The sequence below is a fragment of the Microtus oregoni genome, unplaced genomic scaffold, assembly GCF_018167655.1.
Source record: "Microtus oregoni isolate MIOR12 unplaced genomic scaffold, Mior012 000002F_ref0000024, whole genome shotgun sequence".
Taxonomy (NCBI): Eukaryota; Metazoa; Chordata; class Mammalia; order Rodentia; family Cricetidae; genus Microtus; species Microtus oregoni.
The window spans coordinates 78,004,887-78,076,975 of NW_024543061.1; positions in this window are offsets into that span (position 1 = coordinate 78,004,887).

Here is a 72,089-nt window from a genome sequence, read left to right on the forward strand (position 1 = left end):
TCTAAAAACAGGAATATGGTTGCTTAAAGAAGACTTTTATAATGACAACACCAATGGACATGTCAATGTGGATGGTGAAAATTTCCCAAGGTTCTCACCCTTAGGTGAGTAGATACAAACAATCAATGACTGCTGGAAGAACACTAAATAGGTTTTCAATACCAAGGGGTCAGCCTTAAACACGTGCACACACTTATCAACAATAAAGGGACTCAGTAAGTATATATGAAAAATGCTATGCCAGTAAACTGTCTTCAGATCTTCATGTATGTGCTTTGTCATTTATTTCCACATACATACATGAACCAAACTAAATACAAATGTGGTAAAATTTTTAAAAAAATTAATTCAAAGAGTACATTTTATTTAAAATAGTTTTCTTTACTTTTTATAGGGATATCCTTCAACAACATCATAAATACAGCATTTTGAGTTATCTTCTGAACCTTTTGGTAGCCCTCATCTGTGCGTTTCACATGCTATAAGCTAATGGTGATTCCACAGATTTAAACACACTGGCCTGCTGCTATCCTCAGGTTATGGATGTGTCTGTGGAAGTCAATTCTGGAATGTGTTGCTCCCTTCAGAAAGCATGCCTGTCCTGTCTGTCATATTATTTTTATGTTTTTTGTTCTGGGTAAGTATTTTTCTTCTTGTTCAGTCTCTTTAGTAACTGCTTTGTAAATCTGTCATTTCAGTGACTCATTCAAAAATATTTAGAGAATGCCTACAACATGCAACATACAATGCTAGGTGCTCAAAGATTTGTCTTGGAAACACAGTACTTTCTCCCTTTTCTAATTCAATTTTTTTCATTTTACATACCAACCCCAGTTCTCTCTCCCTCCCCTTCTCCTACTCTCCCTACCAAACCTCCATCCCATCTCCCCATTCACTCCTAAGAAGGGGTAAAGCCTCCCTTGGGGAGCCAATGAAGGCTGACATACTAAGCTGAGGTAGGACCAAGCCCCTCCCCATTTATCAAGGCTGAGCCAAAAAATGGGCTCCAAAAAGCCGGTCCATGTACCAGGGATAAGTACTGGTCCCATTTCCAGGGCTCCCCCTAACAGACCATGACACATAACTGTCACTGAAATTCAGAGGTACTAGTTAGGTCCCATGCAGGTTGCCAAATTGTCAGTCTGGAGTCAGTAAGCTCCCACTAGTTCCAGTCAGCATGTCTCCATCATGATCTACAACCCCAGGGAAGCTACGTAAAAGGAGAACCCTAAGAGGGACACGCATGGAGGTTCCTAGGAAAGGGAAATGATTAATATCTTCTTTGTAAACTGAGAGGGGGACGAACAGAGTGAATGGGGGATGGGAACATGAGAGATCCAGATGACAGTTCGGGGAGGGACAAAGAGGGAGAGAAATGAAAGAGATATCTTGATAGAAGGAGCCATTAAAGGGTCATGGAGAAACCTAGTGCTAGGGAAGTTCTCAGGAATCCACAAGGATGGCCCCAGCTAAGACTCTTCACAATAATGGAAAGGGTGCCTGAACTGGCCTTCCTCTATAATCATATTAGTGACTACCAAAATTGTCATCATAAAACCTTCATCTAGTAACTGATGGAAGCAGATGCAGTCATCTACAGCCAAGCACTGGACTGAGCTCCTGAAGTTCAGGTGAAGAGAGGAAGGAGGGATCACATGAACAAAAAAGGATCAGGAAAATACAGCACTTTTTTGAAAGAAGTATCTTGTGTCTATTAGGAGAAAGAGAATGTAACAACTAGCACACACACACACACACACACACACACACACACACACACACGAATAACCAAGAAAGAAAATTTGATTTCCTTTGCACAATGTATTATCGGAAATTGCATGAAGAAAACTTTGAATAGGAGGCAAGAGATGCTTAAGGGAAATATATTGTTTCTATAAGATTTATCTGTAGATATAGGAACAATGTATGTGAAAAGACATTAGAGGTGTGTCTATGTTTGAGTATGTGTGTATGTGTGTGTGTGTGTGTGTGTGTGTGTGTGCATGGGTGTCTGTGTGTGTAAACACACACAAAAAAAACTAAGTGAACAAGATGAATAATAAAAGTACTTCAATGGAAAGTACTAAAATTGTTTCTCTATACTTTAAGATTTTTTTCTTCTGGGTGGCTGTTTAGTTGGGGAATGGCAAATAGGGTCCAGAAAGAAGGCTCAAAGGTTGAAAGAACACACTGTTCATCTGGAGGCGTTCAATTCCTGATACTCATATCCAGTGGCTCACAACCGCTAGTAACTCCAACTCCAATGGGATAAGGATGCAAGGGGTAGAAGTTTGGCCTTTTTGGCCTTTTACTAAAAATGAATCATTTCATATGCTTGTTCAAGCTCCAAAAATAAAGAAAAGAAAGGTGAGTAGATTCTAACAAAAGGGTTTTCAAGTCAATATCTGCCCAAATTGTCCAAGAACTGAATAACGCAAGATGATAAGTAAGCTCCAAATATCAGATTTCGATAGCAGAACAAAGATGATCTGCCAAGAAAGAAATGTGAGGAATCATTGAGTTAAGAAAACCTAACAGGACATTTTTGTGGGAACCAAGAGTGACTGCAAGAATGATTAACACAGCATTGCTCCTAACAGCAATAAACAGCTGCCTATAGCGAAGAGAATACTGTGACTTTTCACAGGGTAGGGTAGTGTTACAAGATATGAAGAGAATCCTTGTAGGTTCCATAAGCTTCATAATAAAGGATGGAGACACCCACTATAAATTACAGTATTAATTCCTATATTCTCTTACTCAAGACTTGCAGAGTTATAGGATGACAGGACTGAGAAGGTGTATAAAATAATTCATGGATGGATCCTTCTCTGAGAAAATTAATCAAAACACACAGTAACCTAGTAATACTTCATGGTCTAAGCTGGGCCCAGGGGAATTCAACAGAGAGCAAGGCTGTCTCTTCACACTTTCCTTCATTTAACAAACTGTAAACTGCAGATAAAAGAGACAAATAAAATAAGTTTTTTACATCAATGGAGTTCCCACTGTAGTAATAAGGCAAGCTAGTGGTTAAAAATAATTAACATTGAGCATAAAGCTTGAATAATGGCCATAGAAGATTCTGTGAAGCAAAAATAGAGAAAAGAATTAATTTTTCATAGGATAAACCTTAAAATTTCCCTTTGGAATTCGAAAGTGATGAAAAAGAATATCTATAGAATTATAGGATTATGGTAGTAGAATTATTGAAGAAATTTGGTTTTGTTAAGATGTGATAACCTGAGCATGTTGATAAGCTCTGAGAATGTGTCTAGAGAATGACAGCCCCAAGGAGGGAGCTGTGGGTACACTGTAAGGGAAATAATACATTTCTTTAATCTACCCTGTCCATCCTTAATATGAGCAGAATTGAACTTTTATATGTTGGTGATTAAAGCAACTAGTTGCATTTAACTCTCATGGTAGATAAATTTAACACTATAGTTGATATTTGCTTCTTTTTAATATATTTTTACTATTAGAAAGTTCCATACATTTAAGTAATATATATTGATCAAGTCTGTTCACTACTAACTCCTTTCAACTCCTTGTTTCCCTGCCAATCTTCCTCCTAGTTTCATATCTTTTCATTTTATTATTTATTAATAACACTGTGGGACCAACTATTGATGTCTATATGCACATGGGTGTGTGGCCATCTGATGCGCCATGAGAAACCTACCACAGGTCTTAATCTGGTAGTCATGGCTGCCGAGTTGGTGTGTGCCACAGCTATACCATGTCCAGAAGTCAGCATTTTGCACCTCCTTTCTATCTGCAGATTAGTATATTCTCACCACTTTGTCTTTTCCAAATTCTCTGAGCTTTGTGTACTGAGAATCCCTTATGTACTGAGAGTTTATATACTAATTTTGGGTGTTTCCATTCATAAGTGGGAACTTTGAGATATCCCATCGAAGCACTATTCCAGAAAACTTTTTAGTATGTATGACTTCATCTTTGCAATATAATTGTTTAAGCAATGTATGCATTTTATTCTTAGTTCTCATTGAAAAAAAGCATACAATAAAAGTATGAAATTAATGATATAAGCATAAAAATAATTTAATGTTTTACCTAAAAATAAAAATTAACAAAGAAAAGTGAAAAATCTTATGCCTCAGAAACTCGCTGAATTTAGCCTTATCAATCATATATTTGTGAAAATAAAGAAAATGGAATCTTCTTTTATGTGATAGTCAATCAAACATTGAAGACAGCTTGCATCTCATCTCTGAGATCTGTTCTCTTTTGAATGCATCCCATTATCAACCTATTCCTTATGTCATCTAGCTTTCTGAGTATGAACAAGAATCATATACATTGTCTTTTCTAAAATTCAGTCTCAGCCAAACATAAATGTCGAGCTTTCTGGAGAAATTTGCATACTCAATCATTTATTTGAGCTTGGTACTTTTTATAAAAGTGTAATGTTGACTGTTGTTAAGCTTACACTCAAGGAAAAACAATATTTGTATTTTCCCTACTTGCATTTATCTTATTTTTGTCAGTTCACTTAGGTGAGTAGTCCTTAACGATGTCTAGAAGAACCCATACTGTATTCTATCTTAAAACAAATATTTCCATTTTGTTTAAGTGATCAACTGATGTTACATGCAATGCGATGAGATAGGTTTTTGTGTTATCAAAGTTGATCATTGGTACCACCTAGTTGGCTACTTGCTCGAATTCTTACTTGTAAAACATACTCATAAACACACGATGGAAGATTACTTTACATATTTTGATTTATAAAAGTTAGTGAAAAAATATTTATTCAATAAATGTTGAACTGTCAGTTTCTATATATCAATTGTATTTCTCTATCACTTTTGCATCAACCTAAAACTGACTAATCTGAACACTCAAATTCAGGACTAGGAAAAAATAATTAGCATTTCTGCTTTAAATAGTACAAAATGCCATATTTACAAAGCTAAGGAGGAACAAAACCACATGTACTTTGGATGGGGACCAATATTATTAACAAAATCTATAAAGATATGCTCTATTATTATCTTGTTGAATAAGTATGTCTTCTATGTCCTCACAAAAAGCTCCTTTCCTTAAAGAAATGAGTTAATGAGATTGTGTATTGTAGGGTTAGTGCAAATACAGTGTAAGAAAACATGTAGAAAATTAATTCTGAAGTGTGGGATAATTGTCGGGTGCGGAGCGCCTTGGGCTAGACACAAAACAGCCAGGAAGCAGTCATGGTACATCTTGTCTTCACTTGTCTTCGTTAGAGTGAGTGAAAAGGTTAATGTTGATCAGTTCCATCCATTCAGAGTTAGAGACTCTGCTACCTTTTAATTCTAAAGTTACTCACATTTCTACTGATTGGATTCCTGTGAGAACAGTATTGCTTATAGGTTTTCCTTGTAATATGAATGCCAACTAACCTTTCTCTCCCCCCTCTACCTATCTGTCTACCTGTCTCTGTATCTATCTCTGTCTAATAGTTTCCAATGTTGAAGAAAATGAGCCGTTTTCAAGTATCCAAATACTAAGATTTAGAGATGTATGTTCCATATAATACTTCATTCCAGATAATGAGATTTCAGGCCCCTATCAATTTCTTTCCTTTTTCCTTTTCTTTCCTCTCCCTCCAAACTTTCATATCTCTGCCTCCAACATCATCTCAAAATGCTCTTCCCTCCTGAATTCCTAACCACTCATTACTGTTCAGTTTCTTACATGTCATAGACTCTATGAGTATTATGAATACAGTCCAACATTCTTTTATCTTTCTACAATTAAGAACCCAGAGGAACCTCACTCAGGATAGTGTTTTCTATTTCCATCCATTTGCATGCAAAATTCGAGAAGTCATTGTTTTTGACCGCAGCGTAGTACTCTAATGTGTAGATATTCCACACTTTCTTCATCCATTCTTCCATTGAAGGGCATCTAGGTTGTTTCCAGGTTCTGGCTATTACAAATAATACCGCTATGAACATAGTTGAACAAATGCTCTTGTCATATGATAGGGCATCTCTTGGGAACAATGAGGGCTGATGAGAAGCCAAGGACAATGGCACGGGGTTTTGATCCTATGTAATGTGCTGGCTTTGTGGGAGCCTAGCCAGTTTGGATGTTCACCTTCCTAGAAATGGACGGAGGGGGGAGGACCTAGGACTTACCACAGGGCAGGGAACCCTGACTGCTCTTTGGACTGGAGAGGGAGGGGGAAAGGAGTGGGGGGAGGGGGAAAAGGGTGGGAGGAGAGGGAGAAGGGTGGGAGGAGGGGGAGGGAAATGGGAGGTTGGGAAGAGGTGGAAACTTGTTTTTTTTTCTCCTTTTCTCAATAAAAAAAAAAGAACCCAGAGGAAGAAGAAACAATCCAGTCCTCTTAGAGAGCTGGAGAGAGGAAAACATGTATACAGAAGGCTGTTTGTTTGTTCCTGGCAGCCCAGACCTGAAATAATCACATAGAAACTGTATTAATTAAAACAGTGCATAGCCAATCACTTGGGCAGATTGCTAACTAGCTCTTATATCTTAAATTAACCCATTCCTATCATTTTATTGGAGGAGGGAGGCCACTAGTTCATCCCAGCTGCCCAGAACCAAAATAACCACATAGAAATGATATTAATTAAAATACTGCTTGGCCCATTAGCCCTAGCTTCTTATTGGCAAACTCTTATATTAATTTAACCCATTTCTATTAATCTGTATATCACAACAAGGCAATGGCTTACCGGCAAATATTCAGGATGTCTGAATCTGGCAGCTCTATGGCATCTCTCTCTGACCTCCTTCTGACAGTGTTCAGCCCAGCTTTCCCTGCCTACCTAAGTACTGCCTTGCTATAGGTCCAAAACAATTTCTTTATCCATTAATAGTAATCACAGCACACAGAGGGGACTCCCACATTTTATATTTTACCATGAGGCTTGTAGTTTACTGGTCAAGTTCCTGGGCATCTGTCTCCTTCGGCAGCTACATGGCTTCTCTCTGACTATGCCTACTCTCTGTACATCTCTGGATTTTCTTCCTGGGTTTACTCTGTTAAGCCATCGATCGAAAGCAGCTTTTTTATTAATCAATGGCAGTAAAACATCTTAACAGCGCACAGAGGAAAACCCCACATCACAGAAACACCAGAGTGAACTCAGGACAGTTCAGCTTAAAGTTGGGAACCATGGGGTGAAGCTTTAGGAGTTCTGCCAGCTTGGCAAAAGTCAGAGAACTGACTGAAAACATTGAAGGCACTCAAGGGATTTCTCAATGCCAGAATAGAATAAAAGAGTTCCAGTACTCACTCTCCAGACATAGGTCTAGGACCAGTCATTGGTTGGTCACTCCCACAATCTCTGTACCACACTTATCCCAAAATATCCCATAGGCAGGATAGACTATAGGTCAAAGGTTGTGTGTCTGGTTTGGTGCCTCAGACCTTCCAATGGAAGTCCTGCTTGGTCACAGGAGATGATTAGTTCAGGCTGTGTATCCACTATTGCTAGGAGTTTTAGCTGGGGTCATCCTTGTAGATTTTCTCTTGCACCCCTGTTACTGTCTCTAGTGCCAGAACTCAGAGGCTGGGTGGCCCAGAGGCCTAGGATGGAACCAAACATGGCTGAAGAAAAAAAAATCATTGTACTGAATATTCTGCTATACTCATAGATTGGTGACTACCCCAGTTGTCATCAGAGCCTTCATCCTCTAACTGATGGAAACAGATGCAGAGACCCACTAGGCTGATCTCAAAAATCCTGCTTAAGAGAGAGAGAAGAAGGATTATATGAGTTAGAGGGTTCATGTACAACACAAAAAAACCCCACAGAAACAACTAACCAGGGCTTATAGAAGCTTAAAGACCCTGAAAGGTCGAACAGGAAGTCTGCATGGGACTTACTGAGGGCCTCTACTTTTATGTGACAGTTGAGTAGCTTGGTCCACTTGTGTGACTTCTAGCAGTGGGATCAGAGTCTGTCCCTAATGCTTTGACTGGCTTTTGGGAGCCTATTCCTCATACTGGGTTTCTTTGCCCAGCCTTCATACATGGGGATGTGCTTAGTCCTGTAGCAACTCCATGTGCCAGAATTTCTTGATAGCCATGGGAGGCCTGTCCCATTCTTAACAGAATAGAAGAGCAGTGGATTAGCAAGGAAAAGGGGAAAGGTGTGGGGAGGGAATGGGAAGAGAGGAGGGAAGGGAAACATTTTTTTTTGTAGTCAGGATGCAAAATAAATAAAAAATTTAATAAAAAAAAAACCAGTTCCAATACTAGCTGACCAACCTTCGTGTGAAGGAATGACAACCCCAACTCTCAGATTTCTGTGTGGTTTGGATTTCATGATGTTTGCATAGAATCTAACAGTTTAGCATTCGTAGTTTAAGAAATGGAGAAGGAGAAATAAGGAGAGAGGGAGAGAGAAAAGTAAAAGGAGAGGGAGGGAGAGAGAGAGAGAGAGAGAGAGGGGATATCGTTTATATACCTGTACTGTCAGCACTGAGGAAGTAGTGTATCTAATTCAAGGCCAAAGTTGAGCCACACTGTGAGACACATTTGCAAACAAAGTAGAGCAAAAACTCAAATAAAGGATCCAAAATTCTTTGAATTTAACAGTATTTAATTTCAAATTTAGAATTGGGATGCAACAAAATTTTCCTTTGTCGAAATTTTAATAGTGCCTTGATAATATCTGTCTGTCATATAATTTTTTATCACTTTATATTTCTCCTTGAAGTTATACAATACACACATTTTTATTCAAATTTTATTTATTTAAGTATTTATTAAATAAAAACATATATTATGTTGATATAAATGTTTGCTTCATTGTTTTCAATTTTATAGAAATTCCACATGTCTGTTGCAAAAATAATACAAAATATCCTCACATTGTCATTTGTTTTGATTTTGTACTTCTTAAAGTTGAGGAGGTTTTCTTTGTTCCCCATAAAGTATTGATTTTCACTCCTCTCTGTCGTGGCCACCATAATAACCAGCTCGTTTCTAGTCTCTCCCTCCTTTCTCATGATCCCTTCAGTGCTTCATCTTTTCCTGTTGAGCTGTTTAAACAATTCATCCCTGCAGTTTTATATGAAATAGAAGATCAGAATATAAAGAGGTTAACCTACTTTTTGTTTGTTAAAGAAACACAGTATTTGTGTTTATTTTTCCTTGTGGAGAGTGGCTTTCATAGTATAATATTCTTTCCTACATAATAAAGACTCCTGTTGGGTAGTAAGAAAAGCAAAGTGGAAAAAAAATAAGAAAAGGAAGAAAGGGAGGAGGGAGCAGAATGGAATAGGGAAATAGAAAGGGAAGGTACATGGGAAGGAAAGACCAGAATCACTGATATGGTCTCCAAATGAATTGTTTCCACTGTGTACTAACTGTGCTTCATGCCAGCAGAGGCCAGAGATCTGTAAACACAGACACCTCCTTATCCATCCCACTGGGCAGCACGCTTCCATACCTCAGGTCTCTCTGGGACTGGCATTATCATCATCGCTCACTCAGCAGAACAGTTAGGAGGAAAACTGGGAGATGTGTAAACCCCAGAAAGCAGCAAGCAGCTTCGATGGCTGTTGAGATAATGAGGATTATTTTAAACATTACCAATGACATAAATGAGGTAAGTATGATGTTTAAGGACTGAGATGCCCCAGGAGTTCTTAATATCATTGACTTCCTGCTTGCTTAATGCTAATTTTATGTTCTTTTGATATTTTCGTTAATTAAATTTAATCCTATGATACTATGAGTGATAGCGGTTTGTTTTAAGTAACAGCAAGTTATTTGAATGGCGGGAGCAAAGGCTTTCTAAAAAGGTGCTCTTCTGAACAACTAAGACATGGCTTGAAAGAGTCCCTTTGTGTAAATGCTATACACACCCTCACTAATAAAGGTTTCCTTTAAAAAAAAAAACAGCTGGGAGAGTTTAATACATGATTTCTCTGAGGTTCAGTTAGAGGGAATCTCAACAGGGCGTGTGTGTGTGTGTGTGTGTGTGTGTGTGTGTGTGTGGCTTGTTTTATTTGTGTTCTGTGTCCTGATAGATGGAAAAGGCAAAGATGGAGGGAAGACATCAAATGCCATCAACCCCTGTTTCTAGGGTTTCTAGGAACAAGACACAGCAGGTGAGGTCTATTAATATAATTTTCATCCTCAACAGGTGAGGGTTCTATACTCAGCCCTTCCCAAGACAGTTCTCTTGACCCTGGCTCTCTTCTTCCTTGCTCAGCCCTGATGCTTTCCATGTCCTTTCAAAATTCTCCATATACTCTGGGTCATAAATTTAGAAATCGAAACTTGTCATAAAAGGGTCTGGGGTCTTAGGACTGAGTTGGGGAGGGGGCTTGTATGGATGCTTAGGAGTGTTAGTGTGAGAACTGGGGTTTATGACATAAGGGCTGGAGTGCATGTGCATGCGTGTGAGGCCTGGGGTATGTGAGAGTGGGAAATGGGGTGTATGAGTGTGGAGGCTGGGGTTTGTTACCAGTAAGGTTGGGGTGTGGCCTCTTTTCCCACAAATGACACCAATCTAAAAGAGAATCCATTTACTCAGGAGTTTAAAAAGGTATAACTCCTATTTCCCACATGGATTATAATATTCTATGGATTGTGTGTGCTTTGTAACAGGAATCATACTACATTCATGGTAGAGAAATCATTTGCTACTCTAAGAACTGGTCAAGAAATACCAAGGGGACATAATGAGTAATGCATAAGAGACTTACGGGAAAAGAAATGGAACCATTTGAACCTCTATTACTTCAAGAAACATTATCCTATGTAATTATCCAATAAATGTAAGGGTTTCTTGATGAATTAATGGTATTTTCATGACAACTGATTGCCCCCCCCCCCATTATTTTCAGACTACTGTGTTATCACACCATCTTAGCTGGTAGGGGGTAAAAAAGGTTCTCCTGCCATCTTCCTCGTTTGAATCCTGGCCCCAGTGTGTTCTGGTTTTGTCACCTTGAGACAATGACACCCCCTCTTGTCTTCAATTTCTTTATTTCTACAATGAAACAATGAGAGTAAAAACCCCTTGGGTCTATCATTCAATAAAAGTTCATCACAGTTTTCTACATTCACACAAGAGTCTGATCAACACTTCCCTAAATTAGTCACAGATGAAAGAAGAAGCCTCTACATCCATCCAAATCCACCTTTACAGTCAGCGCTTGCACATTTCACTGCGGTGCCTGAGTCCATGTTTGCTAAATCTACTAATTTCCCCACGCCTTGCTGAAGCCTTCACTAAATTCCACTAAATCTCTCCTTCAAGTAATATAAAATTTTTCTCAAATGAGGAATGCAGACTCCAGAATATTATTTAGCATTAACAATTAATATTTTCATTGCAATAAAAGATTGATAAACCTAGCTCATAAGGTTGTTGTGAATGGATCAAACATATACACACACACAGAGGACCATACACACACAACATACATATACACACACAGAATACATAGAAATATATATATATATATATATATATATATATATACAGGAGTAGATGAACAGGGAGAAGTGTACAAACATAGACAAACATATACATGTGTACATATACAAACATATACATTTCTGTCCTCAGTATCATAGATTTGTTCCAAGATTTCCCACAGACACTAAACTCCAATGATATTTAAGTCCTTTATATCGAATGGAAGGATATGTATGCATATCACACACATATATCATCTTATGTAACTTAAGTAGCCTCTAGATTATTTGAAAATCAAACATAATGTAATTTCTACAGAAATAGCCCTCTTACTGTCTTCAATAAATTAGAACAACAAGAAAGATTCATACACATTCAGCTCAGAAAAAAATGTTTTACTTAATATTTTCCAGTTAAAGTTGGTTGAATTTGAGAAAGAATTCCATGAATACAAAGACCAATTGTTTATGAATCAGTTAATACACATAAATGTGTAGGGAATATGTGGGTGTGTGAGTGAATGTGTGTAATATGTATGTTATAATATCTATATTTTATGATATAAGGCTCATGTATAGATTATATTATTTTTCATTTGTATATAATTCTTCTACAGTAGATTGTTAGATTTCGATGCAGATTTTCCTCACCCATTATCCTGTTATGGTGTTCAGATATCACTAGACAAAAAAGGTTAACTCATTTGTGACAGCATGGAGTTGTCCTTGCATAGTTGCTATAGTGCCTCTGATTCCATTTTACCTCTCTTTCTTTCACTTGGTGTACCACATAACACCCTGAAAGTCTCAACAGATGCTGATGCCCCTCCACTGCCTTCTAACCCACATATGTAGGAGAAAAATACCTCTTTTCATGATAAACTTTTAAACTGTGGGCATTCTGTTATTTCATAGAAAGCAGTCAAAGAGCTAGGCACACAATCAAGTGTTGGCACCACAGTGCCATTTTCTACACACATGGTTTAAGCTCCATTTGGTTCATAATTAGACCAGATAGAATAATGGGGTGCTGAAAATCCTCAATTTAGGAATTTATTTTGAAGATTAAATTTTCAATTAATTTCTTCCAGATTATCTCAGTATTCAAATATTTCTCCAAATCATTACATTTTTAAAATTATTCAGATACATATTAACATTTACATTGATTAGAGGCCTCTATCCCAGCCTCTATAGGTGAGTGTAGTCCTTTTCTCAAGAATCAAAGTTTAAGAGCCTGCAAATTAGGTTTAGGACTCAAGTCGTAGCTTAAGACATGTTCAGAAACTTTAGATAGAAATCCAGAGCACCTCAGTGAATGAGATTGACCACACCATGCTCTGGTCTTCTTCAGATGAGGCAGGCTGGTTCCGGAGAAAAGGAAAGGGATGGTTGAAGAAGGTAATCAGTAGGTTGGTCTGAACCAGGGAAAGCTGGAAAGAGATGTCTCTACAGGTAATAAACTTACACATGTAGGTCTTTACCTCTAAAATCTCTAAAATATTCAGTTTGCCAGAATGAAAAGTAGGATGATTACTAATTACCAGATTTAAAGTGTTTCCTTACAGCAACAATATAATTATTAATATTTTTTTTTTGCCTTTTTAACATACATAGAAGATCAAAGGCAATTGAAAAGCCGGTACTGCAAAATACTCCACCCATGAACTAAGATGTCAGTCTTCTTGAGCCAAATTTCCAAGGAAAATAATTAATATCTGTTGATGTCACTTTTATACTTGCATTGACCCCCCCCCAACATCCTGCAAAATGACATCTGCCACTACATTCTATTGAAACGTCTCATTCTTGGGTCTCTAATGACTATCTCATTGCAAAATCTCATCTGAGATCTCTTTAAAAATTGTCTGTGTTTACTAAAACATTATAATACATTAACATAGTTTTATTGAAAATCTCTACGTTCTTATTTCCATGACAACTCTGTTTCCTGTTTTCTAATACTTTCTGACATCTCTGACCATTTCACCTAAATCTCTCCATGTAGTCTAGCCACCATGGACCAGTTGCACTAAAGCCACTGCACAGAGCTTCTCTTTGAGCAATCTCATCTGTTCTGAAAACATTGTCTTAGATACCAAGGGCCTCAATTGTCTCCATTGGGGATTAGTGCTATGGCTTCTATGTTTTGAAATCTGTTTTGTAAATTGATATTTTATTGCCTGTCTTATATAACTGTTTTTTTTTCACACTGCAAGACAGAGTTGAACAGGAAGAACAGAAAGCTCATAATTGCTGAAACTTCAGTCTGACCCTCTGTTTTGTGAAGAGAAATAAAAAAGTCAACTTCTGGATCTAGACAGAGTATGAAACTTTCAATCTCATGTAAAAATTATTTAGGGAAATATATTTTTTAAGTGTGTGGGAAGTTGCTTAATTCAGAGGTCCCAACCTGCTTGTCCCCTTCACTCGTTTTCTCCTGTTGGGAGTCCACACACAGTGAATCCTAAAACCTGAGGATTGTTTGTGACTTCACTCCACCTTATAGTGCCTTGTTCACCGTGCTCTGATTAATATAACTCTTATTTGTCTGACTTTTGTCATGAAATATAGGCACCACGAGGAATCTTATGGTTGCAGATAAAAGCTTTTTAGCAACAGTCTACTTTCCATTCCTTTACCCCAACCCAGGTCCTAAGACACAACACAGCTGAGCCACACCCAGGCTCCATTATTTAAGACTTCCACAACTCTGAAACAAAAGGTAGATGCAGAGTAAGATACCTGTATGTCCACTTTATATCATCACATGAAAAATGTGTGTGCCTATAATACTGAGCAGTACAGTCCTTAGTAGAAAATGTAATGAGAACAATGTCTAAGTGGAAGATGCCAACCGCCTGGTTGAATCAGAAAATCCTTAAAGAATCTGATATAATCTTACAGAAAAATTTATGATGAAATGCAAAGAAACTTGTCATTAACAAATAAAAAAAAGAGGAGAGGAGAGGAGCCAAAGGGGAAAGGGAGGAGAGGAAGGAAATGGTGCCAGCAAGAGCTCCATGCATGAAGGTCGGAACACTCCATGCAAAAGCAACATGTATTGGAGAATAGTGAGGAGTCTGGGAGATTGAAAATGCTTATGTGAAATACTTGCAAAAGTAGACTGACAGGAAAATTTATGCTAAATGTGAAGTGATTATTTTGTTTTGAGATTTTAAATATATTCATGAATGATCAGATTTCCTAATAAAATAACAAGAACCCCAATTTTCAAGCAAGGACAATAATAGAGAATATGTATTTATAAAGAGAACTTATAGTGACATTAAACTGTAAGAATAATGCCATGCAGTGAGTAAGAAATAGAAAACATATAACAGAAAATGTTTAGAAGGTGGATGTAATCTATTAATGTAGGTTATTTGCTTAAGTAAGTTCATTCCAGGGGGAAGAAGTCAAAGGTGCAAGAACAAAGGGGTAAGTATGGAGAGAATCTTTAAATGGAAATACTTGATCTAGATAAGAGGAAGTTGAACAGAGAAGACAATGGTGGAGATGACCAAGAAACCAGTTATCCACAAATAGAAAGGAGAGGAGAAAAGTGGAGGGGAAAGGAGTGTAGGGGAGAGGATGAAAAGAGGTTATGAGACTATTGCAGAAGGGAGGAGATGAGAGAAGAGGGGAGAAGAATGAAAGAGAGAGAGGAGAGGACAGGAGAAGAGAGGAGAGGGGATGGGAGGGGAGGAGAGGAGAGGGGAGGAGAGGAAAGGAGATGAGAGGTGAGAGAAGGATGAAGAGGAGAAAAGAGGACAGGAGAGGACAGGACAGGGCAGGAAAGGAGAGAGATTACCAGGCCTGGTAGAACATATCTACAGTTCCATCTATTTGGGAATCTGAGGCAGGAATATTGCACCCTATCCCAAAACAGAAAGAGAAGAAGGCTTTTAGGTACCGTTCAGTTGTAGAGATCTTGCCTGCTCTGCCAAAGGCCCTATGTTTCAGTTCATTGTTGAAAGAAGAGAAAAGTGAAGCATGAAAAGATGAAGAGATGAGAAAACAAAGAAAGGAGGAAATAAGAGCAAAATGGACAGAAAAGAGTAAGAGAGAAAGTGAAGGATGGAGAGAGGAAGGATGGGAAAAAGGATGGAAGAATGATGGTTGTTGTGGAGAAAGAATATGAGAGCTTGTTTGGGGCTATCTTGAAATTTCTGAGGCAAGAAAATAAAAGTGAGCTAGAGAATATTCAGGAGACAATTGGGAATATCGGATTAGAAACTGACCTGGAAACTTCTTTGCAGGCTGAAAATATTCTGGAATCAGTGTGGGAACAAACACCCAATCAGTGTGCTGTGTTAGCCTCTAAATTTTTTGCTGGGTCTTTCATCAGAAAGCTAAGGTACAGCCAGGCTAGCAACCTTGATACACACGAATCTTTTATCTATAGATCTTTCTCTGGAGGCAAGTGAAAACAAAATTCAGATAGAAAATGTTGCTGAAAAGAAGCGAGAAACAAGAGAAGCCACCAAGAGGATGGACACAGGGAGGAATATGTGGGTTGAGGAGCGGAGGAAATGAGCATAAATAGTGTATGAAGGTCAGAAACAATGAGAACCAACATTCAAACAAGTGATGTTTCCGCTCACTCCCTAGAAACAATCACTTCTCTGAATGTATCAAACATTCTGCCTTGCTTCCATCTTTTGCCTCCCCTTTAAAATGTCTAAGGGCAACCTGCAATATGCTTGCATTTCTAAGCTTTAGAAATTGAAGCCTACCAGCCCAATCCTCTAATTACTGTTTCACTTTTATGACTAATATATTGAAAAATGAGCTTTAAGAGAAAAATATTTTATGGTAGCTTTAAATAATGCAGAAGGCTCTCCAAACACTGCCTGTAAGACACAATTCATTGTATTTTAGCTTCTTAAAATGCTTTAAAATCTTATCTATCTTAGCTATCCTTTCTTAATAACTTTTTCTTTCTATGCTTTCTCTTCAGCCTTTATGAAATCAGGGCAAGAGTTAGAGTAACCTTCTGCTCCATCAGCCCATCTTTCACAAATCCCTGATTGGTAGTTTATTATCTGTATCATAAGGAAACGTACCACATGCTTTTACTCATTTAATGAATAAATGAATAGGTTTTAAAATGCATCCTTCATTGGCATGACGGGAGAAGCAATACTGATACTAATAAATATAAACTTGACCATATTTGACATTACTAGGAGAGGGAGAAGTAAGTCTTGATGAAGTGAAGGGTAAAAACAGAGCAATTTTTAAAAGTTAGAAATTCATTATTTTAAAATTCATTTGCTAAGTGCTGACTGTAATCCTATGTGTGTGTGTGTGTGTGTGTGTGTGTGTGTGTGTACATATGTGTATAGTAGCATCTGCTTGTCATCTCAGCTGAAAGGGTGCAGATAGGAGGATCTTTAGGGTTTATTATCCATCCAGTTAAATGAATAGTCAGCTCCAGGTTCAGTGTGGTACCCTAGAATAAGATTGAGAACAACTGATGAATACACCTGACCTCCACATAGAGTCTCCACACACTCCTCCACAGGAGAAGAAAAGCTATGGATATTATCAAAATTAATAAAGATTCAGTTTGAAAAAGAGAAACTTCTTGAGAAAGAGAAATGACAGCTTATCCACAGATACAACAATTACACTTATTCATAGATGTGACAACCACACAAGAAACCTCATAAGGGTTGGTGCAGGGTTCTGTTCCTGTCTTTGTAGGAAAATACTCATCTTCAAAGCATCAAGAGACCTTGTACGTCTAGATGCCTAAAGAAGAAAAAGAGTTATCAAGAAAAAATCACTAAGCAAAGAGAAAACTGACTGATAATGACATATCATCTGCAGGGTAAAATTCTATTATATTTATATATATTATATAATATAAAATATATATGAGTATATATATATATATATATATATATACACTTAAAAATTAAAAACAAAACAATTAACAAACATTCCATGGTACCAAGGGCCCTACCTTTAAAATGGTTAACTGAGGAACCAATATGGACTAAGCAAAGGCCTTTAACAGAAGAGAAACTACAGGCTTTGAAACATCTGATACAGAAAGAACTGGATGCTCACCATATTGAAGAATCAACCAGCTTTTGGAATTCTCTTATATTTCTTGTTAAAAAGAAATCTGGAAAATGGAGAATGATGACAGATCTAAGAGCTGTCAAAGAAGGTAATTTAATCTATGGTCCCTTTGCCTTTCTTATTGCCTGAAGGATGGCCTCATATAGTTATTGATTTAAAAGTTTGTTTCTTCACTATACCTTTACAAAAAAAGACAGAGAAAAAATTGCCTTTATAGTGCCTATTTATAATAATTCTCAGCCTACTAGGGGATAGCAAGTGACCATCCTCCGACAGAGAATTCTCAATAGCCCAATCGTATGCCAATACTTTGTAAGTCAGCCAGTGGAAATAATACATAAACAATTTCCTAAATATATAATTTACCATTTCATGAATGACATTTTGCTATCTGATCCAAATCTAGATACTATAGAAAGAATGTTTGAAGAAGTAAAGAAAGTTTTGCCTAAACGGGGATTACAAATTACTCCTGAAAAAAATACAAAGAGGGGATTCTATAATTTACCTAGGTTATAAGATAGGTTTACAGAAAATTAGAACACAAAAAGTGCAAATTAGGAGAGACTGATTGCAGACTTTTAATGACTTTCAAAGATTGTTAGGAGCCATTTCCAATATATGATCCACTATTGGTATAACACTTCTAATAATTCATTTAAACAAAATCTTAGATGGTGACAAAGACTTTAATAGTCCAGGAAATTAGCAGATGAAGCAGAGAAAGCAATAACTTTGACTGAAGAGAAATTGTAGAAGGCACACGTGGATTGGGTGGATCAAAATCTTAATTTCATTCTTGTAATATTGCCATCCAGAATTTCCCCTACAGGCCTGGTGGAGGTGGCGCATGCCTTTAATCCCAGCACTTGGGAGGCAGAGGCAGGCAGATTTCTGTGAGTTCGAGGCCAGCCTGGTCTAGAAGAGCTAGTTCCAGGACAGGAACCAAAAAAGCTACGGAGAAACCCTGTCTCGAAAAATAAAAAAGAAAGAAAGAAAGAAAACAGAATTTCCCCTACAGGAATTTTAATGCAGAGGAAAAATATTATTTTAGAATTTATTTTTTAAGCCACATAAACAAACTAAAAAATTAATCTCTTATGTGGAAAATATCTCTGAATTAATTATAAAAGGAAAATTGAGACTTCGTCAACTAGCAGAAATATACCTAACAGCGATTATAGTGCTTTTTACTACTGATGAAATTAAAAAAAATATGGGAAGACAATAAACCGTGGTAAAGATCTTGAATTAATTTTTAGGAAAGATTAATAGCAATTATCCTTAAAGTGAAAGAATTAACCTTATAAAGAGAACTACTTGGATCCTTCACCACCTTGTATGTGAGAGATCAATAAGTGGAGCCCATACATTTTGTAGTTATGCAAGTAAATCAGAAAAGGCAGAAGATTTAAGTAAAGTAGAACAAAGCTCTTTTAATTCTCTCCAAAAAAACAGAATTATATGCTATTTTTATGGTACTAAGGAATTTTAAAGAAACTCTCAATATAGTTACTGATTCACAATATGCAAAAAAGAGTTGTTTTGTATATTGAAACCACTGAATTTATATCTGATGATACAGAATTGACTTCATTATTCAGTTTCAAGATATAATCAACAATAAGCTTTGTCCCATATACATAATATACATCAGATTCTAGCACAAAGTACTAATGAAATTAATCAATAATTGATTGGAAATATGCTGAAGGACCCAGAATTTCATAAAAAACATCATGTTAATAGCAAAGTTTTAAGGAAAGAGTTTTCTGTTACATGACAACAAGTTAAGGAGATTGTTAGTAAATGTCCTACTTGCTCTTTCTATAATCAAACACTAAAAACTGCAGGAGTAACTTAAAAAGTACTAAGAGGAATGAAATCTTTCAGATGGATGTGTTCCACTTTGCAGAATTTGGAAAACTAAAATACATGAATTGGGCATGCAGGACCCATAGAAAAATGACTGCTGAGCTCTCCTAAAGGTGAGACAGTACTACAGCCTTCTTGCTTCATGAAGAGTCTGCCAGACATTCTGCATGACACAGAAGAAAGTGACTGAAAAACTGCCAATAGAAGAAAAACAGTCTTTCAAATTTCCTGATTCATGGAAAAGTCTGCCAGATATTATGGGTCTGTAGGCTGAAGATGGATGCCCCAATGTTATAGGAGAATTTTGGGTGACTTTTCAGGCAGCAAGATGTCTCTGTCAATTCTAGAGTTTTGGAAGTTGCTTACATTGCACTTTCTGTTAACTGAGGTAATATTATATCCTTCTGTGGCCTTTGCTGGTTTTGAAGAATAGATAGTTATAATAATAGTTTTCTATAGTTATAATAAAAGATAAAATAGGTACAAATATTGTTAACTATAATTCTTGCTTGATACCTGTTTTGTTATTTGTAATTTTACTACGTTAAAGTTAAAACCTTCCTTTTTATTTAGACAGAAAAGTGGAGGTGATGTGGGAGTCCCCTCTGTATGCTGTGAATATGTTTTATTCTTTGGTTAATAAAAAATTTTCTTTAGCCAGGTGGTGGTGGCACATGCCTTTAATCACAGCACTCGGTAGGCAGAGGCAGGTGGATCTCTGTGGGTTCGAGGCCAGCCTGTTCTACAAGAGCTAGTTCCAGGACAGGAACCAAAAAGCTAGGGAGAAACCCTGTCTCGAAAATCAAAAAGAAAAAAAATTGCTTTGGGCCTTTTCAGTGCAAAATAGAGCAAGGTGGGAATTCCAAGCAGAGATATAGGAGGAAAGAAGGTGGAGTTAGAGAGACACCACATAGCAGCCAAAGGAGAACCTAACTATAGGTAAACCATAAGCATTGTGGTAAAATAAAAATAATAGGAATGGGTTAATTTAAGATCTAAGAGTTAGTTAATAAGAAGCCAGAGCTAATAGGCTGAGTGGTGTTTTAATAAATATAGTTTCTGTGTGATTATTTCAGGTCTGGGAAGCCAGGAACAAACAAGCAGCCTCTGCCTACACAACGAAAAATATAATAGTTTATAATTTGAGGACAGAAGTTTCATTTAGATAATGTCCATTTTTTAAATTTTGTCGTGCTTATCTTAATGAATATACAAGCATACATTGAATTCTGTACTGAGATTTGTTTTTCACAGTTTTGGTGATAACTTTGGCTGTAATGCTATCTAGAAGACTAACTAGCGAGCATTTGCTATAATCAAGATTATATTATTCCATCTTATTTAGTGGAAACTAGAGAGCACAGAGTTCGGATTCTAACATTTTTGGAGTGAGACTGCGGTATAATTGTTGTCTTTAAAAGGCAACATTTTACTAGCATAAAGAAATAGGATGGAAAAATATTTTCACATTCAGTAAAAGTTTTTATCAATAAATTTAATTTCTTTGGAAGTGGATAATACAACGAGGAAGAGTAATTGTTTCCCAAATACCCTTGTAGTAGACAAAGTTTCACTTAGCATGATTTTTAAAATCTAAGTTTATTCGAACTTTACAGGAGACTTTTTGAGAAACCAATCACAAAAGACGTTTGTAAGATAACAGTCACTATAGGCAACACTGTATAAACAAGTAAGGACAGGGTAGGTGTGGAATTCGTCATTTAAGGTCATGGGCCCTGTCAGCAGTGAACGATTCATCTAGTACTGTGTCAGTTCTATCTACCGTACTACACTTGTTTGTTTTGTCTCGTTCCTTTTTCTTTTGCTCTCTGAAGACACTATGTGGGCTTTATAGTGGTTTTTCTTTGCTCCTCTGGCTTTGGTCTGCATACACTGCTGGTGGGGAATTTGGTAAGAGAATTTCAGGACCATTTTTGTTGGTCTGAACTTGTTAGAAATAAGAATGTCATTTATTTTTGTCTTGAAGTATTGTAAGGCAGACTGCTCAGTAATATCCTCTCCGTCCTCCTTTGTAATTTCTTTATGCTAAGTGTTTTATTATATATTACATGTGTAAGTATGTGAGGTGTGCATATGTGTGCACACACCATGGCGTTTGAGGAGGTTAGAGGACAGTTTTCAGTTTTCAGCTCTCTACTTCTTACATTTGGTGACGGAACTCAGATCATTAGCTTTGGTGGCGCGTGATCTTACACGGTGAATCATCTCACAGGGTACTTCACATTTTCACAACCTATGATGATTTGGTTCTAGACAGAACCTATTAAGTTACTTGAGATATTTAAGACTACATATGCCTGTAACCTGTTAAGGAGGGAATTCAGAAGAATGTTTTAGGGAAAACAAAACTCATATTCTGTGCCAACAAACAGTCCATTTCCAAAGCAGAAGTGGAACAATGTTCTGTGTCTTCTACCTGTGCTAAGGGAGGTGCAGTTAAGTTATTATTTAGATGCCCATCAGGAAAAAGTAGTGAGTGGGTTTCATTCAAAAGCATTAGACTTAAATTATCCTATTCTCATAGGGTACAAATCAATGCTGTGCATTTCACCTTCCCATATGTATTTCACTAAGAAATTTATAAATGAAACCTTTTTCTGAAAACTCACGTAAAGATCTCTGCCTGTACCTTGCACTATGGAAGATTATAGAAAATATTTACAGTTCATATATAAAGAATGCAATCATGTAGAAAGTGACTGAATGAAAACATGTATCAAAACCATACATCAAATAAGCAGCGTGCAATTTGTCAAAATAGAATGTACTTTTTTTATTTTAAGAGACAGAGTTTCTCTGTTTAATAGCTCTGGCTGTCCTGGAACTCACCCAATAGACCAGACTGGTCTCAAACTCACAGAGATCTGCCTGCCTCTGCCTCCCTGAGTGCTAGGATTAAAGGCTTGTGCCACCACCATCCCCCTAGTGTGTACTTTTAAGGAATGTAATGTTACCTAAAATGTTTATTTTATGATAAAATTATCATGATATCTTCCAAATATTTATTCTATGGTCAGTTAACTTTCTCTTTAAGTGAAATACGATTCCTGATTACATTCTGGCATACAAAACACAGAACAGTATATCTGGAAAGGCTTTGGATTTACACCATGTCAACATCATTGCTTGAGAAAAAAAGTTGTCAGGGCAGCCTTTTGGCATCTCTGAATTTAAATTTTCAAATAAAACCTAATAGACATTAAAAAATGGTTTAGCATGTTCACTTTAAGTTAGAGTGGAAGATAGTGTTAACCAAATACAAGAACTGGGGAAGGGCAAGTCTGGATGAGCAGGGTATATTCAAAATATGTGAGTCGTAGTTCAAGAATCCACTGGCCTCAACAACACTGCATCCATGACCCAGACAACCTACTGAAAATGTTCTATACACCGACAAACTACTGAAAGCGTGTACTGTCTGTGCAGTCACAGCTTGGCTGGTTACTTCAGCTTCAACTAGATGTAGCTGTCAAGAACATTCTCCATCTCTGAGTACTGGTTTCCTGTTAGCCTCTTTCCCCTCCACAAAATGGTGAGAGTTCATCTTACAACAAGGTAAACAGATTATTGTGTTATTGCTGGCTGATTGCCGGAGTTATTTTGGAGCTTCATAATTCATTTAAAGAGATTTTTGACATTTATGAAATGACTCGTACAATCAACTGACAGTGTACTATCCCATAATTGTTCAATTAAAAATGACGAGTAGTGCAGTCATTTATTAGTAGAATCAGATAATTGTCTCGCCACTAAAGAGTACTTCTCACTTTGCACATCAAATGAAAATGTTTGAGTCTAAATCTGTGACACAGTTGCTGAAATCCTGGGGATTTTCAAGTACATATATAATTACTAAAGACCTCAGAAGTAAATATGGAGTGATGTGATCATCTTAAATGGATTGTGTGGAAGTCTCGCTGTATAAACTAGGGCATCTGTCAGAATGGATAGGAGTCCATTTCCTATCGACTCAGGTTCCTGATTTCCTCTCTAACATGGGATTTGACGTGTATACATAGAACACAGAATAGCATGTCTTTCCCTTGACTGTCATTATCCTTTCTTTCTCTCTTGCAAATGAAGCCGACTACCAGGGTTAGCAGCCAGGAACAGTTATCTTGATAAATCATTTTCACGTGGAACACTCACTCACAAGCTCACATTTCCAGATGCATACCAGGAGAGGACCGGGTACCCCCACCCAGAAGCCGCTTCACACAGGCATTCATGCACACGCACACATACAGCACCATTTCAAATGCCAGCTTGCTCTAAAATAAAAATTTGACTCACAGTATCACAAACCATCTGTTAAGCTAAATCATAAATCAGTCTTTGATTAAATAATTAAAAGAAAAAGCCCTTGCCACGCTGAAAAAAAGATGGGACAGATCATTTGAAGACCAATATAAAGAAATATCTAAATGAAGAAAACAAAAGCAGCCCCTTTATGTGCAATGATTTCTTTATTTTTTTGTTTTAAATTACCATCGTGCCTCTTTGGGCAAACTGGCTAAAACTCAAAATTTACATTCAAATAACGATAATTAACGAAATTCAGAGCGGGGCTCAGCAGATGGAAGACATTACTTAATTTGAGGTTGCTACCAAATAGAATTTAGTAGTGTCATTTCAGAGCTGCAGCTTAATTCTAATTTTTAAATAAATAATCCCATCTCATTGTTTGTTATTCCCCACTTTATTTGCAGGAAAATGTTTAAAAAATGCTGTCAGGTTCAATTGCTTTCTCCTGATTTCTTTTCATGCCCTCAGCAAGGGTAGACCATTGAATCACAGCTGCTTGCAGCTTTTTGTTTTTGTTTCCTTCCAAATCTTTTCTTTTTTTTTTTTTTTAAAGCCCGTTTTTCTTCGTCTTGTATGGATTTTAGAAAGAGTTTTGATAAAGACAGCCCTGGCAGCTGGATGATAAATATTATTTTCTTAACCTGCCTAGCTTTGTCAGCCACCTGCGACTGCAGCCCGCCACACGTTGGAGCAGCTCATTAACTTTCCCGCTGCTTCCCGGGAGTTTCCCTTGTTTTCTTTCACCTTGGGTGTGTGCTGCCTTCTCGCTGAACGGTTAACTATCCGAGTAGGCCGAGCGGGCTTTGGCAAGGCAGGCAGAGCACGCTTCAGGCAGCTTCCCTGCTAAGGCTCAAAATCTCTCTTAAACACATTAAGCAGCCCATTTTGGATTGATAGTGCAGTAATTATTCTGCATCGCCCTAAAAACCATCCTGGGGTAATTGGCACAGAGGAAAATTACCCAGAGTCCTCTACCACCTGGTAGTTAAGGAACGAATCCAGGGAAAGATAAGTGAAGCTGGGGGAAAAAAATCGGCACTTATTTGATTTTAATCTCACCACTTTGCAAGCATTTAAATTGCCTTAATCAGGTGCTTGGCTTCCAGCCTAGCTGGTAATCTGTTATCAAATTTGAAACTAGATTTTTTAAAATGTCAGTGTAGGCTGAGAATTGAAGTCTATTAAGTTATGAGCCTCCCTTCTAAACTTCCATAATCTATGTATTAATAGTCCTTTTCACAAAGCTGTCAAATATTACTCATTACAACTCTACATTAATAACATGCATATGGAAGCATGCTTTCATTACTTATTATTTATTTTTATTTTAAAATTGAGGGAACACATTGCTAACATTCTTAACACTAAAATGCTTTTTAAAAACCCAATAGCTCCAGTCTATGAAATAACCTTGATAAATGTAATTGAATTTTTCTCTGATAAGATTAACTAGTGGTAATTGTGAATGGAGAGGTCTGACCCACTCCAAATGAGATGTATGACAAGCTGGAAATAATCAATTTTTTTTCTTTTCTTTATTTGAGCCTGGAATTTTTTTAATGGAAAGAGAAAAATCTAAGCCTGTGAGGATAAAGCATTGTATCTGCAAATGTTTTTGTGTAAATCACTTATCGCACATGTCTCGGGTTCGTCTAATTGTGTTGATCAGGGTTTAAAATGAGATCAACACATTGAAACCCCAGAAGGCTTAATTAACGGAGGGACTTAAGACATACCCCAAAGGGTATATTTTTGACAAACCTGGCATAAAATTTACCTGATACATCCTAACTAAAAGCATCCCCAAACTGTTAGGCCCATTAAATGTTCTTTTAAGAAGGAAAGGGGAAAGAAAATGATTTTACTTTGAAAATCTTAATTGCTGTGATAACGGGGTTGGGTTGTGGCTTTTTATGATTCCTGTATGATTTGCATTTTGAGTTGAAGTTTTGTTCCTCATGGCACACAAGCCAGCAATCAGTCGCATATAGAAATGGCTTGATAGAGCCCCCTTTTAAATATGCTTATAAAACGGTTTTTTTTTTCTGTAAAGCTTTCCGTATTACACATTCTGTGGGCTTTCTCACATACCAATCAAGAAGGCATATCCGTTTTCATTCATTTCCTTGGGAATTTAAGAGCTTGGAAATGTGTATTAATGGAGAATAAATAAGATATTTAAAAATAACATTAGCACTCTTGTAAGGAATTTGATTTGAAAGGCTGCCGTGATTTGCGTTTTCTCTCCCTGTGTCTGACCACATGATGTTCTGAGTACAATTGACAATAGAGACTGTCTCAACACCTTGCATTTCTAAGTCCCTTCTAGGTTTCTGTCTGGTTTCTGTGAAAGAACCTTTCTGAAATACAAAATCACAGGGCATAAAGGAAAACAGCTGGCAACTGAACACTGAATCAACCCAATTGGGAGTTTGACTAGCTTTTAATCTTATTGTATATGCTATGTACATATTCTGTAGTCTTTCTTGTGTGGGGGTAGGGTTCCCTGTGGTTCTTTTATTATTATAAGCATAGTCTCTATATACTAGATGGAAGCCTATTTATATAAATAAATGCAGGATTTTTTTTTTCATTTTGGAGACTGTGTCTCCTTCAAACTTGGTCATCTCTGATATGCAGTCAAACTCTTTATCTACTGTTTGGACCATTTCATTTGTGACCTTACATCAGTTCCAAGGAGGAATTTGGGAAGGGCCACAAAATTTCCTCCTGCCTGCCATATATGAGCACTAATGACAGTGTACCTTCAAAACATAAAGAACATTTGAGGTTTAAGCTAATTTCCCAAGAAATAATGCATACAGACCATGAATAGCAATTTCTTAACCTCGGTCTAGCCCATTCTTGTATGAATTGCATTCAAGTCTTAGTTTCTCTGGTTCACCATAACAGACAGCAGTATTCCCTTACCATTGTCCACCGAAGGTCTTCCTTATACTAAACCTTTTTCCTTAGTCTCTTCTCTCACTCATCAATCTGAATGCATAAAAACATCTGGCACTTTTTGGGTCTGGGATACCTCACTCAGGATAGTGCATGGGACGTACTCACTCATAATTGGTTTCTAGACATAAATAAGGGTCACGGAGTCTACAATAGGTGAATCTAAGGAAGCTAAGTAAGAAGGTGAACCCAAGGAAAAAACATATAGTTATCCTCTTGGATAAGGGAAGTAGACAAAATTGTCGGGGAGAAAATTGGGATCTTGGGGGTGGGATGGGATGTGGGTAAGGGGAGATGGGGAGAGAAAAGTTAGAAGGGAAGGAGGGGGGGCCTTGGGGAAACAGGAGGATTGGGATAAAGGAAGGTTGGACAGGGGAGCACGGAACCACAATTCTTAGTTAAGGGAGCCACTTTAGGATTGGCAATAGACCTGACCCTAGAGGGGCTCCTAGGTGCCCAAGCCGAGGTCCCCAGTTAGTTCCTGGGGCAGCTGAGGATAGGGAACCTGAAATGACCCTATCCTAGAGCAATAATGATGAATATCTTGCATATAATCATAGAACCTTCATCTGGTGATGGATGGAGATAGAGACAGAGACCCACACTGGAGCACTGGACTGAGCTCCCAAGGTCCCAATGAGGAGCAGAAGGAGGGAGAACATGAGCAAAGAAGTCGGGACCACGAGGGGTGCACCCACCCACTGAGACAGTGGAGCTGATCTATTGGGAGCTCACCAAGGCCAGCTGGACTGTGACTGAAAAAGCATGGGATAAAACTGGACTCTCTGAACATGGCGAACAATGAGGGCTGATGAGAAGCAAAGGACAATGGCACGGGATTTTGATCCTGCTTAATGTGCTGGCTTGGTGGGAGCCTAGCCAGTTTGGATATTCACCTTCCTAGATATGGACAGAGGGGGGAGGACCTAAGACTTACCACAGGGCAGAAAACCCTGACTGCTTTTTGGACTGGAAAGAGAGGGGGAAAGGAGTGGGGGGAGGGGGAGAAGGGTGGGAGGAGGGGGAGAAGGGCGGGAGGAGGGGGAGGGAAATGGGAGGCTGGGAGGAGGTGGAAACTTGTTTTTTTTTTCTTTTTCTCCTTTTCTCAATAATAATAAAAAAAAACAAAAAACAAAAAAAAAATCATCTGGCACTTCAGGAAGTTTTTAACCCGGCCACTGTACTAAAACTAAGGCATACTGTACAAAGACCAGCAAAACCTTTAGAGCAGTAGAACTTGACATACACATTCCAACGAAGGCTACCATTATGCATTCTGTCAACAAGGAACTTAAATTTCAAAACTATGTGGAAAGATATTAAAACAGATCTAAAGTAATGAATGGCATGAGGGCAATGGGAAGGAGGCTATGCTGTCTACACAAGGATAGGACTCAGAATTTTTCTACTTTAAAAGATCTATAGAGCATAACACACAATGACCTTAGAAATCTCAAGCAACTCCCAAACTTTCTTCTTAAATGCTCTCCTCTCCTGTCCTCTGTAGGGATAAGTCCCGCCCCTTGGGGGGCGTGTTCGCCTTGGGCTAATGTCTGCCTATAAATTTGGCGAGTGTGCTCCCAGCCACTGCTTCTGCTTTCCTGGTCTCCGCTGGAACAGTGGTTCTGTAAGTCTATTTCGACATTAAACTATATATATATTGTTACAATCTGTCTGCATTCGTTTACGCCCCATTACATTTTGGCGCCCAACGTGGGGCTCGAACCCCGACCTTGAGATTAAGAGTCTCATGCTCTACCAACTGAGCTAGCCGGGCAGGCAGCTGGGGTGCTGGGGACGCAGCCCGGCCGCCCATATTACTACAGTCCTCTCCTCTCCTTTCTTCTCCTTTCCTCTCCTCTCCATTCCTCTCCTCTCCTCTCCTCCTCGTTTATACCACTTCCCTCTCATTGCCTTTCTGCTCTTCCTCTCCACTTCTATTTTCTTTATTTCTATCTATGTTTGTCACTTGTTTGTTGTTTAGATAGGGTTTCTACACAGGTCAAGTGGGCTTCAAACATCGAATCCTCCTGTCTCAACATCTCAGAGGTTAGGGTTACAGTATATGTTATCACACACAACTAAAGGCAAATTTAATGACTGGACACCTGGATCTTAAGATATTTGTCAATGATGCTTAAAGAAAACAAAGGATGCAGAAAGGAAGTTAGGTTCACAGAAAGGCAACATTAGAAGTGATCCTACTGCATGTACTGGCTTTGTGGGAGCCTAGGCAGTTTGGATGCTCACCTTACTAGACCTGGATGGAGGTGAGTGGTCCTTGGACTTCCCACAGGGCAGGGAACCCTGATTGCTCTTAGGGCTGACGAGGGAGGGGGACTTGCCTGGGGGAGGGGGAGGGAAATGGGAGGCGGTGGCGGGGAGGAGGCAGAAATCTTTGATAGATAAATAAATAAATTGAAGTCATTTCATTTAGGCCTAGTTGATCACTGTTCATCTTACCATTTACTCTTTTCCAAGTCTTCTGCCAAGTTAAAGAAGATGGTAAGTCTCCATGGGTTATATATGATATTTATTTCAATAGAAAATTACAGGAATTAGGTCAAACATATATACTTCTCCTTACAGAATTTGTTCAGAAAATTCCTTAGTGATTAAGTACAATAACAACAATAAATGACATCTGTTAGTCATTTATTATTAGAGAAATGTTCTAAATTCTTATTGCAGCATTATTTACAATTTATAATGAAAGAAGTCAAAACAACAATATACTAAAGGATTCATTGAAGGTCAGAGTCAGAAAGTACCACAGAAGGTAAAGAGGAACTTCACAGCCCCTACAGCCTGATAAAAATAGGATATATTATATATTTATAATATATTAAAATTGCATTCATTTTTACTTCATGTTTGAGTCTTTTGCCTCTGTTTGTATGTGCATGCTTGAAATGCCCACAGGAGCCCAAAGAGGTTGTTGGATCCTGTGCAAGAGGAATTATAAAGGGTTGATGAACTATCATCAGGGTGAGGGGAACCAAACTGAAGTCCTTTGCATGAGCAGCGAGTGCTTTTTGACAGCTGAGCCATCTCTTCAGCCCCAGGGTTTTATTTTCAATAAAGTACTTTATGATGGACAAATATTAAATCTCTATTTTGAATAGTGCTTTCTTGTAAATTTTCTTCAATATCTCTAATGTCTAAAATAAGAACCTGCTGCCCCAAACCGCTTCATTGTTCATACCTTATGAAGTTAACTTGTCCTAAGCTCCATGGCAATATATCCTTGAGAGCAAACAAGAACTTGGCTCACTTCATTCCTCAGCATCCGACAACTTCTATTATTTCGTTTATCTGCTATTCATAGCAAGATGTAAACAACTTACTTTCCACTGTGATCCTCACAGTCACAGTGGGTCAGTTTAAAATATTGGGAATCAATATGTTATAAAACACCAGCCAGCACTAAAAAGGCAGACTGAGAGAAAATTCATTGAGTGTCAAATAAAAAAATAAACACCAACGGTTAAGAATGTAATAAGATAATAAATAAAAGCAGGGAATTAAAAAAAAACTTAACCCCTAAAAGTGATTTGACAGGTAAGATATACCTGTATTAAACACAAAGCCACTTACAGTACAGGGAGCAATGAATTTTTCATGCAGGTAGACAGAACAATTCTTTTCTAAATTTAATAGACAGAATACATGACATTAGTGCCATTGATGGCAGTTTGGGGGCTCTGGAACTGAGAAAGCATGGAAGTAACTGTGAAGACATTAGTTATTAGAGGTTCTACATTTTTTATTGATTTGTGTAGACACTTTAGACTAAGTGTTTATAGACTAAGGATCTCTTTTTCATTCTAGATATGCAAGCTTATAATTCTTATGTGCAGGTACTCAGCTCTGTTCTAGTTTTGTTTATTCTCATGCCTTCTTCTTTGCTCCCAACTTGCAAATCCTGCTCCTACTGTCTGTTGGCCAGTTGGTCCATCTGTGTAGGTCTGTGAGGGATATTTTATTGAGTGATCATTTAATGAATAAAAAGGGACAAAATAACAGGGTACTGGGTCTTCCAGGCTTATAATTTACTGTTTGATATCTAAAAATAAAAATAAATAAATAAATAAGAAATACTCTTGAACCATGTTGCCTGGATTAAACAGATGGGAAGACAATAGTCTAGGAGAAATTAGAGTCCTCCTGATTAACCTGTTTTTTTAAAAAGCACACACAAGGCCTTTAAAACTTTCAATACAGTAGGGCTGAAAAATAAAATGTTTTGTCTAATACCGTTGCTTCTAATACTGTTTTGTTGTTGTTGTTGTTGTTGTTGTTGTTGTTAGCTGTCTGGGAGCTACAATCCTCTGCATGGGCATCTCGTAGCTCTTCTTCCTTTGAATGCTAAGTATCCTCTGCATCCATGAGGTTTTTAGTATGAAATAAAAGAGTGTGCTAGATGAATGATATCCAGATTGTACAAGGTTAGAGCTCAGAGTGTTCTCAGAAAAGGTACTTATTTATTGTGTATTTTTTATTTTTTATCCGAGTCCTAATGATCATAAACAAATTCCGCCCCACCATGTGTGTGTGTGTGTGTGTGTGTGTGTGTGTATGTGCGTGTGTGTGTTTAATCAACAACACTGAGTTGATTAAGCACTGTGCAGATTTCTAGAGAAAAATTGTAAATCTTTAGTTAAAGGTTTTTTGTCCTAATAGGGGTTCCATACAGTGTTATATATTTTCAATATAGTATATAATGATGTACAGCTATAGAATAGAGAGACGGCTCAGAAGATATATGCAACACAATTTCTACAAACCCAGATTCAAATATTGGTGATGAAAGCTGAAAGATTAGAGAAGCAGAGAAGCCAGCCACTAGTTTTTACCTCTATGAAAACCTCAGACGGAGTGGGGTACCCTGTATCTACTAGTCCTCAGACTGAATGTCTTCTCTACGAAACCTCAGACTGAGTCCTGAACTGCCTCATATTGTCTTATATTCCTCTTTCTACCCAGCCATATCATTTCCTGTCTTCACCTCCCTAGTGCTGGGATTAAAGGTGTGAGCCACCAACTGTTTGGCTCTGTTTCTCTTTTAGATTGATTCAGTCTTGTGTGGTGGCCTTGAATGCCCAGAGATTTGTCTGCCTCTGTCTCCCCAGTTCTGGGATTAAAGGTGTATACCACCACTGACTGGCCTCTGTGTATAACTAGTGTGGCTAGTTATAATCACTCTGATCTTCAGGCAGGCTTTCTTTGTTACAGCACAAACAAAATATCACCACAGATAAGAGCACTGAATTCAAATTCCCAGAAGCCAGCAACGTCAGACATATAAGTATGCTCATGTGTAATACTAGGGCTCCTCTACTGGTGTGAGAGATGAAAGTAGAATTCCTGAGCTCACTGGCCAGATATCCTGCTACATACAGCAGTGAACAAATTTCATGTTTCAATTCAAGCAACAACATAGAAGGCAAGGATTGACATCTTAAGTCTTCCTCTCTCCTCCCCATGTACACGGTGGCATGACCAAGTCCTAACATATTACACACACACACACACACACACACACACACACACACACACACAGCACTTTTTTACTATAAGATAAATATAATTTTACTAAGAGAATTATGGACAACACAGAGAAGAGGAAATAGCAAACCTGGAATATGATAGGAAAAGCTGAAAAGCTGCCTTGCAGAGCATGTTGTTGCATCTCTGACTTCCATGAAAGTGGGAAGTAGTGTTACAATCAAAGTGAAAGATCGAGAAGTTCCTGGCAAGAGTATGGAACATTTAGCTTGTAGTATCTCTGATGAGGAGGCAAAGAACACCAAAGAATGAAGATAGACTAAGTCATAGTACAAACACAAAGGACTGTAGGTATGACTATATGCAGTTCATGGAAAAGATAATCTTAAAGAGATGATCAAATAGACAAGACAGGCAAAGGAAGAAAGTGGGAAAGAATAGAGACAAAAATCATTCAGACAACATAAATGAGAGTCATCAATGGTCCCAATTACATTTTGGGGCTTGATTTTTAAAGGATACAAGAGAAAGAGTTGATTAATCTAGAATCTAGCATGGATATTCTGTATTTTAAGAGACAGACTAGGTCATGTAATGGATAGTTTTTGCTTTGTTTTGTATTGATTTTTGTACTCTTGATGTCCCATCCCCAATGCAACTGACTTTAATCACCTGCATGCCTAATTGTACTTACATAGGCATAAGATGGTAAATAGGGGACAAACTCTTAAACGTTTACTTGAGGACAAACTTTTGGCTATATATGTAACCCAAACCAGTTTGGTCTGGATTGGTTTAGCCATTCTTTGAATTCAGTTCTTATAGAAACTGCCCAAGTTTGGTGGTTGTTCTGTAAGTGGAGAGATTTATTTATATAAATATATATATATATATAATCTTGATGCAGATAGGGAACAAAGTTGGGAGTGGCATTGTTTGGAGAGAGGTGTATGCACAGTACGTATGGGTGAAGGAACTGGTTTTCCCAGAACTGTTAGGTGAGAACAATTCACATAGCCAAAACTCAATAGAATCCCAACAGACTGAGACTCTATGCATATCTGTCTCAAAATAACAAGTCACTTGAAGGCTCCTATGCCATAAAGCTATGATAAAAAGAGTTGGATGATTGATTTCTACTCCAATCAATTTTCAGTCTAAATCTATAGACTGAGACTTGAGTCTGCAGAAGGAAAAACTGAACATGTCTCACAACTTTATACTGCAATGTTCAAGCACTATGACACCTAGGAAAGGAAAATGTGTTGTCAGTGAAAAGATCAAGAAGTGTCGGGTTTAGGGCAAGGGGGGGGGTTAGAGCATAGAGAGAAAAAGAATGTGTAGTTTGAGGAAATTTCTCAGTATGACATAACAGTGGACTTACAGTATTATGCACTTGTAAAAACTACACTATTTAGTGCACCAAGAGTAAACCTAATAGAAGCTATGGGCTCAGAAATAACACCAACTTTGTATGAAGTAACTCCCTAGCTGAGTCTGTGGCAGGTGGGACTTAGTTTGCATGTAATTTTTCCTCCAAAGATTCACATATCAGAGGTTCGGTCCTCAGTGCGGAAGTGGTAGTGTGGTGCAACTCCTAAGAGATGGGCACAGTGTTAGGTAATTAGGTCTTCAGAGGCCTTGGGATGGATTGATGCTGGTCCTGTGGAACGAATAAATTCTCACGAGACAGTGCTGTTATAAAGTGATACCACCCTACACACTTGTCCCTATCTGTATGTTATCATATCCCTTTCTGCTTCATGAATATAATGTAACAAGGTCAACCAGTCCTCACCAGGGTAGAAACAATGAGCTGCCTGCCCTTGGACTTTCAGCTTCCAAGACTATGAGCTAAATAAACCTCTTTTCTTTATGTGTCGGTTTCAGGGATTTTGGAACAACCAGATGTAACGAACAAAGATATTAGGCAAATTTGTTTTCTAAGATAATAGATAGACAATGATGATGACCAACATAATTTAACAGAATGATGATACAGTATAGTATTAATGTTACTGTAACAATTTGGAAAACATTTAAAATTCTATTATATTTTTGGTTTCTAGAATATTGAATTGGCAATTATTTGATAGGTGTCAAGAAAACTATTAATGAGGGCATGGGATATATAGTTCAGTGTTTGAATTGTTCTCTACATACATGTGATAATTTTATTAAATCTAAGAATATTTTGGGAAAGTGTCTATCCTGCTTGTAATTCCAGTCTTGGAATATGGAAACAAGATCACCAGAAGAATCTGGGTAGTTAGGCTAGTCATATTAGAGAGTCCTGAACTGAAATAAAAACAACAACAACAAAAAAAAAAACTAGACTCAAGGACTGAGGTGGGTTGAGATCAAGAAATACTTTTAATGCTAGCTCTGGGCCTCTACACTTTCGTGTATATGTATGCACAAATGAACACATACTGTATATACACAAACACAGAAAATGCATAGATAACTGTGTATTTATCCAAGTAGGATGGTAAAACTGTTCTCCTCTTGGTGAAACGTATTAAACAGAACACATACTGTATATACACAAACACAAAAAATGCATAGATAACTGTGTATTTATCGAAGTAGGATGGTAAAACTCTTCTCCTCTTGGTGAAATGTATTAAACAGTTGGGGCCCATAGATTCAGCTGAGAATATTCTTGGTGGATTTAGAGCTGCAGCAGGCCTCTCTAGAAAGAATATGAGTCAGATACTTACAATATACAAACATGAACAGTCAACAGCTTTTCCAGATTTTTTGTGTTGATAATTGTTTGCTATACATGTTTCATAAATGTTTTTATTACATATATACATACATTGATATGTTCAACAAATGCTTATTTAAGATGAGAGTAAGTTTTTTGTATTTGAAGGCAGTGTGTTCTACACAGTGAGTTCCAGGTCATCTAAGTCTAAATAGCAAGATCATGTCTTAAAAAAACAAACAAACAAAGCAAAAAACAGTGCAAGAGATGAAAGAAAATCTGTGATATTAACTGCATGTACACACATGTGCTGGAAGCCCTGCATCGAAAGTGGGACAAAAACTTGAATCAGAAGTTGGGGAGTTTGTTCAGCTACTTATCAGGCATGGAGACTTTAGTTCCATCCCATACCCTATGTTAAAATTAGTCAAATGAGGTGGCATGCACTTTATCCCAGTACTCTGAAGGCTAAAATAGATATATCTCTTGTGTTTGCAGCCAGCCTAGCTTCCTTATCTGGTAAGCTCCAGGACAGACAGAGATGCTATATCAAAAATAGTTGGAATGTGTGAAGAATGATGGCCTAGGTAGCTTGTAGTATACATGTGTATATGTCTACACATGAGGACACACACACACACACACACACACACACACACACACACTCAAACCAAAGTCAACAACTTTATTTCATGATCACTATAGTCTTGACTCTGAGTCGGTGATGGCTTATAAGGCATAGGCTATTTCTTGGGACATTTAAGTAAGGAAATCTACTTCCTTGGATATAAAATTGTGAAGTTTGTAGCTTCACCAATAAATGAAGGTTAAAGAAGACATAGCTACAATATCCAGGGATTATAGCATAAATATCACCAAATAAAACATTTTTACACTCTATTTTTTTTGAGATTCTTGATGAGGGCATGATTGAAATTTGAAATATTCTTAAAGCAGTAGTAGGTCACAAATTTTATTTCTAAGCCATTAAAATTGAGGGTTTATGCCTCTCTACCAATCCAGAATTCATGAAGTAGCAGCAAGAAAATAAGAATGTTTGAGGCCAGTCAGGTTCATCTACATAGTGAACTCCAAGTTAGCTAAGGCGCCAGAGTGAAATCTTGTTACAAACCAACCAAGACAAACTAAGTTTTGTAAGATTAAAAGAATATTAATTTAGACATTCAATTTATCTAAAGATTAAAATAAAAATGGAAATGTTAGTCAAGGTTCAATTGCTGAGGATACAATGTAAGAAAAACAACTCTATCAAAAGATTGAATGCATTTTTACTTGTAATAATATTTACAAAAATATTATTTGTTTTGTGACTATCTATAAAGTATATTGCATTTTTATTTTTCACATGTCAAAATTGTGTTAAAAACATTGGCAATATTCCTTGACTGTTTATAAATAGGGGAAGCAATTAGTGAATAGAAAATTAATTCCCCCAAATTATTTTTTCCTATGTAACTTTTTTTATTGAGCTCTACATTTTCTCTGCTCCCCTCCCTGCCACTTCCCTCAACTTCAACCATCTCCCAAGGTCTCCATGCTCCCAATTTACTCAGGAGATCTTTTCTTTTTCTACTTCCAAAGAAGATTAGATCTATGTATGAATCTCTTAGTGTTCTTATTGTTGTCTAAGTTCTCTGGGTTTGTGATTTGTGGGCTGATAGTCTTTGCTTTATATTTTAAAACAACTTATGAGTGAGAACATATGGTACTTGTCTTTCTGGGTTACCTCACTCAAAATTATGTTTTCTAGCTCCATCCATTTGCTTGCAAATTTCAAGATGTTGTTATTTTTTTCTGCTGTGTAGTACTCCATTGTGTAAATGTACCACATTTTTTAAAATCCATTCTTCAGTCAAGGGACATTTAGGTTGTTTATATGTTCTGGCTATGACAAACAATGCTTCTATGAAAATAGAAAAGCATATGTCTTTGTGGCATGACTGAGCATCCTTTGGATATATACTCAAAAGTGTTATTTTGGGGTCTTGAGGAAGGTTGTTTCCTAAGTTTTTGAGAATTCGTCACACTGACATCCAAAGGGGCTGTGCCATCTTGCACTCCCACCAGCAATGCAGAAGTGTTCCTTTACCCCACAACCTCTCCAGCAGAAGTTGTCATCAGTGTTTTTGATCTTGGCCATTCTTACAGGTGTAAGATGGAATGTCAGAGTTGTTTTGATTTGCATTTCTCTGATGACTAAGGATGTTGAACATTTCCTTAAGTGTCTTTCAGCCATTTTAGATTCCTCCATTGAGAGGTCTCTGTTTAGGTCTGTACTCCATTTTTTTATTAAATTATTTTTTTGTTGTTGTTGCCAAATTTCTTGAGTTCTTTGTATATTTTGGAGATCTAACCTCTATCTCATGTGGGGTTAGTGAAGATCTTTTTCCATTCTGTAGGCTGTCACTTTGTCTTGTTGACCATGTCTTTTGCTTTACAGAAGCTTTTAAGTTTCAGGAGGTCCCATTTATTAATTGTTTCTCTCAGTGTCTGTGCTACTGAGCTTATTATTTATGAAGTGGCCTCCTGTGCCAATGTGTTCAAGTACTTTCCATTTTCTCTTCTATAATGTTCAGTGTGGCTGGCTTTATGTTGAGGTCTTTGATCCATTTGGACTTGAGTTTTGTGCATGGTGAAAGATATGGGTCTATTTTCATTCTTCTACATGTTGATATCCAGGTATTCCAGCACTATCTGTTAAATATGCTTTCCTTTTTCCATTTGGTATTTTTTTTCCTCTTTGTCAAAAATCAGGTGTTCAAAGGTTGTGTGGATTAATATCCCTGTCTTTGATTCAGTTCCATTGGTCCTCCTGTCTGTTTTTATGTCAACACCAGGCTGTTTTCAGTACTGTAGCTCTGTAGTAGAGTTTGAAGTCAGTGATTGTCATGCCTCCAGAAATTCTTTTATTGTATTGGATTCTTTTGGCTTCTCTGGATTTTTTGCTTTTTCATATGAAGTTGAATACTGTTCTTTCAAGGTCTGTGAAGAATTTCTTGGGATTTTCATGGGCATTGCATCGAATCTGTAGATTGCTTTTGGTAAGATTACCATTTTTACTATGTTAATTCTACCTACCCAAGAGTATGGAGATTTTTCTTAATCAACCCCCAACATTCTGCCAAGGAACTTCTACAACTCATACACACTTTCAGTAATGTAGCAGGGTATAAGATTAACTCAAAAAAAAAAAAATCAGTAGCCCTCCTGTACACAGATGAAAAAGGGGCTGGGAAAGACACCAGAGAAACAACATCCTTCACAATAGCCACAAATAGCATAAAATATTTCAGAGTAACACTCACTAAACAAGTGGAAGACTTGTATGTCAAGAACATTAAATCTTTGAAAAAAGAAATTGAAGACACTGGAAAGTGAAATGATCCCCCAAATTATAAGACACTTCTATGTTTAATTTTTTTATTTTTTTAAAAAATTAATTTTATGTGTATGGTTGCTTTGTCTGCACATATGCTTTATAATATGTGAATGTGTAGTGTTCCTAGAGACCAGAAGAGAGTGACTACCATGTGTGTTCTGGAGTTGAACTTGAGTCCTCTGGAAGAGCAGCCAGTGCTCTTAACTGCTGAGTCATCTCACCAGACCATGCATTTAAATTTCTATTGCATTACTTAATTTCTGATTTTTTTTTTGTTCTAAATTTGAGGTTTGTGTTTGGGAATTTTAAAGTTAAACATAATTAAAGCTCCACTAAGTCTGCCAAGGCCAGAGGAGGGCACTGATTCTCCTGGAGCTGGAGTTAAAGGCAGTTGTGAGTAGCCTCAGACAGGTGTTGTCCTGAGAGCTGCTGGTTGCAAGAGGCTGTGAGAATATACTACCCTGGAGCAGATCTGGGAACTGGCCTTCCCTGGTCTGCATTAGTGTTGGGGAATGAATTTGGTCTTCTGCAAAGTACAGTAACTGCTTTAATGGCTGGCCAATATCTTTAGCACCCCCCTATCATGACTTAAACCTTTATATTTAAGATACTACAGGCAGACTCCATCTACGCTTATAATGCAATATTGCTTAAAATAGCCACTTTTGCCTATACCTACATTTTGTAGAACTTTGGTGTAATACTGATTTCTATAATTTTCTCCCCTAAGTCTAAACTTCACTGTACTTAGCTCTGAATAAAATATCATTTCTAAGCTAAACGGTATCTGTTCATATCACTATGTGGCTATTCTTTTCTGATATATTAATAAATTAGTCAGCTACTTAGGGTCAAACACAGCATGATCTCTCAGACTTTCTCTGGCCCGCTTTGACTCTTTCTTTCCCTCTACAGTGATTCACAAATTACTTTAAGTATAAAACTCTTTCGGGAATAAATTCTCAAATCAACATTCACAGGATCTGCAAGCATTGGTATACACGAAATAGGATCAGCAGTGAAATTGCAATTACAAAATTTTCTGACATACTGTTGTTTCCATTTACGGCATAAGGTTCATTGAATAAATGTTCTGAATGTTTACCGTAATATTTGCATCTTGCTTATAACAAATTGCTAACTGGTATGTTTATGGGGTAACATATGGGCCTCAGATCTTTAGTTGGCAATGGTTAAACAAATCCTAGATTTTTTACACACAAATAAATGTTTGAGAAAGAAACTACCCATTTTATGTACTCATATGTCCATTTGGATGAAGATCATAAAGGAGTTGCTAGTTCTAGTAGTCATAAACCTATCCCATGATAATTTCTGTTTAGTTGTAGAGGTTTGTTCAGCTACCTCTGCATATGCTGAAGTCCATGTAAATAAACTTCTCATTTGTAGAGAGGCCAGATGGACATTTCCTAAGTGTCAAGCTTTCCTTCCATGTGTAATAATGCTGCTTGCGGCATTAATACTTTCTAGAATTACCCTCCACAATAAGCTAGTCACCCACCTTTGTGCAGAATTCTAAAAATGGGCCATTGTGTTCACACTGAATTACATACATAACCATCACATTTATTATTTCAGATTTATTTTATGGATTGCATATTGATTAGTTAAAACTGGCACTTTGAAAAAAATGTATATAAACTGTTATTATTTTGGAGTGTACCAAATAAGATCCCTCTACATATTAGTTTTCATAAGCTCCACTGTGTAATAATCTAAAATGAAAGTTAATAGGCTAGTAAAATATTGATATTTCTTTAACTTTCTTATTAAAATAAGAAAATAATTTATTTTATCTTAATTATGCTTATTTACATGTAAGAGGAGGAATTTAAATTCACCATACATCTTATATTACCTTAGAAGTAATAATAACCTGAATTCCCAAGTTTATCTGCTTAACATTGCTTGCACCTGGGCAACTATCCCTTGTGTCACTGAGCATGCTCAGTTGTATTCCCAACTTGAAGCTCTGCCTCTTCCCTAGTTATGCCAATCAAAGCATGGCAACACTTTGCTTGACTTTCAGGACAAAATCAATCCAGTAGATTACTGACACTGTCATAAATACTGATAAACAAATTGTTACCTATCATTTTAAAAGAAAAAAAGAAGTCAAATAAAGCAACACAGTTGAAGTTTGCCTTACTCATGTTTCATGCTGAGCTACACTTCCGGACATTAAATTTAATATAGAAAATTCCAGTGGTCCCAGCTTTGTACCTTGTTGTATGGTGTAGCATGAACTTGTAGAGAAAGTCACTCTTCGAAGGCATGCCTTTGAAAGTAACTGTCTTCTCAGCACTTTTCTCTCCTCCTGACTTCCCTGAATTTAGTCACATTCTCCCAGGCAGATCATGCTCCATGATAATCTTTCTGATCACACCTCTACAGCACTTTTTAAGCCTTAACACACTGAAATCTTAGACTGAATGCTTGAAATTTTTTCTTTACTTTTACATTATTTATTTCATGTTTTAACATAGCAATGAAAAATCCGATTAATATTGGATATTTCTCAACCACATACAAAATTTCAAAAATTTAGTGGGATAAAACCAGACTCTCTGAACATGGTGGACAATGAGGACTGATGAGAAGCCAAGGGCAATGGCACTGGGTTTCGATCCTACTGCATGAACTGACTTTGTGGGAGCCTAGCCTGTTTGGATGCTCACCTTCCTGGACCTGGATGAAGGGGGGAGGACCTTGGACTTCCCACAGGGCAGGGAATCTGGACTGATCTCCAGACTTGAGAGGGAGGGGGAATGGAGTGGGAGAAGGGGGAGAGGAGTGGGGAGAGGGGAAAAGGAAGAGAGGGGAGGGAGAGAGGAGTGGGAGGAGGGGAAGGGAAACGGTTGGCGGGGGATAGGCAGAAATTTTTTCAATAAAAAAAGACACACAAGGACAGTAAAAGAAAAATTTAAAAATAATAGAAACAAATAGTATATGATGACAATTGTATTGATTCTGGTAATGAAAGTATTCTTAAAGTCCATGATAACCATTGATAAAGTTTGTCACATAAGAAAATACAAGATAAAAAAATTGAGATAATTTCAAAAGATAATAAAAATACACCTTCTACATTCTCAAAAGTAGAAAATGATCAAACTGAGAAACTCAAGATGGAAAGACATCACATTAATTCCATTGATAATGTTTATCTTAACAAGAACAAAATAAAATTTCAATAGCTAAAGCAAGACCTAAGATCTGCTATATCCTCAACATTTGGAGGGAGTATGATATGACAGGAAGAGTTTAATCTCATGCTGATATCCTGCAGGAATTAAAAAAAGCAAACAAACAAACAGAAATTATAAACATATTCATTGGTTTATTTTAATTACCTTAATCTAGAAATACCTCAAAAAACCCATTGTCCCATAATCTCTCCTCAATATCATATAAGTAGTACTAGTCATTCAAATAAGGCAAGACAAAAAAATCAAAGCTATAAATATCATTGTGTTAATATTTACAAAATAACATAATTGTGCATATAGAAAACACTAAACAAACTACAAAACTGTAGCTCAGTGTAACAATTTAGTTAGTTCATAGAACTCAGGATCCAAGCAATAGTTAAAAGAAGAAATAAGAAGGAATGGGAGTGAACAGAATATGTTGTATAGGGGTGGGGTATTGTTAAAGAGCAAATTCAACTGATAAAAAAGATTTCAAAGTGAGAACACAAAAATCGATTTTTTGGAGTGGTTATCTTTTTTTTTTCTTCTCATATAATACATCCCAACCACAGCTCCCCCCCCCCCCCCAACCCTTCAAACTCCTCTTGCCCCAGATACACTGCTTCTCCATTTCTGATCAGGAAAGAACAGGCCTTCCAGAGCTATCAAATGAGCACAACATAACAAGGTGCACTAAGACTAGGCACAAACACTAATTAATGTTAAGGCTGATTGAGGCAACCAAATGGAGGAAAAGGGTCCCAGTAGCAGGTAAAAGACTCAGAGATACCCCCCATTCTCACCATTAGTAGTCCCACTGAAACCCCCAGCTAAACAGCCACAACTTGCATTCAGAGGATCTAACATATACCAATACAGGCTTGTTGACTACCACTTCAGTCTCTGTGAGCCCCTATGAATCTGCTTAGTTGATTTTGTGGCCAATGTTCTCCTGGTGTCCTTGACTACTCTGTCTCCAACATTCTTTTCTTTTCCTCTACAGGGTTCCCCAAGTTCTGACTAATGTTTGGATTTTGGTCTCTGCATCTGCTCCCATCTGCTAATAGAAGTCTCTTTGATGATAATTGGCTCAGGCACTGATCTATGAGTATAGCAGAATTTCATTAGCAATAATTTGATTGATTTCTTATTATTTAATTATATATAATCTATCTATCTATCTATCTATCTATCTATCTATCTATCTATCTATCTATCTATCTTGGCCAGTGGTATTTGGTTCTACCCTGTGTATTTGGACAATCCAGCTTCTGGTTTCTAGCCATCCAGGCAGTGTTGGGCATGGGTTCCTTCTTGCTTTTTTTTGTTATTTATCTTTTCTTAATAATTAAAATCCACTTATAAGTGAGTGAATACTATGTTTTTCTGAGTATAGGTTGCATCACTCAGGATGATTTTTTTCTAATTTCATCCATTTATTTGCAAAATTAATTTAAAATATCATTTTTTTTTTTTTTGGTTTTTCGAGACAGGGTTTCTCTGTGGTTTTGGAGCCTGTCCTGGAACTCGCTCTTGTAGACCAGGCTGGTCTCGAACTCACAGAGATCCTCCTGCCTCTGCCTCCCGAGTGCTGGGATTAAAGGCGTGCGCCACCACCGCCCAGCTAAAATATCATTTTTAATAGCTGACTAATTAGTTGAGGGATATCTAAGTTGTTTCTAGTTTCTGGCTGTTATGAATAAAGCCTCTATGAACATAGCTGAGCAAGTGACATCATGGTATGATGGATCATTGTAGACAGAAGTTTCTGTTAAACCTGGTCCCACAGACATTCAATTTCAAAGAAACACACAGAGGCTTATATTAGTTATAAACTGTTTACCCTACTATCTCAGGCTTATTATTAACTAGCTCTTAAAATTTAAATTAAACCATAATTATTATCTATGTTTAGGCATGTGGTTTGGTACCTTTTATCACTGAGATATTCTCATCTTGTTTTCTCTACATCTGGCTGGTTACTGAGTCTCTGCCTTTCTTCTTCCCAGAATTCTCCTAATCTGGTCACCGTGCCTATACATTCTACCAGGCTACTGACTAATCAGCATTTTAATACACCAAAACAAGTGACAAATCTTTACAGTGTACAAGAGCTTTCTCTCACAGTAGATCATTCTTTGGGTATATGCCCAAAGTTGATATTGCTGGATATTGATGTAGATTAGTTTCCAATTTTCTGAGGAGCCACCATATTGATTTTCATAGTTGCTGTACAAGTTTGAAGTTCCACTAGCAATGGAGAAGTGTTCCCCTTGCTCCACAGCCTGAGCAGTCACTTGTATTACTGATCTTAGGCATTCTAACCGGTCAAAGATAAATTCTCAAACTAGTTTTGATTAGCATTTTCCCAATAGCTAAAAATATTGAACATTTCTTCAAATGTATCTCAGACATTAGAGATTCCTCTGTTGAGAATTCTCTGTTTAGATCTGTATTACATTTTTAATGGAGTTATTTGGTTTGTTGGTATCTGGTTTCTTGAGTTTTTTAAAATATATTTTGTGTGTTAGCTCTTGATTAGAACTTTTCCTGTTCTGTAGGCTGTCATTTTGTTCTAGCACCAATGTGCTTGTCCTTACAGAGGCTAATTTAATGAGGTCACATTAATGCATTAAGTGTGGATCTTAATACCAGTCCTATCAGTGTTTTGTTAAGGAAGTTGCTCCCTGTGCCAATGTATTCAAAACTATTACCTACTTTTTCTTCAATAAGGTTCAGTGTGTATAATTTTATGTTGAGGTCTTGGATTCCCTCGGACTTGAGTTTTGTCCAGGGTGATAGATGTGAATCTCTTTGCATTGTTCTACATGGAGACATTCAGTTAAACCGCTACCATTTGTTGAAGTTTTTTTTTTTTCCTCCACTGGGAGTTTCTGGCTTCTTTATAAAAACATCAGATGTTTAAAGGTGTAGAATTCTGTCTGGGTTTTGATTTGTTTCCATTGATCAATGTGTGTCTATTTTTATGTCAATTCCATGCAGATATTTATAACTCTAGTTTTATAGTACAGCTTGTAATGAAAGATAGTAATACCTCCATAAGTTCTGTATTGTTGAAGATTCTTTTAGCTGTAATGGATTTTATTTTTTTGTTTGTCCATATGAAATTTGAGTACTGTTTTTTTCTATGCCTGTGAAGAATTGTGTTGGAATTTTGGGGGAATTGTCTTGAATATGCAGATTGTTTTGGGTAGTATGGTCAGGTCTTTCAATCTTTTTTTTATATTTATTTATTTATTATGTATACAATATTCTGTCTGTGTGTATGCCTGCAGGCCAGCAGAGGGCACCAGACCCCATTACAGATGGTTGTGAGCCACCATGTGGTTGCTGGGAATTGAACTCAGGACCTTTGGAAGAGCAGGCAATGCTCTTAACCTCTTAGCCATCTCTCCAGCCCCCCTTTTTTTTTATTGAGAAAAAAAATTTCTGCCTCCTCCCAGCCTCCCACTCCTCCCCCCTTCCACTACTCCTCTCCCCCTCCCCCCACTCCTCTCCCCCTCCCTCTCAAGTCTGAAGAGCAGTCAGGGTTCCCTGCCCTGTGGAAAGTCGAAAGTCCTCCCCCCTCCATCCTGGTCTAGGAAGGTGAACATCCAAACTGGCTAGGCTCCCACAAAGCCAGAACATGAAGTAGGATCAAAACCCAGTGCCATTGTCCGTGGCTTCTCAGCAGCTCTCATTGTCTGCCATATTCAGAAGTCCGGTTTTATCCCCTGCTTTTTCAGTCACAGTCCAGCTGGCCTTGGTGAGCTCCCAAGATCAGCCCCACTGTCTCCGTGGGTGGGTGCACCCAACTTGGTCCTGACTTCCTTGCTCATCTTCTCCCTCCTTCTGTTCCTCATTGGGACTTTGGGAGTTCAGTCCAGTGCTCCAGTGTGGGTCTCTGTCTCTATCTCCATCCATCGCCAGATGAACGTTCTATGGTGATATGCAAAATATTCATCAGTATGGCTATAGGATAGGATCATTTCAGGTTCCCTACCTTCAGCTGTCCCAGGAACTAACTGGGGACCTCGCCTTGGGCACCTGGAAGCCCCTCTAGGTCCAAGTCTCTTCCCAACCCTAAGATGGCTCCCTTAATTAAGATATGTGCTTCCCTGCTCCCCTATCCAACCTTCCATTATCCCAATCATCCCGTTGCCCCAAGTTCTCCCCATCCTACCCTTCTCACTTTTCTCTCCCTATCTCCCCTTACCCCCCTCCCACCCCACCCTTAAGATCCCGATTTTTTGCCTGGCAATCTTGTCTACTTCCCGTACCCAGGAGGATAGCTATACGTTTTTCTTTGGGTTCACCTTCTTATTTAGCTTCTTTAGGATATCAAATTATAGATTCACTGACCTTTCTTTATGGCTAGAAACCAATTATGAGTGAGTACATCCCATGTTCATCTTTTTGGGTCTGGGTTACCTCACTCAGGATAGTATTTTCTATTTCCATTCATTTGCATGCAAAATTCAAGAAGTCATTGTTTTTTACCGCTGAGTAGTACTCTAATGTGTATATATTCCACACTTTCTTCATCCATTCTTCCATTGAAGGACATCTAGGTTGTTTCCAGGTTCTGGCTATTACAGCTGATAAACACCTTTAGTAATGTGGCAGGATACAAGATCAACTACAAAAAATCAGTCGCCCTTCTACACACAAAGGATATGGAAGCAGAGAGGGAAATCAGAGAAGCATCACCTTTCACAATAGCCACAAATAGCATAAAATATCTTGGGGTAACTCTAACCAAGGAAGTGAAAGATCTATTTGACAAGAACTTTATGGAATTGAAGAAAGAAACTGAAGAGGATACCAGAAAGTGGAAAGATCTCCCTTGCTCTTGGATTGGGAGGATCAACATAGTAAAAATGGCAATTCTACCAAAGGCAATTTTTAGATTCAATGCAATCCCCATCAAACTCCCATCAAAATTCTTCACAGATCTTGAGAGGACAATAATCTACTTTATATGGAAAAACAAAAAACCTAGGATAGCCAAAACAGTCTTATATAATAAAGAAACTTCTGGAGGCATTACCATTCCTGACTTCAAATTCTACTACAGAGCTACAGTATTGAAAACAGCTTGGTATTGGTATAAAAACAGAGAAGTCGACCAATGGAATCATATAGAAGACCCAGATTTTAACCCACAAACCTATGAACACCTCATTTTCGATAAAGGAGCTAAAAGTATACAATGGAAGAAAGACCGCATCTTCAACAAATGGTGCTGGCACAACTGGATGTCAACCTGTAGAAGAATGAAAATTGACCCATATCTATCACCATGCACAAAACTCAAGTCCAAATGGATCAAAGACCTCAATATCAGTCTGAGCACACTGAACCTGATAGAAGAGAAATTGGAAGGTACCCTACAACAGATGGGCACAGGCGATCGCTTCCTAGGTATAACCCCAGCAGCACAGACATTAAGGACAACACTGAATAGATGGGACCTATTGAAACTGAGAAGCTTCTGTAAAGCAAAAAAGGCAACCCACTGACTGGGAGAAGATCTTCACCAACCCCGCAACAGACAAAGGTCTGATCTCCAAAATATATAAAGAACTCAAGAAACTAGACTTTAAAATGCTAATTAACCCAATTAAAAAATGGGGCACTGATCTGAACAGAGAATTCTCAACAGAAGAAGTTCAAATGGCCAAAAGACACTTAAGGTCATGCGTAACCTCCTTAGCGATCAGGGAAATGCAAATCAAAACAACTTTGAGATATCATCTTACACCTGTCAGATTGGCTAAAATCAAAAACACCAATGATAGCCTCTGCTGGAAAGGTTGTGGAGGAAGGGGTTCCCTCATCCATTGCTGGTGGGAATGCAAACTTGTGCAACCACTTGGAAAGCAGTGTGGCGGTTTCTCAGGAAATTCGGGATCAACCTACCCCTGGACCCAGCAATACCACTCTTGGGAATATTCCCAAGAGATGTCCAATTATATGACAAGGGCATTTGTTCAACTATGTTCAGATCTTTCCTTCTTATGATATCTTCTTCAATTTCCTTTTTCAAAGACTTGAAATATTTGTCATGGATGTCTTTCACTTGCTTGGGTAGAGCTATCCCAAATTATTCTATGTAGTTCGAGGCAATTGTGAAGGATTTTGTTTCCTTGATTTCTTTCTTTTCTCAGTCGGTTTGTCATTTGTACATGGAAGAGATACTAAATTATTATTATTATTATTATTATTATTATTATTATTTATATAGTTAATTTTGTATCCAGACACTTTGTTGGAGGTGTTCAGGTAGGAGTTCCCTGGTATAATTTTGGGGTGGTTAATGTATACTATCATACCATCTGCAAATAAGCATACTTTGATTTCCTCCTTTTCAGTTTATATCCTTTTGATCTCCTTCATTTGTCTGATTGCTCTAGCAAGAACCACAAGTACTATACTGAATAGATACAGAGATAATAAAAACCTCGTCTTGTTCTTGATTCTGGTGGAATCATTTTAAGCTTCTCTCCATTTATTTTTATGTTGGCTATATGCTTGTTGAAAGTTACTTATGTGATATTTAGATATATCCCTCTATTCTTTATCTCTTCAAAACTTTTATCATGAAGATATTGGATTTCGTCAAAGGATTTTTCAACATCTAGTGAATTAATCATAAGTTATTTTTCAGTTTGTTTATATGGTGGAATGCATTGACTGATTTTCATATGTCTTTCTTTGCAGAGATTCTTGTATCTGTGGGATAAAGCTTACTTGAAATTGACATTGGTGGATAATCTTTATTCTTTTTCTTTTTTGTTTTTAGAGACAGACTTGTCTCTAAAACCTTGGCTTTCTGCAAAACTTACTCTGTAGACCAGGTTTACTTTCCTTAATGCTGAGATTAAAGTCATGTACCACCACTTCCCAACTAGGATGGTCTTTTTTGATGTACTTTTGCACCTATATTTATAGAGAGGATCCATTTCTTTCTTTACTGAATCTTTGTGTGGTTTGAGTATCAGGATGACTTTGGCTCCCCAAAATAAAATGTATTTGGTAATGTTATTTCTGCTTCTATTTAGTGGAATAACTTGAAGAGTATTGGCATTAGTACTTCACAGAAAATCTGATTGAATTCTGTAGTAAATACATTTGAACCTGGACTGCTGCTGCTGCTGCTTCTTTTTTGTTGGATTTTAATGACTGCTTATATTTTCTTGTGGGTTATAGGTCTATTTAAATTGTTTATCTGATCTTGATTTACATTTTGTAAAGGGTGTCTATCAAGAAAATTGAAGATTGTTCATTTCTTTTAAATCTTCCAATTTTGTGGAGCACAGGTTTTCGAAATATGAACTAATGAGTCTCTGGATTTTCCCATTGTCTGTTCTTGTGTCCTCCTCTCTGTTTCTGATTTTGCTAATTTAGATATTCTCTCTTAGTCTTGTAGTTGATATGGGTTTGTGTGTTTTGCTCATTTTCCCAAAGAACCAACTCCTTCTTTCATTGAGTTTTATTATTGTTTTCTTTGTTCCTATTTTATTGATTTGAGTCTGATGGAGGAAGGTCATTGGTTAAATTAAAAGAAACTGCTTGGTCCTCATTGGTTAGAAGATAGGTGGGAGGAGTAAACAGAACAGAACGCTGGGAGGAAGAGGAAGTGAGCTCAGACTCCACAGCTCTCCTCTCGGGAGCAGATGCCTGAGAGAGACGCCATGCCCCGCTCCTGGGCAGACACACGCCATGAAGCTCTGACCCACGATGGACTAGGCTAGAATCTTTCCGGTAAGACCGGTTCTCACAGATAATTAGAGATGGGTCGATCGGGATGTGAGAATTAACCTGTAAGTGCTAGAGCTAAAGGGCCAAGCAGTGTTTAAATGAATACACTCTGTGTAATTATTTCGGGGCATAAGCTAGCTGAGCAGGCAGCCCGGGGTGCTGGGGACGCAGCCCCACCACTCTTATTACTACATGAGTCCTCAGTGTGATTATTTTCTTAAGTGTCCTTGCTTCATTTTCTTCTAGAACTTTTAGGTTTGCTATTAAGTTGCTAATATGAGAGATCTTCTTTTCTCTTTTTATTTTCTTTCAGCACTTAAGGCTATGCTTCTCATAGGTTTGGATATATTGTGCCTTAATTTTCATTGAATTTTAGGAAGCTTTTAATATCCTTTCTGTATTAACACACTACTCATTTAGTAGAGAGTTGTTCTGTTTCTATGCATCTATGTTGTTGACATCCAACTTTATTCTATGGTAGTTTGATAGAATAAAGGGGGTATTCCAATTTTCTTATAGTTTTTTGAGACTTGCTTTGTGACCACTTTTGGAGAAAGTTTCATGAGGTATCAAGAAGAAGGTGTATTCTTTCCTGTTTGGGTGAAATTTTCTTTAGATAACTGTTGGATTTATTTGGTTTATACCATCTGTTAGTTCTAGCATATCTCTGTTTAATTCCTATCTGCTTGTGAGGATGGGAGTATTTAAATCTTTCACTATCAGTGTGTAAGGGTCCATATGTGATTTACATTTTGGTAGTGCTTCTTTTACAAAAGTGGGTGATCTGTGTTTGGGGTATCAATATTAAGAATTGAAATGTCATGTTTGTGGATATTTCCTTTGGTGAGTATATAGCCTTCCCCATCTCTTTTGATTAATTTTGGTTTGAAGTCTATTTTGCTAGATATTTGAATAGTTATACCTGATTGCTTCTATCCATTTATGTGGAAAATCATTTTCCAATCCTTTACTCTGAGGCAATTCATATCTTTGATTTTGAGGCATATAGACCTGGAGGATGGATCATGGTTTTACATCAATTTTGCTAGTCTGTGTACTTTTATTGGGAAATTGAGTCCATTGATGTTGAGAGATATTGATGACTAATGATTATTAATTTTTGTTATTTTGTTGTTGTTGTCGTCATTTTAAACTCTTTGTTCTTTGGTGTTTGGTGAGCCTACCACCAAGCTCCCAAATAAATCACTCAGAGACTTATTCTTTTTTTTCTGAATTCCCAGCTTTAGCATGGCTTGTTTATATCTAACTTTTCTTAACTCAAATTATCCCTTCTGTGTTTTGTCTCTGGACTTTTATTTTCTCTATTTCTGTATACCTTTCTTCTTTATTTTTCTTTTTTATTTATTTATTAAAAATTTCTGCCTCCTTCCATCCCCCACTCCCCTTTCCCCTCCCTCTCCAGTCCTAAGAGAAGTCAGGGTGCCCTTCCCTGTGTGAAGTTCAAGGTCCATCGTTATCCATCCAGGTCTAGGAAGGTGTGCATCCAAACAGACTAGGCTCCCAAATATACCTTTCTTTACTTCTTATTCCATGGCTTCTTGTGTAATTGGGTAACTTGCCCTTGGAGACCTCCTCTTCTCCTTTTGCTCTTTTATCTTTTTCTATTTATTCTTTCTGCCTAAAAGCCCCACATATTCTTTCTTCTGTCTCACTAATGTTATACAACATTAGTGTGTGTGTGTGTGTGTGTGTGTGTGTGTTCATGCACATGTACACATGTGTACACATACTCTCTTTTGGTTTTGCCAGTTTGAGAATATCTTCGGTGTTTTTATGGGTGTAGCTAACCTTCTTGGGTAGGAGTTTTCTTTCTAGTATCTTTTATAGCACTGAATTTATAGATTATTATTGATTAAACTTGTGTTTATCATGGAATATCTTGTTTTATTTCATCTATGATGATTGCAAGTTTTGCTGGGTATAGTAATCTGGACTGGCATCTGTGGTCTCTTAGAATCTATAGCACATCTGTCTACATCCTTCTGGCTTTTAGAGTCTCCATTAAATAGTCACTTGTAATTCTAATAGATTTGCCTTTATATGTTACTTTCTTACTCTCTTGCAACTTTTAATACTCTTTCTTAGTTCTGCAAGTTTAGTGTTTTGATTATTATGTAGCATGCAGACTTCCTTTTTGATCCAATATATTTGATCTTCAGTATGCTTTTGTACCTTCATAGCCATCTCCTTTTTTTAGGTTAGGAAATTCTTTTTCCTGTGTTTGGGCAGAGATTTTCTTCTGGAGTTAAAAGCTGAGACATGGAGATGAGATGGGGAGACAGAGCTGAGGAGTGGGCCTGTTGGAAGTTCAAACATGGGAAAGGTCTGTGGGCAGCTGCCCTTCAGTCTTCTACCCAAATAAATTATTTCTACTACTAGTAATTAGTAGTTAAAATAATATAAAAATTAAATTTATTACAAATAACATTAAAACAAAAAATCATGGAACAGATTTAAGCCAAATATGTGAGTTCTGTATATGGAAAAATTCATAAAACACCATAAGATGAAATCATAAAAGCCAAATAGATTAGTCATAATCTTTAAGGAACTTCTCGATAAAGAAATTGGTATGGATTTATTTTCTCAATTTCTTAAGTATGTTAATGGTACATTATTTTTATTATAAGAGTTATCAATGGTGGCCTTGTAATTAAATTTTTCCCAGTTCAGAAGAACTTCATAAAACATCACAAAGAGATTCTTGTTTTACATCCTTCACCCCCACTTGTTGCTTTGCCTTCATAACATAGATCACTGAATGTTCATTTTTTTTATGAGCTCACCTTTTCTCAGATGTTTGATAGATGAGATCAATAGAGAAGTGGTTGGAAGGTTTCAAATATGAATTCCTCTCCTGATATGTTACAGGAATGATGAGCCTTTCAGTATCCTAATACTAACTTCAGCAAATTAGTTACTATAAGTTCTAAATGACAGATATTTCAGCCAACATGAGACACTAAGTAAAAGAAACTAAACTTTGGCCTAACCAACTATTTCTGCCTTACATCATTGTAGTAAGGAGTCTACTTGTTCATTTCCTGGCTGCCTGGACTCCCAAAATAAACACACAGAAGCAGTGTTAATTAAATCACTGCTTGGCCCATTAGCTCTAGCTTCTTATTTGCTAACTCTTACATCTTAACTTAACCCATTCTTATTCATCTGTGCATCACCGCAAGTTTGTGGTCTACCAGCAAAATTTCAGCAGGTCTGCCTCTGGCAGTGGCTCCATGGTTTCTCACTGATTCTGCCTCCTTTCTTCCAGCATTCAGTTTATCCCCCCGCCACTGCCAAGCTCTGTTCTACCCTATCAGACCAAGCCAGTTTATTTATTAACCAATGGTATTCACAGCATACAGAGGGGAATCCCTCATCACATCATAATATCTTTTCCCTTTTGAACAAACATTTTGCTCAGTGGACCAAAATTTGGTACACCATAAACTTTGTGTTTATAGCTTGACTATCTTCTTGAATTAGAATACTCTGTGTTGTGGGATTCCCCTCTATATGCTGTGATTACCATTAATGAATAGATTAATTGGTTACATTAAGATGTGAGAGTTAGCCAATAAGAAGCTAGAGCTAATGGGCCAAGTAGTGTTTTAAATAATATAGTTTCTGTGTTTCAGGGCTGAGCAGCCAGGTGGTAGGGAACCAACAAGCAGCCTATTAATACAACTTTGGATAAAATATCCGGGTGTTAATAACATATAAGCAGGTAGAAAGTTCACCTTGTAAATTTCCACATGGAATTGATTAGTTCTGTTTAAAAACAGGAATAAACCCCCATGTACTCAGTATGGAAAATCTGAAATTTTATAACCACATCCATTCAGAGCCATCCCGCAGCCTTCAAGAATGAATTGAACTTTGGGCCAGTGGCCAAAATGGACATAACCTTAAAGCTAATTAGCACTGTGTTTTCCATCCATCAATGAAAAGTATGATCGTATTCCTCTTAAATAAATTTAAGAGTTTGTTGGGAACATATAGAAATGGATCTTGTTCACAGATAATCTTTACGAGACACAAAACAGACACATTCCCTCTTTGTACTGTTTGTTACTTTTTGAGGCCAATACAAGTAATGTTGTTGGTAGTGCAGACAGAGCAGGTTTCACTAATACAAAAGGTATAGTTGGAAATTATTTTAAATGAAGCGAAATCATGAGTTTTATGTCAGGTTTAATCTGATGATGATTACAACAAGACAGCAAAATTTTTCAGTTGCTCTGGAAATTGTTAATGTGCTCTTCTCTATTTGAATGAATGCCTCAAGCCAAGTAGAAAGGTCAATGCAAAAATTTAAGGATGAGACCACCTGGCTTTTTAAGGTGGGAAGTAAAGTTTTATAGGATTTGGGTTGGGTTCAGAACCCAGAAGCTGCAGTTGCCATACTTTTCTGAATGTTTGCCCTATCCTGATACCTGTAGTCAGACAGTAGCCTTAATTAAATGAAACTAATATTCATACTAATTGGCTCCTGCTCATTCTATGTGTTGGAAAATACTTTGGAAGCTGTGGTGGTTGTGTATTATTGGCAAAATAATTCTCCATGCAACTTCCCCATTTCTACACACATTCTGAGCAATGATGCCAGCATCTGCCACTCATTTTATGAATGGGGGCAGAGTCAACATCCTTAGAAGATGTACGTGGTGTCTTTCTTTAGAGCAGAGAGTAGGTTTGCTTGTTTTGAACAAGGGAAATAATCTCTTTGGAGCAAATATTTCCATATTGTCTGAAAAATCCTTATGAGTGATGTTAAATCTATATCCTTGAGGTCATTAGCTGTAACGTATATCTATTTCCAGTGCAGTGTTTTCCTGAGCCTCCCTTTCTAAACTTTGTAGTAAGAACCTGGCCAAGAGGAGTGAGTACAAGTGTGTAACTCTGCTGGTGATTGTGCTTTCAAGTGCTTGGTCTGTGACTCTGACTTTTCATAGTCTTCATTGCCATTCCCAAAATTAAGAATTCTAATAAACTGTAATTATTAGGGTATGAAAGTTAGTCTGTCAATTAGCTTCCAAAAAAGGGAAATGCCTCAGATGCTTCACTTCTTTTTTACTATTGTAGCTACCATTTTGAATGAGTCATTAGTATAGATATTTTTGTTCTTATATTGAAGGAAACTTTGGAATTTTTAAAATATTATGGAATTTCTTTCTCATAAATGATCTTATACCAGATTGAGAAAATTTATTTTTGTTCCAAAGTTGCTTGCTTCTTATGAAAAATACCATCTGAATTTTCCCAAATATTTTTGCTATTATATATGTGGTTGTCTGTATTGGCAGTGGTTGGTCTTTAAATAGGATAAATTGTACAGACTGGGTTTTGCATGTCACCTACTCATTAATTTATGAAATGATCTCCTATGTGTGTCATCTTATATCTCCATTTACAATGGGCAGCTTTTCAAGATAGAGTATTGGCTGGCAACATGTTGAATATGCTATTGAAGGCTTTTCTGACCTGCAGGTGTTGAGCCCAGAGGTATACAGCCATTATGACAATTCTTTGCATGTCTTTTTATCTTGACTCATCCTACCTCAGGCTTTTCTCTCTACCTTTGGTGTATTACTGTATGGTTACACTTATAAGTATAGCATTAAGGTAGACTTAGTTCAGTTGGATCTGATTGAAGGGCTCAGATCTTAGTGTGTCTTACACTGACATATTTTTCTTTTGTTTTGTTTTATCTGGAAAGTTTCATGGTTCTAATTGTTCTTAAAGTAATCTTCCTACCCCTTTATTTATTCTTAATTATTTCTTTGAGAATCTCATATGATGTATTTTGATTGTGGTTATACCTCCCTCAACTCCTTCATATTTATTTACTTGTATATTTATGATGTGGGATTTCCCTCTGTATGCTGTGATTACCACTAATGAACAAAGAAACTTCTTTGGACCTATAACAGTGCAGAACTTAGCAAAGTGGGGAAAACTGAACTGAATGCTGGGATAAAGAAGGGAGGAGTCAGAGTCCATGTAGCCCTGCTGGAAACAGATGTGGAAACTTTAGCTGGTAAGCCACAGCCACGTGGCAATGCATATATTAATAGAAATGGGTTAAATTAATATGTAAGAATTAGTCAATAAGAATCTTGAACTAATAGGCCAAAAAGTGACTTAATTAATACAATTTTTGTGATTATTTTGAATCAACAAGCAGCCCTCCTTGCAACATAGTTACTCCTTTCAAAATTTATTTATTTATTATTTATTTATTTTACATCTCAGCCACAGTTTCCCCTCCTTCCTCTCCACCCAGTCCCTTCCTCACTGTTCCGACCCTGAATCCACTTTCCGTTTAGGAAAGGCAGGTCTTCAATGAGTATATATCAAGATGCAGTAAGACTAAACCTTTCCCATTGTATTAAGGATGGACAAGGTGACCCAATATGAGCAATAGGGCCCAAAAAACAGTAAGAGCTGACTCTCTGACTAGACAGCCTCTGTTCCAGCCATTAGGAGTCCTATAAGAGGACTGTAATGTATATACAGAATGCCTAGGTCAGTCCAATTCAGGTTCCTTGGATGTTGGTTCAGTTTCTCTGAGCCACTATGAGCCCAGGTTAGTCAATTCTGTGAATTTTCTTGTGGTGTCCTTGACCTCTCTGGCTCCTGCAATCCTTTCTCCCCATCTTCTGTGGAATTCTTCGAACTCTGCTTAATGTTTGACTGTGGCTCTTCTGTTTCCATCAGCTGCTGAATGAAGCCTCTCTAAAAACAATTGGGCCAGGCATCAATCTGGTCACAGGGCATGGTCAGTTCTGGCTGACCTATCGCTTGGAGTGTTAGCTGGGGTCACCCTTGTAGATTCCTAGGAGATTCCCTTGTATCAGGTTTTTTTTTCATGATCCCCAAATGTCTTCCCCCTTTTAGTAGGTTCTTTCAGTACTCTCCTCCTACATCTCCCTCTCCAACCCAATTGGTTCTGTTCCCAGCCCTACCTGCTCTCAGTCTACTCATGAAATCTCTTCTACTTCTCTTTCTCAGGGGCATCCACATGCCTCCCCACTTCATATGAACCCTCCTTGTTATTCAGTCTCTCTAGGCACAGTGTAGTATAGTAAGTCTTTATTTTACAGCTAATTTCTACTTATAATGAGTATATATCATGCTTTTTCTTCTTGGTGTGGGTTACAGTGACAACAGGAAATTTGAAGGCAAATGGATAGAACTAGAAAAGATCCACAGCAATTGCGGGTCAAAATCCTGTTGCATTTGCTATTAGCCACAGTTTTTCAGAAGTTGAACTATGTGTGTGTGTGTGTGTGTGTGTGTGTGTCTGTGTCTGTGTGTATGTGATTCACATACATAGTTATAAATAATGAAATTCTTAAGAATTTGAATGTGAATGAACAACTAGAACCCAGGAAGAGCTAAGGCTCAGCTTGACAATGACAGAAATGTAGGTAGAAGTCTCTCATTTGGAGAAGTTCAGGGAATTTTGTTTTTTTAGTTTGTTCACTGGGTGGATGAAGCTCTCTGACAATAGAGAGAACTCTCTTATTTCCTTACCCACAGCTCATTGTTTGTTGTGGAATAAACTTTTTGTATACCGTGAATATGTGTCACTCAGATTGGTTTAATAAAAAGTTGAAGAGGCCAGGATTTTCAGGGCAGAGAGAATGCTGGGAAGAAGAGGTTCGGAGTCAAAGAAGATGACAGGACTCAGAGGAAACAGCATGGGCAAGTCAGAGTTAAGATAGTAAATCTATAAGGCAGAAAGTAAATTAATAGAAATGGGTTAAGTTATAAGAGCTAGCTAGAAACAAGCTCAAGCTTAAGGCCAAGCTTTCATAATTAATAAGAAGTCTCGATATCATTATTTGGAAGGTGGCAGGCAAGACAGAAATATCCACCTAAAAATATTAGTTGATATTCTTTAAAACACCATCATAGAAATACACAAAAGATAGCATTTGGCCAAATATCTGGACAAATGTTGACCCCATGTTGATGTGAAGGTGCACATCAAATCCAAATAGGTTCTTTCTAACCTTCATAAGTTTCTCCAGATTCTGATGTAAAGCAGTTGCAGGTCAAAAGGTGCTGTTGGGATAATCATTTACATATTTGTATCCATATTTCTCTGCAACCTTTTACAGTTATGGTGATTATTGATTTTAAGCAGTTTCTGTGTGTATACTTTCTCTTTCAAAAATAACCATACTATGCATGTTTGTCCATATAATGAAGGTCCTGTAGTCTCTTAGGTTTCTGGGTATTACTTTAATATCACTTATTTTTTCACATATTGTGTTTATGCAGAATAAACAAAAAATCATAATTTGTTCATTTATTGAGCCTTATACATTGTCTTTACAGGTGAGGTAAATAAAATTGGCAGAAAAAATAAAATTGACAGAAAGTGCTGTAAACTCTCCTACTAACTTATCTTTTTTATTGATTTTTGCTTAGCTCTATATCTTTCTCTGCTCCCCTCCCTGTCTCTCCCCTTCCCTTCAACCCTCTTCAAGGTCCCTATGTTCCTAATTTATTCAGGAGATATTGTCTTTCTCTACTAGCCATGTAGAGTAGATCTATGTAGGTCTTTCTTAGAGTCCTCATTGTTGTCTATGCTTTCTGGGATTGTGAATTGTAGGCTGGTTTTCTTTGCTTTATGTTTAAAGATGACTTATGAGTGAGTACATGTGATAATTGTCTTTCTGGGTCTAGGTTATCTCACTCAAAATGATGTTTCCTAGATCCATCAATTTGCCTGCAAGTTTCAAGATTTCCTATTTTTTTCTACTATGTGGTACGCCATTGTGTAAATATACCATATTTTCTTTATCCATTCTTCACTTGAGGGGCATTTAAGTTGTTTCCAGTGTCTGGTTATGGCAAACAATGCTGCTATGAACATAGTTGAGCATATGTCCTTGTGGCATGATTGAGAATTTTTTTGAATATATGCCCCAAAGTGGTATTACTGGGTCTTGAGGAAGGTTGTTGCCTAATTTTTTGAAAATTCGCCACACTGACATCTAAAGGGACTGTACCAGCTAGTATTCCCACCAGCAATGAAGTAATGTTCCCTTTACCCCACAACCTCTACAGCGTAAGTTGTCATCAGTGTTTTTGATCTTGGCCATTCTTACAGGTGTAAGATGAAATCTCAGAGTTGTATTGATTTGCATTTCTCTGATGAATAAGGATGTTGAACATTTCCTTAACTGTTTTACAGCCATTTTAGATTCCTCTGTTGGGAGTTCTCTTATTGGATTATTGGTTCTTTAGAGGACCAATTTCTTGAGTTCTTTGTATATTTTGGAGATCAGATCTCTATCTGATGTGGGGTTAGTGAAGATCTTTTCCTATTCTGTAGACTGTCGTTTTATCTTGTTGACCATGTCCTTTGTTTTACAGAAGCTTTTCAGTTTTGGAAGGCCCCATCTATTAATTGTTTCTCTCAGTGTCTGTGTTACTGAGGATATATTTAGGAAGTGGTTCCCTGTGCCAATGCATTCACATGTACCTGCCACATTCTCTTCCTTTTTTTATTATTTATTATTTTTTGTTGAAAAAATTTCCGCCTCCTCCCCGCCTCCCATTTCCCTCCCTCTTCCCCCGCTCCTCTCCCCCTCTCCCCACTCCTCTTCCCCTCCCCCCACTCCATTCCTTCTCCCTCTTAAGTCTGAAGAGCAGTCCAGATTCCCTGCCCTGTGGGAAGTCCAAGGTCCTCCCCCCTCCATCCAGGTCCAGAAAGGCGAGCAGCCAAACAGGCTAGGCTCCCACAAAGCCAGTTCATGCAGTAGGATCGAAACCTAGTGCCATTGTCCTTGGCTTCTCATCAGCCCTCATTGTCCACCATGTTCAGAGACTCCGGTTTTATCCCATGCTTATTCAGTCCCAGTCCAGCTGGCCTTGGTGAGCTCCAATAGATCAGCCCCACTGTCTCAGTGGGTGGGTACTCCCCTTGTGGTCCTGACTTCCTTGATCATTTTTTCCCTTCTTCTGCTCCTCATTTGGTCCTTGGGAGCTCAGTCAGGTGCTCCAATATGAGTCTCTGTCTTCTTTAAGGTTCAGTGTGGCTGGCTTTATGTTGAGGTCTTTGATCCATTTTTACTTGATTTTTGTGCATGGTGATAGATATAAGTATATTTTTATTCTTCAACATGCTGATATTCAGTTATTCCAGCACTACTTGTTGAATATGCTTTCTTTTTTCCATTTGATAACTTTTGCTTCTTTGGCAAAAATCAGGTCTTTGAAGGAGTGTGGATTAATATCCGCATCTTTGATTTAGTTCCATTGGTCCTCCTGTCTATTTTTATGCCAATAACAGACTGTTTTCAGTACTGTATCTCTGTAGTAGAGTTTGAAGTCGGGGATTGTGATGCCTCCAGAAGTTCTTTTATTATACAGGATTGTTTGGCTATTTTTTTTTTTTGCATTTTCATATGAAGTTGAGTACTGTTCTTTTGAGATCTATGAAGAAATTTGCTTGGATTTTGATGGGCATTGCACTGAATCTGTATTTTGCTTTTGGTAAGATTGCCATTTTTATTTAGCTTCTCTAAGATCACGAATTATAGGCTCAATGTCCTTTATTTATGGCTAGAAACCAAATATGAGTGAGAAGATCCCATGTTCCTCTTTTTGGGTCTGGCTTACCTCACTCAGGATAGAGTAGCTAAATAAGAAGGTCAACCCAAAGAAAAACACATAGGCATCCTCCTGTATATTAACCTTCATCAGGCAATGAAAGGAGACAGAGACAGAGACCCACATTGGAGCATAGGACAGAAATCTCAAGGTCCAAATCAGGAGCAGAAGGAGAGAGAGCACAAGCAAGGAACTCAGGACCGCGAGGGGTGCACCCACACACTGAGACAATGGGGATGTTCTATTGGGAATTCACCAAGGCCAGCTGGCCTGGGTCTGAAAAAGCATGGGATAAAACCGGACTCGCTGAACATAGCGGACAATGAGGACTACTGAGAACTCAAGAACAATGGCAATGGGTTTTTGATCCTACTGCATGTACTTGCTTTGTGGGAGCCTAGGCAGTTTGAATGCTCACTTTACTAGACCTGGATGGAGGTGGGTGGTCCTTGGACTTCCCACAGGGCAGGGAACCCTGATTGGTCTTCGGGCTGATGAGGGAGGGGCACTTGATTGGTGGAGGCGGAGGGAAATGGGAGGCGGTGGCGGGGAGGAGGCAGAAATCTTTAATAAATAAATAAATAATAAAAAAGATTGCCATTTTTACTATGTTTATTCTACCTACCCAAGAGCATGGGAGATCTTTCCACTTTCTGGTGTCTTCTTCAATTTCTTTCTTCAACGATTTAAAGTTCTTGTCACACAAGTCTTCCACGTGTTTTGCAAGATATTTTATGCTATTTGCTCTCCCAATAACTTATGTAGTGAGTTGCACAGCTCAATTCATTCTAGAGTTTCAAAGCATATTATTCTCTATTCTGCTTCTGCAGGTCTCTATGAGGGAGAGACCTCCAGTGCGTTTTGCTTTGCATCATCCTCATGCCTTTCTATCAATGTACAGTCTACAACTTGTGTAATAAAATTGATTCGGTGTTGTGTGTTCCATTTAATTATCTTCTTTGTATAATGAGGAAACCCATTTTTGAAATTCAGATGTTTTGGGATATTTGATAGCACCGTGAAACTTGTAGATCATGTTAATAGATTAACTTTGGATCGGGGGGCAGAGTCAGTGACTAGTTGACAAGAGTTAGTCATAGAGAGTGGGAAAGATTAGGGAAGTTGGATAGAGAGCTGCACAGAAAGTAGTAGGAAGGGATTTAGGGATTTGCTGGCCTCTGGTTTGCAACTGAAGGAGAGATGATCCCATTCTATGTCTCCATCCAAAAAAGAAAGTCAGCTGATTGCTTCTCAGCTTCTCTGATCTAGCAATGTTTTCTCCTTAATATCTGACTCCAAAATCTTTATAGTTAAATAAAACAACTCAGATAAAATCAACATTTGGAGATCTGTTTTAGTACAATTTTCAATCTATATTCACATTGTACTTACTTTTCCTCTAGTTCATCTCTCTTCCTAACCGTCTTCTACTAATCAGTAAAAAATGTTTTGTTCATTCAAAGACATCTCTTCAACTGTCTAGTAGACAGCAAACTTGGAGTACATAATCCTATTAGTGAACTTTTCTAGCAGTGTGGGGTGGACACTTTTGAGATAAATATTTTTACAGTCATGGAAGAGGTTCAGAACATGATGAGAAATGTCAAAACCTTAAAATTATATCTATATCTATAATATGAAAAACTTCTTTTCCTGTTGTCTATCACTCAGTCTTTTGTATGATGAAGTGATGTGTTAAATATATATATATATATATATATATATATATATATATATATATATATGTGTGTGTGTGTGTGTGTGTGTAGTCACTTCATTTATTTGTTTATAAAATAAAGTTCTAGTAAAGATTGAACTATATTCTTTTTGAGTTAGTATCTCTTTTTTATTATTTATTTATTTATTTATTTATTATTTCTTCCTCCTCCCCGCCACCGCTTCCCATTTCCCTCCCCCTCCCCCAATCAAGTCCCCCTCCCTCATCAGCCCGAAGACCAATCAGGGTTCCCTGCCCTGTGGGAAGTCCAAGGACCATCCACCTCCATCCAGGTCTAGTAAGGTGAGCATCCAAACTGCCTAGGCTCCCACAAAGCCAGTATGTGCAGTAGGATCAAAAACCCATTGCCATTATTCTTGAGTTCTCAGTAGTCCTTATTGTCCACTATGTTCAGCGAGTCCGGTTTTATCCCATGCTTTTTCAGACCCAGGCCAGCTGGCCTTGGTGAGTTCCGGATAGAACATCCCCATTGTCTCAGTGTGTGGGTGCACCCCTCGCGGTCCTGAGTTCCTTGCTTGTGCTCTCTCTCCTTCTGCTCCTGATTTGGACCTTGAGATTTCTGTCCGGTGCTCCAATGTGGGTCTCTGTCTCTGTCTCCTTTCATCGCCTGATCTCATTGAGTGATGTCTTTAAGGATAATGCCTGTGAGTAAAGAATTAGCATCAAATGACCTCATGAAGGTAACCTAATACAATAGAGAAGATTTTTCGTTATAAATAAAGACAAGCCTCATCCCCTTTCCACTTTTCTCTATCTTTTCCTCTTTTCCTCCTCTTCACCTCTTCTTCTAAGTCTCCCTCTCCTGTTTCTACTCTATGACCCTAAGGAAATAAAAAAAAAAAATAAAAACATCTACAACCAAGGACCTAAAGCTTATCAGGAACTCAGACCTGGAACCATGCTGTTTGACTTCAAGTTCCAAACTGGGAAAGACAAAAATTTAATCCCAGCACTCGGGAGGCAGAGACAAAGTGACAAAGTGGATCTCTGGGAGTTCGAGGCCAGCCTGGTCTACAAGAGCTAGTTCCGGGACGGGCACCAAACCTACAGAGAAACCCTGTCTCGAAAATCCAAAAAAAAAAAAAAAAAAAAAAATTGTAGTTCGAACCACCCAGTTAGTCATATTTTCTCATAGTAGCTTAAGTAAACTGTGATTTTTATAAATTTATTTGTGGTTTTTCAGAGAATTTTATCTAATATGACACTGTTCTTGTTTCTTTTTGGTCATTATTTCTGATTCACTTTCTATTTAGTCTTAATCACATATATCTTGCTTTTTAAAAATCAGTAATTGTAATATACTTATATTTATAAAGACTTTATACACTTCTGTTATATATATTTATGGGTATAAAAACAAAAAAATACATTTTCACAATTTTGCTTGTGAATCTTGCTGAGAGTTTATTCACTAAAGTGTTTATTTGGTAATAAACTTTTTTGCTCCCAGGTTAGGATGCATCCATCTAAGACTACGTTTTATTTTCCTTTGCCTAGGCAGACTGTGTCTTCTGACAACTTGGCCACCACAGTAGGATGCAGACCACTTTTGTGTTTTATGGTGGTTTTCCTGGTTTTACTGTGTGCTCCTGTCTCCACCAAGTGGGTGGGTATTTTTGATTAAATTATTCCTGTGTTCTCCTTCATAGATAATGATATCGCCTGATAACCTCCTCAGTAGATCAATCCGTTATGGGAACTTATATGCTAATGGCATACATGTACTCCCTGTTAGAAGTAGGTTTAAAATGAAGTAACATAAAGATGAAAAATACACAGAGAATCTGGATACTAGATGTTGTTATGTTGTTTTTAAATTGTTTGATGACTGAGGAAAAAAAACAGCTGCTACAAGACGTTTGATTATAAATTCTGCTGGATTAATCCAACATATATATTTTTTAAAAATTCTTTGACTTCAAAAGATATGCTACTTTGGAGAAGAGGTTTTGTTTTTTTTTTTTCCACAGAAAATGAGAGGCTTTGCATTCATTCTGGGTTAAGAAAAAAATCAGGTTTGATCAAGGAAGTCCTCTTAAAAAAAAACTCCAATAGTAGCATATAACCCAGATGACCCAACGTTTCAGAAGACCTCTATTTGAGTTTCCTGTGAGTTCTACACCCAGAACAGCCTCAAGACTGCTGGCTGAGATGACCCAGCCTCACCAAATACTCCAATCTGGATCTGTCTCTAGCTTGTCCTCATAAGATTATCAGTGCCTCCAATATCTGTTACTAATACCCAAGTGTAGAGCAAAACCTGGGAAACATTTAAATAGCCTGTTTATTATTTTGTTTTGTTAAATATCTATAATAAGCAATAGATTTGGGTTATTATCAAAGGTTTGCAATTTCTCACAAAGATTTCATGCAGAGAAACCCTCACTGTTTAATATTCTATTGGAAGTAGTTTTTAGTAAATATATCTTTAATTTTCCTCATTCAGAATTGATATCTAATGATAGATTTTAAAAATCTTATAACTGCGTGAAATAGGTAGTTACAACTGAAGGCACAGACAATATTTGTAATGCAGAACTTGGGATTTTTTAATAAACTAGTTTGATGTATCGAAAAATCTATATATACATCTTCTGTTTCTTTTATTGATTAAAATAGCAACAAATAACCTGAGGAATGCAAATGAGCACTCTGGGGAATCTTTATTCTAAAGGAAATTAGAGAAAGACCAAAAGATGAGAGAAAAAGTGAATCCACTGAGCTGAATTAGTGAATAATTAAGGGTAGTTAAAACAACAATGTTCACACATCTTTAATTTAGGACCTGGTCAATTCTTTTAAAATCCATTTGGATCTACAATTATTTAAGCTGTGAGCTGTGCACCAAAGAGAGTAAAACTATAGATTTTAAGATTGTAGCTGGAGGTGATATACAAATCCAATTGATCAGCCTGGCAGAGAATTGATGCCACAATTTGTACCCACTGGCACTTTCTCTCTCTTACTCAACTGGCTTTAGAACATTATCAGAAAGTCAATATTGTGTGCCAATACAGTGATATACTTTCCGGCATAAGTCCCTTGTTCTGATTAAAACCCTGGTGCTTACACTGAGGATCCCGATGGGCAGACAGTCCAAGTGCAAGGCAATAGGCTCGCTCCAAAAGAATTCAACACAACTTAAGGGCAAGTTTCCAGCTTTCCCCTTCTGAAGTGATGGTCTCTGACCAAGGGAGACTGTCCCAAGTGATGGTATCTCACCGAGAGATACTGTACCGAGTGATGGTCTCTGACTGAGGGAGACTGTCTCTCATGATGGTCTCTGACCAGTTGACTGTCCCAAGTGATGGTCTCTGGATGTCTCTTCAGGACAGATAAAGAAAAGTGACAGATAATGTGTAGTCTTGTGCAGCCTCCTGTCTGACTGATTTCCTGATGTTCTGATCAAGTTACCTTTCAAGTTCATTCTTGATTTCATGTTTTGAATGCCCTCTTTTAATTTATTAATGACCTTCCATCTCAACATTAGCTTTACGGCTTATTCCCTTCAGGACTTGCTCATTGCCATAAAAATATGAGGAAGCTTTAAAGTCTTTCATCATGGCATTATAATTTAATTCTAAAATTTTGTCTCACACAGGAGTCTATTATCGAATAGAGCAGAACTCTGTGAGAAGACCCCTGTACACTGTGTTCATCCCATATATCAGACTCCTGGCTAAATTCAAACAGTGTGTACATTTTGTAGAGTGCTATTGTCAGCATCTTGTTTTCATGTTCTATTATTTAATGTATTTCAAAGACTTTACCTAAGATTCCCAAGCCAGTACTCTATAAGAAGTACACTGTCTATCACATATGCATTGTAGATAAAAGCAATTGTCAAATATGTCGCTGAGGTATATTTCAATTAAGTAATCAATATTCATTCAAAATTCTATAATGTTGGATATGATGTGGGCAATAAAGGTTAGTTTTAGTATGGAAAATTATTTGATTTGTGCTATTGTTGAGATTTGCATAGCTATTATATATGTATAATTGAATAAGTGTGTGTAAGAGTAATAAAGAAAAAGGAGTAGGAAAGTCAAAGAAGGGGGAAGTAATGTTTTAATTAAAGTGTTTAAAATGTTAAAAAATTAGAAATTAGACATGTGCATTTATTCCTTCTAAGATGTGTGATTCATTAACTGTGCACTAGAATGGAACAAACAATCACTTAGTAATCAGGAATAGGGGAACATGAATGGAGAATAAAATATGAACCTGAGAGAGTGTGGAATCCAATGAGGTCAAGGATGAAGAGCAGTCATAGGAACTACCGGGCTGGGTGATGCTTGTGGGGAGATATGGAAGATTGAAAGGTGTTAATGACCGATATATGTGGGAAAAGAACATTCTAATGTGGGGCAAAAATGATTAGTTCCGGAGATTGTGGTTTGGTTTGCAGAACATCCAGACACGGGTACATCTGTAGCAGAAGGAATAAAGGAGTATTTTACTAGCATCTCTTGGGTGGTAAAATCAAGAGCCAGTGATTTCCAGGAGTATGAAGAGAAGGAGATGGCAGAGAAGCATAACCAGAGTGCTGGCTCTGACAAAGTCCTCAGCTCAACACAGCTCCTCCGGGTTTTATGGACTTAACTGTGTTGCAGAACCTGTACCACTTGGAAGTGAAAGAGACCTTGGATCTGAAACATCCATGCTCTTCAGTTATAACTGATTTTGGATGTCAATTCCTCTGTTTTCAGTATTTTTTTGGCAAAATACCTTCAACAACCCAAAGTTTTCTGAAGGTCGCACAGGCTAGTGTGGGGTGACTTTATGGACAGGGGCTTAGGTTAGTAGGTTAGCTGTAGGGACAGGGACATAGATCCAGGAATACTACCTTGGGAGATGTGGAAGGATGCAAAATCAGCAAGCGACTGTAGATCACACTTTAGACTTGCTTGCTATGAGATGCAGGTCTGGTACCAAAATGTAGCAATGTGGTGAGGGCTGTGAGCCCAGGTGTGACATGGGAGAACTCAACTCCAGGTACAAAATGAATTGGGACTGTGGCATTGTCAAGAAAAAAAATTAGCTATGATTTTATGCTTAAACATGATATCAAGGGTGATTTTAATGTAGCACTGAGTAGTTTTTAGTTTACCAGAATATGTAATACATGTGTAAGATCAGTGAGGAGATTGGCAAAGTTTCTAGTACACACACCAAGAAGCAGAGGATTAGTGTGGTTAGCAATGGAAATAGAGCCAGGGGGATGTATGTTTGCATTTCAGATGTTTTCTTTTGCATTTGCAGTTTAAAAAATGATTTTCAATCATTTATTTTATCTGTTTATAGCATGTTTTGATAGCACCACATGGATAGTGGTACCCATGAAGGCCAGAAGAGGGCATCGGATGGCCTGTCACAGGGGTACAGGTAATCATGAGCTGCTTGACAAGTGTTTGGTAAAAAATAGACATTACATTTTTTTTTTTTTTAAAGAAAGGGGCTTCACCCTGAGTGGCAGAGAGTTGTGCAGAGAGTAATCGAGTTCTCTCCCGTTCTTGTGTGGAAGCTATCCGGCACAGAGAAAAAATTTAGGGCCTGGCACACAGTCTTGATAAACCTTTTGGAGGGAAAGAGTCAGAAAATAAATGTTTGCCAGGTGTGGGAGCCCATGCCTGTAATTCTGGCATTTGTAGGGTGGAAGCAGGATTATGTGGTCATGATCATCCAGACTATACAACAGTGGGCTACATGAAGCTTTGTTTCAACTCCCTGTGTCCCCTTTCTGAAACATGATTTTTAGGATCAAAGTAATTGTTTACAGGACAAGTTGAAGTGACTTCATAGGTGGTGTCATTCACAGGCAGATAAGGGACAGCACCATGGTCTCTGAAGTGACACAATGGCTGGAAAGAATATTTCTACCCAGTACCAAGTAATGACTGTGTGATGCTCCATGGGTTTGGGAGTACAGAAAACCAATGCATTTTCTTTTTACATGAACCAGATGTAACAAATATTTGAATGGAGATCTGCATTGCATATTGAGTTCCCTTTAGAGGGTTTGATTTATTTCATGGAAGTATTTGGAACAACATCAAAGAACAGGGGTTGGGATAAAAGATAAATTAGAGTGGGAAAAAAAGAAGAAAAACATTGGGGAGCTCACCCCATTAATCCTATTATTTGCCTAGCCAACTTATTTGTAGATAAGAAGATACCAATGTAGAGAGCTGAAATACCCACAGTATGGGGTTAAGAGATGGCTCACAATTTGCATAGAAGTGTTTGGACCTCGCTGAAGTCAGAAAGGAATTCAAGATGTGGCCTAAGCACCAGGAATACTAACAGTGACAACAAGGATTGTGGATCACTGGTACCAAGGTTCTAAGACATCTGAATATGTGTTTCAGCACCAGAACTGCTGATAAATGTTGTTTAGGTTCTCTGGTACTTTACACAGGTAGGTAACTGTTTCTTAACAGATACCAGAATGTGACCGGTTGTTCATGTGTTTATCCCATCAAAAGTTAGGAACAGGCAGAGGGTTGTTGTGTGGAAAATACTCATTGCATATTTCATTCCAAGTTAATAAAGTACGGTTTGTTTATTTTTCAAAGGTTCTTCTTGAATACTCATATCTCAAGTTTCTTGAGTTTGAGATCTGTGAATAAAGCTCCTGACATTTCAAGAGCTAAGTGACTTATTCCTCTATATTTTATAAGGCAACCATTTCGACTGTGTTTTTGATATATTACTGTTTAACTATGAGATTGAAATCTCAGAACAATCTCATGCCTTGGAGAGTCCCATTTCAAGTTATGCATTCACTGTGTCTCTAGCAGGCTACTTCTGCTTTTCATGTTTCAAATGCAGCTCTTCCATCACAAGATTCTAACGTTTCCAAGGATCCAGGGAGAGGGACTCTCTTTCTCATCCCCCTTTACTGTGCCTCTGGGCTGGGTAAGAAAGTGGATAAAGTAAAAGATTTTTGTTTGCCTTAAATTCAAAAGAAATTCAAATCGGAGCCTCAAGTAAAATGACCTTAATGACAATGCTTGTTATTATAACTGTGTGCTTAATAGTTCATAGACTATTCAGTTGAGTGGGCACATGTGGAATTTTCAGAAAGAAGATTTTACCTTCACAGGGAAACATCTTTCCAATGAGGGTAATTCCTTCATGTCTGAGGTTTATGCAGGTTGTAAGGGGCAAACTCAATGCTTGAGAATATCTTAAGGGTGGTCAGAGTAACGGCACTTCGTAGACTATAACTTGTATGCATTGATTTCAATAAAATTGAATAAGTGACAATTCAAAATTTCATGTTATTATACTTAAGTCACTGTGAAACTGTTTAGCAATACATTGGATTAATGATATCAATGTGACATTTTAGACAATGAAAATACTGAACACAATATTATATGAGCACGCTATATGTGTTAGTAAGATCTAGCCCATAGGTATGCCTGTGTGAATGCATGGGAGCCAACTCATATCCAATAGCAATAATTTATTGGTAGGTTAGGAATTTGGGGACCTAGTAATTAAATATTGCTATAATTAATATTAAAGTATGTGCACATAAGTAAATAATTCATATTTTTAAAAACACAATTTCAAATACTCAAAACACAGTCATTGCTCATTGTTTGGCTGTTATCTATTCTCTGGAGATTACTGTGTAGCTGTAATTCAGTGCAGCCATCCTAATTCCATTTTCTGTAATACTAATCACAGGACATGGAACTTAACATGATAAAAGCAACTTATATAAACGTATCGGTCACAGAAATCATCAAATGCTAACATATTGTTTTGCTGCTTGAATAAATTTATGAAAATGTTGAGTGCATTATTAATTCATCTCATTAGGTCATCCACACAAATATTAAGAACATATTCTTCCAAAATTCAACACTATTTTCTAAATATTCAATAAAATTTTGTAATTAGTTATATAAAGGAGAATTTTGATTTTTAGATCTACTAAATTGTTTTTGCTTTGTTCCTTCACTTTGATAACAATTTCAAGGAACATTCAAAAATCTTCACTGTAAACTGGTTGGGTCCTGTGAGTTAAAATAATATCAGTGGAAAATGAGCTGTGATTATCAGTTTATTATATAAAAATTAAAATGTAAATATATTGATGATTGCTATTTATAATTTCTTAATAGTTTAATGTATTTTATTTACGGATACCCACATTATATAGTAAAATAAAGTTTTTAATCACAGTTGGTGTCCTTATATTTCATGAATTCTCATTTTCCCACACCAAGTATTTTGTCTTATGTCAGGGACCTTTGTCCTAAAGATGACAGGGGCAATTGTCCTAAGGATGTTTGCAGAGAGCCCCACATCCCAACTACCTTGAGAACTGTTTGTTAATGGAACCACAAAAAGAATGTTTCCACTTACACAAAAAACACCAGGTGTGCTCACTGGTGACCTTTGCTATCCCCTACCCCCCACCCCAAGCCAAATTCCTCATTCAAGGGCTATATAAGCTGTAACCATTACCCTAATAAAGTGAGACCTTGACAATTGAATTCTGCTTGGTCTCCTTATTTTCTCTCGCCCATGATTCTTACAGGTAGAGCCTCTTCAGACCCTGAAAAACTGGACCAGCTGGATGGGTCAGTCTTATCTATCACAGGGCAACCTTCCCTTTTTTCCTGCCACCAGCTTACCTTTTTAATTTCTGTAAATCTTGATCTCCAGACTTTTGTTCCTGAGTGAAGGTAGTACCACCTTCTTGAATACTTCAGACTTCATCTTTTCCACACATGGACTTCTTGACTATCCCTTGATATCTGTCTGTTTCTTCTACCAAAACCTTAAAAATAATCCTAGTAAAAGTAAAGGTATGGGTTACTTATAATATTTTGGGTAATTATATACTTAAAAACCCTACTATATCTGAGAAAAATGACACTGTATAGTGTAAAAAAATCATAATCAACTTTCCCAAGCTATAAACAAATGTTGCTCATACAGTTGAATGACACATAATTGTGAAAAGACGATCTCATATTTACATTTGCTAAGATAAATTATGAAAAAAAGTCAAATAAGGCATAGTGTTTCAAAACACTAAAATATGAGAAGATATGATGGGAGGCTAAAAGAAGAAAGAAGAATGGAGGAGACATTGGGTATCAGGTGGATAGGAGATAAATCCAGGCTTTCATTTTATGTACTGTGTTTCATTGAAGGGAAGAAGAATTGAGGGGAATTTTAATAAGATATATTCATAGCATACAGAGAGGAATCTCACATTATAAACAAGTGAAGGAAACAGTTCAAGACTTGAACATTGAAAAATTGACACAGAGGCAATAAAGAAAAGGCAAAAAGTCAAATTGAGGGAATTCTAGAAATGGAATATCTGGGCAAACAAACAGGAACTACAGGTGCAAACATAACCAACAGAATGCAAGAGATGGAAGAGAAAATTTCAGGAGTTGAAGACACAATAGAGAAAATAGATTCCCCAGTCAAAGAAAACATTAAATCCAACAAATTCTTAACAACAACAACAACAAAACAATAAAAAGAAGCATTCAGGAAATCTGGGACACCAAAAAAAAAAAAAACAAAAAAAAACAAAAAAAAAACATAAGATTGATAAGGATAGAAAAATGAGAAGAATTCCAGTTCAAAGGGACAGAAATTATATTCAATAAAATCACAGGAGAAAACTTTCCAAACTTAAAGAAGGATATGACTTTGAAGTCATAAGAAACTTACAGAATAACCAGATAGACTGGAACAAAGATAAAAAGAAGACCCTTGTCATATAATAATCAAATAACTAAACACACAGGTTTAAAAAAGAATATTAAGAGCTGAAAATAAATAAAAGGCCAAACAACATATAAAGGCAGACTTATCAGAAATACTCAGTGGAAACTCTGAAAGCCAGAAGGTCCTGGACAGACATTCTGCAAATACTAGGAGACCATGGAGGTTAGACCGGACTACTATAACCAGCAAAGATTTAGATTTCCATAGACAGAGAAAACAATTTATACAATACATGTTATTTATACAACCCATTTCATGAGAAAAACCATATTTATTCAATACCTATCCACAAATCCAGCCCAGAAAATACTAAAAGGAAAACTCCAACCCAAAGAAGTTAGCTGCATGCACAATAACACAGTCAATATATAACATGACATCAGCAAACCCCCAAAAAAGGAAACACACAAATACTACGAACAACAATAACAAAATAAAAAATAACAGAAATTAACAATTATTGGTCATTAGTATATCTTATCAATGAACTCAATTTGCCTCTAAAAAGTCACCAACTAACAGAATGGGTATGAAAACACGACCCATCCTTCTGCTGCATATGAGAAACACACCTCAATCTCAAAGACAGACATTACCTCAGAGTAAAGGGTTGGGAAAAAAATTTTCTAATAAAATGGACCTATGAAACA